At 34.9% G+C, this 72,089-nt stretch overlaps 1 protein-coding gene and 3 long non-coding RNA genes across 4 annotated transcripts; 1 reads left to right on the top strand and 3 right to left on the bottom strand.

The window, feature by feature from the left end:
* Positions 1 to 4,304: 4,304 nt before the first annotated feature.
* Positions 4,305 to 19,550, bottom strand: LOC124437384. The gene is made up of 3 exons (XR_006945677.1): positions 19,540 to 19,550; positions 7,891 to 7,893; positions 4,305 to 4,390 (listed from the first exon to the last, which is right to left on the bottom strand). It is a non-coding gene; the product is annotated as an uncharacterized LOC124437384 (long non-coding RNA).
* Positions 19,551 to 23,955: 4,405 nt separating this feature from the next.
* LOC124436827 lies at positions 23,956 to 24,165 on the bottom strand. Its single transcript, XR_006945504.1, has 2 exons — positions 24,135 to 24,165; positions 23,956 to 24,039 (listed from the first exon to the last, which is right to left on the bottom strand). It is a non-coding gene; the product is annotated as an uncharacterized LOC124436827 (long non-coding RNA).
* A 20,415-nt stretch (positions 24,166 to 44,580) lies between these two features.
* On the bottom strand, positions 44,581 to 45,444 carry LOC124437279 (type-1 angiotensin II receptor-like). Its single transcript, XM_046987271.1, has one exon. The coding sequence runs from the start codon at positions 45,442 to 45,444 to the stop codon at positions 44,581 to 44,583; it is 864 nt and encodes a 287-aa protein (XP_046843227.1).
* A 7,486-nt stretch (positions 45,445 to 52,930) lies between these two features.
* LOC124437583 lies at positions 52,931 to 53,802 on the top strand. The gene is made up of 2 exons (XR_006945766.1): positions 52,931 to 53,146; positions 53,562 to 53,802. It is a non-coding gene; the product is annotated as an uncharacterized LOC124437583 (long non-coding RNA).
* The last annotated feature ends 18,287 nt before the right edge of the window (positions 53,803 to 72,089 follow it).

Here is a 72,089-nt window from a genome sequence, read left to right as displayed (position 1 = left end):
ACTACTTATAACGTCAAATGAGCAAACATGGCCGTCAACAAAATTCACACAAGAAGACAACTTTTGGAGTTGAGATTAGTCTACTTCCACTTAACGTAAAATGGACATAAAAATATTAAATCATTTGCAAACATCTGAATATTTAATTAAGGCTATGAAAATGTATATGAAAATTTCATTGTATAAACACTTTAAGTTTTTATCATTTTGGTTGAAAGAACTGAACGACACAAAATTAAGCTAATAATAACTCATTTCGCATTAGTTTTTTAAATTGGATTAATATGAGTTGAAAATCCTTAAATAAAAACGACGATTTTTTAAAAGCAAACATGTTTCGACTTTGTTACTGCTACTCAGAAATTATAAAATATGAATTACTTATGAATAATGTAGTATGAATTTATGGCACAATTTAAACAAATGTGACGTATTCGAGGACAAGCGTTTCTTCAACGTTTGTTATAATATTGCATAGACCCTTAAGAGAAGTAAAAGCTCGTAAATTCTTTATAGCAAGTGTTTATTACAAATGAAGCATTAAAGTCATAGTATATATAAACGTTCATCAACAACGTCAAGTGATTATACTAAACTTCTATTAAATGAGCTACAGGCTAATGTTAAAGGCACGAGTCAATACGTAAATGAAAACAGAGAGAGGTAAAAATGTTTGATATCTTGTCTTCAGTTGGTTCATAAAAATGCTTACTTATTTACTACAGTCGTACATCTACTAAAAACAAAATTCAGTTTCACTTTAAGGAAATACACAGCACGTAAGGTCACCATAAAAATTTCAAACGCTTGTTTCAATGGTGGTATCCTGACAAACATTTGCTTTCTTTCTTCGGTAATTTCTCCAAAAGATTAGTAGTTTCCTGTCCCCCAGTCCATAGATAAGAGGATTAATCGCATGTAATGCGAAAATCCTTAGCAGTCGGGCGATGTAGAGAAATGGTGACGAATATGTAAGATATCTGATTATGTGAAGAAGGAATGCGATGGCCGTTGGGGTATGCCCAATCGTGTAGAAGATAAATGTCATGCAACAAACACAGAATATCTTACGATTTCGACGATATCTTTGTTTGATAAAGGAAGAGGTGACTGCATTCTGATCTTGTGAAATATTAAATTTATTTCTTTGGTTATGAAGTACTCGTGCAATTCTATAATAGATTACGGCAATTGCCATATTGCAAAGGAAGAAACCGAAGATGAGTACATAACGATGTATTTTCAAAATCACATTACGCTCATTATTGTTCGTGCAGTACGGAACATGCAATACATAGCCCAGTATGAACGATGCAATGTAAACTATAACACAAATCATTTTTAATCTTCGTTTGCTGATAGGAGTCTTTAAAGGATATGCAGAGGCACGATAACGTAGAATGGATATAATCAACATCATAAGAGCTCCTGCTTCTGAAAGAATGTATCTTGTTGCAATAACATGACAATATGTTTTGGTAGCTGTGAAGCTTTTAATATGAAGTTGGGTTATCAAGGCCATAAAATCTAGAACCAACAGAGTGCCATCACAAATGGCAAGATTTAAAACAAGAAAGTAATAGTTGCTCGTCAACAAACTTCGTCGTCGTAATATTGTGATGATCACGAGAGAGTTGCCAATGATACCAAATAGTGCAATAGGAACGGTAATTTTAGTAAGAATTCGATTCACTTCATACGCCATGTTTCAAGTTTTAATGCCTGTTCATTATAACGATTATAAGCTATAGAAATAGTTTTTTTGGGTTTTATATACTGACAAGGCAAATAGAGATCAAGTTAAAGCCAAAACCAACGATAGACTGCATACTGCATTCGTGGATAAATAGCCAATATTCGTGGATAAATAATGGATGAACTTAAATTACCATTTGTCTAATCGGTTTTAATTGTCACACTTTTTATGTATGTTTACATTTTGACGCACAAAGGCTGCAAAGAAAAGGAATTTAGTTGGGTGTCCCATGTCAGAAGCATCCGAATGAAAAACTATTGTTGTATAACATCCGTAGCTACATGATTTTTTTTACGTATACTTAATGTAACTGTAAACTTAACAATGTTCTAAAAGCAGATGTTTAGCTGCATGTAGTTGCATCTGGTATTGGCAAATACTATTAGATGAATAATGGATGAACCTGAATTAACCCCCACGCAATAAAAAATTTTTCAAATAATTTTAAAACAGAAGTTAGTTTTACCATGTAGCAATTAACAAACTCTGGTCAAAATTTCACGAGTTTAAACGTTATGCGGTTGCTGATTGCACATGGCATAGTCCGACTAAATATTGTGAAGTTTAAAATAATTGTTTCGTTTTTGAAGTCTGAAAAAAATCAATTAGATGATTTTGTCATATTCGCAAGCAGCTGGGTTTGATTAATTCAAGCGTAAGATCTACATATTGCTGTGAATTTATTAGTTTTTATTTCCAATTGAAAACAGCCATAGCGCGTTCACGTCAATATTGGCACACAATACGCGTGTCAAAAAGCCACATGACTACGCTTACATCAATTACCGACAAATTATGGGTTGAACAATTAAACATTTCAACTTCGAATTCACGATCGTTTGTTAAACCTTTTCATGCATCCTTTGATTTTGTTTGAATAATTTTAAGTCCTACTGTCATTATGTCATTGGCAATCTTTACAGAAAAAACTGAAAATGCCACCCGCTCGGATAGCAATACGGTGCACAGACAAAATGAGACAATGACCCCCGTCAATAAACTTGTAAAATATTCACACAATGTGACAAACTACAAGTGGTAAACAGTAATTTGTGGAGCTTTGTCGTAAACAAAGCTGTTGCCACCAAATTTTTAATGTTGACGACTTGACGGTAAAATGATTCACTAGGTAGCATTTCTGTGTACTTGAAAAACTTGGTCGATAATGATCTTGTATGAAAAGTTCATGACTGCGTCGAATGAACTAAAAAGTCATTTAAATCGCCTACATACGGCACCAATTACGACAGGCAAAGGCTGCGGAACCGGGGGGCATTGGGGGCAAGTGCACCCCCACTTTTTGCAACAACGAAAAATGTGCCCTTTTTCATGGCATAAAAATGCCCATTGTTTTAGGTAAAATTAGACTGAAGAAGTTTTTCTTAGATACAAGTAGCCCCGAGAGTAGAACAAAGTCTGTCGGCATCATGCGAAATCAGCTATAGCTTAGTTTTTGATTTTGATTACCCAGATGGATCAAAAATCGCGTTTGTCGATTGGGGTTGTCTTCGTTTGTCAACTGTTACTTGCATAAATGCCTTGAAGACAAACTTGCAGCGTCAACGAGACAACTTCTCTTTGTTTTACGACCAAGTAGTTGCTTCAAGCAAGGCTATCAACTTTGCAGGCGATGCAACAGAACCAAGACCGAAGAAAGCTTCGTGGCGACTTCAACACGGAGATGATGAGCAACATCATTTCCAAACTGCGAAAGACGCCCACCGTGCCCAGTATGTTGAGGCAATTGATGCGTGCTTGGCTTCACTACAGGAGCGATTCGATCAAAAAACATATTCTGTATTGATGAACATCGAAACCGTGCTCATTAATGCAGCAAACGGGTGTAAGTTTGAGTTGAGTGATGAAGTTGAACACCTTTACGAAAATGACTTCGACTTTGACCAGCTGAAGGCGGAGTTAAAGCTTCTTGAAGGAATTATCTCGCAGCGACTTCCAGAAGTAAAGAAGGTGACATCAATTGACACCATAACATCAATATTATTAACCGAAGAAAATAACTCATCGCAGATTGTCATGGCAATGTCTAATGTTGTCCGACTCTTGCAGATTTACCTTCTTGCTCCAATAAGCGCAGCCCCAGGAGAACGATCTTTTTCATGCCAGCGGCTTGTCAAGACACATCTCAGGAGCACAATGACAGCAGCACGCTACAATAATCATGTAAATAAGGCCAGAACTGACGAACTGGACTTACGTTTAATAGCTAAGGACTCTGTTCTGAAAAACGAACGTAGGGTTAGATTTTTTGGGAAATTTTAATGAGATCGCATTACTTAATAAAATTGTTCATGTAGTCATCTTAGTTCAATTTGTTAGCACGCACGCCGAGCAGTAGAGAATACGCATAGCATTCCAAGAATGTCTACCAATATTTTGCAAACTTTGAAACTTAATCATGATTCATGAAACAATGCGCATCTGTAATATACTAAAACAGTAAGCTGCAAACTCACATGCCCTTTTCGGTCAGTGCCCCCCCACTTTTGAGATACTTCCGCGGCCCCTGACGACAGGCTGTTTTATCTTGTCTTGTCCTTGTTTATCGCAGCTATGAATTTTACTCGGAGAAGGAGTGCATTCATTATTCAAATATTCACTAGTAAATTCGATTCACTTCATACGCCATGTTTCACGTTTTAATGCCTGTTCCTTATAATGGATGAACTTAAATTACTATTTGTCTAATTGGTTTTAATTGTCACACTTTTTATGTATGTTTACATTTTGACACACGAAGGCTGCAAAGAAAACGACGTTTAGTTGTGTGTCCCATGTTAGAAGCATCCGAATGAAAAATTAATGTCGTATAACATCCGTAGCTACATGATTTTTTTTACGTATATTTACTGTTAACTGTGAACTTAACAATGTTCTAAAACCAGATGTTTAGCTGCATGTAGGTGCATCTGGTATTGGCCAATACTATAGATGAATAATGGATGAACCTGAATGGCTATATGACTAATTAGTCTTAAGTTACCGTCATGCATTGCGCCTTTACATGTTTACATTTTCACTCACGGATACTGCGAAGAGAATGACTTTTAATTGTATGTCCTTGCAGAATTGTACAAATAGCTATCAAGTTTGGTAGTTTAAATGAAAATTATTACCAAAAAAAAGATCAAAATAAAAATAGAATGAATGGGAATGCTGGTTGATGTTGAAATAATCAAAAATAGAGACATATCACGTGGCGTCATGTTTCTATTTTTTAATTATTTGTACATGTGGATGTAGCAGCGATGCCATGTTGCAAGTTTGTTAATGCATTGTAAATTTCTATGTGTTCACTTACTGTTTTGTGATAACAATGTTTTTAGTTCACGTATACATTCTTTTTTGCATCTCTTTTGACATAATACACATTGTTATTATAGTATTGCCAATCATCAACGATGTCAAGCGACGACAAGACTTCTAAGGACCTGCAGGTTTAATGGCAAAGGTAGATCCACAGAATATGAAAATGAAAGCTTAGGTAAAAAAGTTTTGTCTTAACTTCAGTTAGTTCATGAGGATGTTTTTTAGTTTGCTGCAGTCGTACATCTACAAAAAAATACTCAGTTTAAAGAAATGCACAGCACGTAAGTGTGGTAACCCTAAAATCAACAGTTCATTTCAATGGAAGCCCCCAGAACAGCATTTGCTTTCTTTTTCTTTGACAATAAATCCAAAAGATAAATAGTTTTTAGTCCCATAGTCTATAGATAAGAGGATTAATAGTTGTGTATTGTGAGAATATTAATAATAATTTCTTATATCCTAAGAAATTTAGCAATGTTGAAAAATACTGAGGATAAATGATATCTGTTCATTTGAACAAAGTATGCAATGGCAATTACGATATTTCCAATTCCGTAAAAGATGACCGTCAAGAAACAAACACAGAATATTTTTTGATTTCAATGATATCTTTGTTAGCTGAACAAAGAAGTGACTGCATTTGATCTTGAGAAATTGCAAAGTTATTTTTTTGGTTATGAAGTACTTGTGCGATTTTGCAATAAATTACGGTCATTGCTCCACTGCCATAAAAGAAACCAAAGAAGACTACAATTTGATTTATTTTCATGATCTTAGTATGCTCACCGTCGTCCACACATGATGGAACAAGCAATACAAAGCCCAGTATAAACGATACAAAGTAAACCATAGCGCAAACAACTTTTAGTCTTTGCTTACTGATTGGGGGCTTTAAAGGATATACAGTGGCACGAAAGCGTAGAATGGAAATAATCATCATCATAATACCTCCTGCTTCAGCAAACAAGTAATCTGTTTTAAAAATAACACCGAGTATTTTTTTACCAACTACACCACTTTTGGCAGGTTAGGACAAGAAGGACACAAAATCAAGAACCAACCAAATACCATCACAATTTGCAAGATGTAAAACAAGAAAGTAGTAATTATTTAATAATCTATAGAGGAGCCATTATATTTGTATAATTTACAACTCCTTGAACTTCTTGAAAAGCCCTTGAATCAAACACTCAATATTAAATGCTCGTCAAAAGCCCTTGAAAAAAAGGAAACGTGCCATACCTCATTACAAACTCATCAATTTTTGACGGATTGGGATAAAATGGGGATGCGCACCGGCGGACTAATAGGCGAACGGACGGAAAAAAAGAATAAAATATGGATTTCCCACAAAAAGAATAAAATTCGGATTGCCCGTTTCAAACGTCGTTTTCAAACGTCGTGTTGTGTGGATTTATCATCTTTTTAATAACGTGTAGTGAAAGGCTTTGATTAAATGCTTGTAAAATGCACGAGTAGGTTATTCATTTCGGGGTAGTATACTTTTCGTCATTCGTGTAACAAGTATAAAAATAAGTTCTATTTATATTAGAAAACATGTTTTATAATTTATGATGTTTATAATGTCAAGTTACGCGCTGTATGAGACTTTGAATTTCGACATGGTCAGTATGTTTTAAGCATAGTAAAGATCCTCAAGATGAAGATACTGAATGATTACTCGATACGTGTTTAAACTGTCGTGTTTGCTTTCGTGCCTCTTAAGCGTCAACATGCATTCAATATGCGTATTGTCCATTCCTTTTTTAAGATGGTCTTTAAAGAAGAATGAAATGCTCATGGCCTGACAACTGCTAACAACGTTTTTAGCACATGAAATTAACCCATTTGAATCATGAAACCAAAATTGAGGTATATTTGATACTGGGGATTCTTTGTAAATACTAACTGTAAAGACAATAACAAAACCTACTAAATAAAGCTAATAAAGCTAACAAAAAGAATCGTTATGTCTAGCTTCAAAAATTTCAAATAGCTTGGATTTGGTTATTTTAACTATCAGGAATAGCCGAGAAAATGGGTCTCTGTTTATTTTTAAATTAATTTGTTTCCCTTTGCCTTTATTCTTTCATCAGTGAATGATTTTGATCGCAGCATTATCTTTACTAGAGGTGGTCCTTCCTGCCTTACAGACATACAAGGCTCGGTTAACGTATTTGCACTTTTTTTCAGAGCGTCTTTGTGCTCAATGTATCAAAGTTTTATTCGTAAATGCTGAATAATAACGTGAATGGAAAAAAAACGCTTATAGCTTCCCAAGTTATCCTCAAACTCCTCAATAGGAACTACATCCGTGGTTTTCAAAGCTACATCTTGTTGTCGCTTTGACTATTTCTGGCACAAAAAATTGACTATTTCTGGCAAAAAAGTTCTGAACTCTTGCTACGAGTAAACTTTGCAAAATTTCCGGATTTGTATACTCAAAAGATTATCTCGTGCAAATTTAATAAACTACTCCTTCCCTTATTTTTCTGCCCCCAGGTGTTTATCTGAAATCTCGTTGTCCACCACCAAGTCAAAGTCGAAACATACTAAATTTTCTTCCTCAGCATCAAACTGATTGTTCATGCTCAACACTGCAGACATTACATTTTTAACATATTTTTCATTACGTGCCCATTTAGCTTTGTCAAGATGTAAGCGGCTCCTGTAAAAATACCGTGTGATAAAAATCATGACAATTCATGGAGAGTTAGAGACTGCTGTTCTACCTTGGCGTAATGTTAGACTCACCAATACTTTAGCATTTGTTAGTAATTGCAGCTCTTTCTGATTTGGCTAACAACCATCTGTGGATCGCCGACCGATTTAATGAAAAAGCAATGTCTCCCTTGGATTTGGAGTCACGATTTATGGTTTGTACAATCATCTGGTCACAAGAAACTGCGGAGAATTCGTGACAATCTTGCTGTTAGACTGCGAAAGTTGTCAATAAATCGGGAACAATCTCTTTGGAATGTAAAAAACAAGCGAAATAAAAATCTTAGAATCAAATTGTAAATTCTTTTATTCATCACTGCTAGTTAAAATGCATAGTTTAATGAAATTATACCAACCAGGGTGTGTACTTTCCAATGCTGTCATTTCCAGCCAATAAGCAGTCTCGTATCTGGCATAGTTTATATGATCTAAAATAAAAAACCATTGCAACATACATCTGAACGACGCTAAATGAAGGTTCCAATCGACTTCTCGAGTTGCCCGAATGAATTGCAGCAGGATTTCTATAAATGTTTAAAAAAACATTAAAGTGAGGCCAGCAAAATATCAAAAAAATGTGAGGGTCTCATGCTGCATGACAGGTCATTTTGTATACATACAGTACTACTAAATAAATAATGTTGTAAGAGTAGCAAACTGCAAAAGGCTTGTTATTAAAGAAGACAACAATTTTGGTGTAGTAAAACGTTTGCTCTCCAAACATCAAAACAATTGCAAATTTTAAATTATTTTAGAGGAAAATATCTTGCCTTTGCACACCACGTAAATGGATGGTTTAAATAGAACATACATGGCCTAATGCTGTTAAACAAAATGGCATTCTAAATTGTAAAATTTTATTGTTAAGAAATTCTCGTGCGTTTAAAATATCGAGTTTCTCAGAAAATCTTAGTATTTGCCTTCAAACCACCATTTTCGAAGAGTTTTGAAATAGCAGAAAGGTAGCTCATGCTGGCATGAAACTCTCTTAGTCTAACAGCAAATCGGTCATAAAAAAGCTCTTTTTTCCACCTATGCTAATGGCAGATTTCAGCATTTCATTTAGGGTTGAGTACTCCGTTTGGGAGGCGTCCACTATTGGAAGATAACTAACTCTTGACACACTAAATATGTTGTATTTTTGCAAAACAGAGTTGAATCCAGACCATCCAGGCCAGACGTTGCCTTCATCAGTAGTAAAATATTTTATCATGCAGTACGCAAGATCCACTTTCTGAGACTTGACAATGAAGTCATTGCTCTCCAGAGGCTGCATAACTGACTCATCTAGGTTAGATCCATGAAATTTAGGAGTTGTCTTTGCACCAATACCATAAGGTGCAATAGTGACTAGAGGTGCAACTACTGTACGTTGAAATGACACTGACTGGAGGTAACACGTAACAGGAATGATTTTGATCGCAGCATTATCTTTACTAGAGGTGGTCCTTCCTGCGTTACAGACATACAAGGCTCAGTTAACGTATTTGCACTTTTTTCAGTGTGTCTTTGTGCTCAATGTATCAAGGTTTTATTCGTAAATGCTGAATAAAAACGTGAATGGAAAAAAACGCTTATAGATTCCCAAGTTATCCTCTATCTCCTCAATAGGAACTACATTCGTGGTTTTCAAGGCTACATCTTGTTGTTACCCATCATGTTGTAGCCATTGCTTTCTGCATTCCAGGAACCGTTTCAAAGATATTGGTGTAAAATTCGTCAGAATTACGTTGTCATCTTCGCAATGAATGAAACACGAATGTCTTTCCTCCATTCTTATCAACAAATCAATTGCGCCATTTTCATGCAAGAATTTTAAATGAAAGATATCTTGTGTATTCTACATGAAGTTTCGCGCTAAAAAATGGCGTTATCAAAATTAAAGGAGCGGGGAATTTTGAAATTAAACTGCAAAATACTAAAAATATGCATCTTTTCAGAAGTAACAATAAAAAAGTATATTAAACTTCTTTTTTATTGTTATTTCTGAAAATTAACAATAAAAAGTGACTTTCTATCTATTTTGAAAATTTTGGGTCCTTTCTTGAGGTGTCTAACGAAACTCATTTTTAAAGTAAATTTTTGAGGCACAGATCACGGTCTCAACATCTTGTAAAGATTTTAGCTACTATATTACTCTTAATCTTACACTGGATCTTATTAGGATCTTACCTAAGAGTTTACCATAAGATCCTACAAGATCTTGTACGATCATATGGAATCTTAATTAAGATCTTATAGGGTCTTTTGATCTTAAAATATGTGTTAATTGTTTCTTTTATGAGAAGAATTCTTGTAAAGAAAAAAGGTAAATTCTGAAAACAAAAAATCCCGTTTTTCGTCCATGATTCCCGATACGCTCGAGCGCATGCGCAAATGATTTCTCTATTAAATTGTTACTAAGCATTCTATTTACTTCAAAGTCAGTGCTAGTAGATGCAGTTGGTCATTTCCATGACCATGAACGTGGGCCATGACCTTGAAATATATCGACGGCGCATTTACAGATGATAATATAAAAATTTGTGATTGAGCGAGCTAATTACTCCACAATGGGTACTAGTACATACAGTTGGTTGCTACCATGACCATGAACTTGGAAAGCTGGTGGAGTTGACTACACATAATCAGAGCAATTCTCAAATAATTTGTGACCGAGCGAGCTCTCAAATCGGTGCTTGTAGATGCGCTGAGCAAGTTTTCAATCATATATTTTTGGCGTGCTCTTTGTCTTCTTTAGCTTGTTTTGATAAATGCATATATCAAACCGATCAACACTTCAGAAATGTTTATATTTTTCTCTATAACTTCGTATCTGCATATTTATTGCATGTCACATCCAAGCTTTCCCTTGATTTGAGAGAAAATGGTTTTTATTCACCCTTACACCTTCTGCCTTTATAATTAGTCGTTCTGGATATCTAAAATAAGATTTACGAATGCCTCACGAGCATTTTCTTTCAATTTTATTGCCACTATTCTACAAATACAATACTATGTTTGACCAATTGACGGTCCTTATTTTGTAATTTGATATCATATTTTTTGACACGTGTGCTTACCTTCGGAAAGGTGGATTAAGATCGTATTGGAACTTATTTTAGATCGTTTAAGAAACTATGGTATCTTTAAGAATCTTAAATATGACCATGCGACAATCTTACATAAGATCCTGCACAGAAGAAATTTCACAGAAGATCTTAAACAGGATTCTATTGAGAATCTTACATGCAATATCTTGTGAAATCTTTTTTCGTGTCATTGTATTAACCATCATAAAACCTAGGTGTAGTATCTGTTAAACCATAGTTTCAATATATTGACTTAATTTAAAGCGACTATTAATTTTGACTTGCCTTTGATACAATTGGCCCAAGCTTATGGAGAAATTTATAACTTATTATTGCACTAATCGACCTCAGTTTTTATCTTTCTTTTACAAGCCGAGTTTTCATGTTTCTTTATTCCTTATTATTGCTTTCTTAGTTCCAGAAAATATGCAGCTTTCAGTACCTGCTCTAATCATAAATAAACCCTTAATAACCGAGTACAGGCGAGGTTTGTACAAGAAGATAGCGGTCCTATATTTCTCAGTAAAACTAAGTAAGCGAAGTTAATAAAAGGTTTATTATATGGCATTATTTGACCTGAAACTAAGCTTGCTTTCTTTCTCGTCCTTGCTGTTTTTTACTGGTTGGCTTTCACTTTTATAGTTTTCGTCCATAAAAAATAAATCGTTTCAAATTGCATTATCTGTATAGTCAAACTGTTTTCTAAGTGTTTTTCCTTCGAATCACATTCGTAAATGGTTTTTCGTTTTGTTTATTTTGCGTTTTGCTTTTCACATTACGAAGTTTTTTACGTTTGACTGTAAAATTACGCGTTTTGAACCGTGGTAGATCACGGGAAAATAATAGACCTGCAAAAATATTTCAGAGCCAATCAAAACGCACCATTTAGCCGGAAGTGACGCTTGCCATGTAATAAGTTCATGTTAATGCACGAGAATTGTATGCTTATATTATAGACTTATTACTACAAACAAATTCTACTTGATCAGATTACTTGCAACGAACATACAATTCACCTTTTCTGCTTTATGCTAGGTCAACGACGTGTTCTACAATAACGAAGGTTGATCGTTATAAACCAGTCTCTTTTCATGATGTTTGCCAAAACCTAGACCTTTAAGATAAAGAGTTTGGGCTAGAGATAGATTTCGTGTATTTGTAGAACAACAGAATTTGTGAGTTAATAAGGCTTCTTGATTCGTGAAACACTTCGAATGATTACATTTTAACACGTCGCTTTAGAGTGGATTGTCGAAATTATAGACATGTAGAATGATGACGACTATTGCACTGTCAGATGTGATTTGATTTCAAATTTTGCATTCTTCTCATTCTTACTAAACTGGCAAAAGAAAGTTATAGTTATGCCCGTTTTAAGCGTCGCATTTTACATACGGCGAATGCATTTAAAACAAAAGAAAATGAGATAATATCCCTCATTATGTTTTGTATGAAATGCAGTCGGCTCATGTAAAATGTGACGTTTGAAACAGGCCTTACAACACGAGGTTTCTATTTTAATGACTTTATAGCACTTTATATATAGGCTGCAAGGCAAACTAACTTCATCAAAGAAACTGCTCTCTTCAGAAATAATTTCTTATTTATGACATATCTTTATTGTTCGAGGGAACCACTGTAATTAAAATAAGTCTTGTATATTTGAAATATGATTGAGTTCTTTTAAGGACAGTTGCCACAGAGGAATAGGACGACAAGTGGGACGATAAGATGATTGGGCAATACAGAAAACGTTTATACACAAGTTTGCAGCACGTTTCATCGATGAAATTTTAAAAAGTTTTTGTCAGGAAAAAAGCTTTGAAATTGACTATCATCGTTTATAGATATATTATATAGATGAATTCTGGATAAAAATTTGGGTGGGCGAAAAAGTCTTAATTTTGAGAGGCCGCGCTCTTCCGCTGACATTTTCATCCAAAAGCAGCCATGATATTATAACCGGCCGCGTGTTAAATAATATAATAATTTGGATGATGATTTCCCGTCCAGGTAATTACTATACAGGTCAGTGGTTTTAACACATTCTCTTAATGGAGTATGTTTAATTGCACCATTTGACAGACCATGCATTGCATACTTGCGAAGTTGAATGCATTCGTAAATCATGATCTGACTTATTATCTCAATAAAACACTGTTTTTTGTAGTATTTTCTGTAAGTATTACCATTTTACGAATTTTTATCGTAGTAAACGCGCAAAAACGCAAAATACCCCAATCGTTATTCTATAGTAGTTCTTTTTACCTCACAATTCAATAGAAATCATGCAGGAGTCATGTGTTTGCGATGGAAACGTATTGATCATCAAGTCTTCGTGAAAGTTTTATTGATTTGAAACCAATTCTTTTTTCTTTAATAGAAAACACACCTATAAAGCTACTATAACTAGCTAAAATGGGTCAAAAGATCACGTGATTCGTCACACGACTTCTCTTAAGGACTTCTAAGGTGAAGGCGCCAGCCACTAGAGATGCGTTTCACAAAAAACAGAGATAAGCAAGAAGTATTCAATGTCTCGGCTTTAGATAGCTTATGAAAATATTTACCGAAATAACACGCTTCACTTTCAAGAAAATCCATATAGTGATTTCTTCTAAAAATATCATCCGTTCCTTTCAATGGGAGCAGCAAGCGTAACAGTCGCTTTCTTTTTTCGACAGTTCCTCCAGGAAAGGAGAAGTTTTTTACCCAGATAAAGGGGTTAACTGCATGTGTTGTGAAAACTCTGAGCAATAAAGCAATGTCGAAAAAAGCTGACGATAAATAATCGCTTTTCATGTCGACAAAGAAAGCCATAGCAACTGGGATATTTCCAATTGTGTTGAAGATGACTGTCATGACACAAACAAAGAATATTTTACGATTTCGACGAAATTTTTGTGTGGTGAACGTAGAGGTGGCTACATTCTGATCTTGTGAAGTTAAGAAATTGTTTTTCTGAATAAAAAGTACTCGACCAATTTTGTAATAAATTACTGCATTGGCAGAAGTTGTGAGAAAGCAAGGGAATATGAATACAAAACGTTGTATTTTAACCAGCGCACCATGCTCAGCGTTGTCCACACATATTGGAATAGACATTGCGTACCCTAGTATAAACGATACAATGTAAACCATAGCACAAAAAACTTCCAATTTTCGTTTGCTGATAGGAGTCTTCAAAGGATATGCAGAGGCACGATAACGTAGAATTGCGATTATCAACATCATAAGAGTTCCTGATACTGCAAACAAGTATCCTGTCTGCATAAAAGACAAGATGTTACCTAATACTTAACGTTTTTCTCATAATGTTTTGTCGTTGAATGCACAAAGAATTCGACCAGCAACATAAGATCACAAATGGCAAGATGTAGAAAAACAAAGTAGTAGTTGCTCGTCATCAAACTTCGTCGTGGTAATAACGAGATGATAACTAGAGAGTTGCCAACGATACCAAATGTGACGATGGGAATCATAAATTCAACAACTTTGTGCCTTTCATATGCGATGATTTACGTTTTACTGTCTGTTGCATGTATGAAGATTATACGAATAGTAAAAGATTGTCCCTCTGATTGGCAGCTTTAATACAGAGTTCATATAATAAAATGCAAGCTATAATAGCGTCTAATTAAAGTAGTGAAAATAGAATGTTCTCTCATAAAGCTGCTTCATGCTGTTATATTTAGTTTGTCTCGCATGCAAATGCGTAAATTAAAATTAAACTTTTGTACTTTGTAGTTTATTCTCTTCAGCTAAAAAAAGATCAGTGACAAAAACATGCTACTATTAAAAGTAAGATAACGTTTCGATACAAGTTTATGCCATAATCTCGTGAAATTATAAAACAGGTAAACTGAGCATTCTAGAGATTTAAAAGAATGCCATAAAAATTCATTCAAATAAATGTGATTAAAAAAACATTTATATGATATAAAGAAATTATGTTTAACATCGGCCAATGCACCTTGAATGATTAATATTTTTAATATGATTTTGCATTTTTAAGAGACGGTTATTAAGCCTTTTAAGGGCCGAACATTACTATAGATTGACTTTGATATGACTGTTTCACATTTGTCACAGCGGATACTAGCGGGTTAATAAATAAATATACCTTTTCATAATTTCAATTTTATAAAGTTAGCTAGAGGACTTGTGCATGATTATTTTTACGACAGGGGTTTGGGCTTAAACAGATTAAGACCAGAAATTTAGCTGATTTAACCGGTTCAAGAATAAAAACATGTTTGTCAAACGACTTACGTAAAATCATTAAGAGCTCGTATAAATGCACATTTAAGTACTATAATAAAAAGTCAATTCCCCAAAACTAACCCCTTCATTTCTTGGTCAATATTCGAAAAGTGATTGCACTGAATACAAATCTAAAAACAAAATTTAACTTTTTCATATCGACGCTACAACCCAGCGACACCACACTACAACCCTGCCCTCTCCAGAGTGATTAATCAAGCAGAGGATTAATCTTACAGGGAGCGAAATGAATTTGTTACAAATTTACATGCTCAAATTAAACAGAATACGACACTTTTGCTGGATCTTTATTTTACAAAGTAAGCAAAATTATGAACAGATGAACAAACAATAATCAACTTATATAATGAAAACGAGACGCCTGTGAGGCGTTCACTCGGACTATTTAAGATGGCACGGTATTGATGTTCTGTCTGGCGGCCATGTTGGATGTTTTAGGCAAAGAAATATTATTAATGTTTTTAGGGCACCATTGGACGTGTTAATTCCATGTGATTGCTTGCAAACAAAGAGTAATAAATAAACAAATGCACCACTTCACTGGGCAACTCCTAGCTGTATATCAGTTTAGCTATAGATTTTGTTGTGTTTTGCCAATTTCAGTGTTACTTTTGGTCAATTCAACTTACTAGACACCGTAACAGCAATCATAGGTATGGAAAGCCATAGCTGTCTTAGGTCGTGCAAATTTATTTCAATGGGTGCTTTGACCATTATACGCGGTGCTTTAAGCATTATACGCGGTGCTTTGACCATTATACGCGGTGCTTTGACCATTATACGCAGTGCTTTGACCATTATACGCGGTACTTTGACCATTATACGCGGTGCTTTGACCACTATACGCGGTTTTTTGACCTTTATACGCGATGCTTTGACCACTATACGCGGTGCTTTGGCCATTATACGCGGTGCTTTGACCATTATACGCGGTGCTTTCACCATTATACGCGATGCTTTCACCATTATACGCGGTGCTTTGACAGTTATACGCGGTGCTTTGACTTTGACTATTATACGCGGTACTTTGACCATTATACGCGGTGCTTTGACCGTTATACGCGGTGCTTTGACCATTATATTCGGTGAGCCGCTATTGCTGGTCAGTACTGACGCATCAGTTTATAAATCCTTCATTTTGTTTTTTCAATAATCTCAAAATGGAGTCCAAAATGTCATTTATTTTGCAAAAGTTGCAGCTGGACACTTTGAGGAGTGATTTACTTCAGAGAAAATAACGCCGGACTTAGTTTGTAAGCTTTCTCTCAATGATTTCAAAGAGTTAGGGATCCAAAACCATTCCGACATTATGTCAATACGAGTAGAGTGTGTGAAATTTGGATTGAGCGAACCACCAACTAGAACACGGAATGAATACGGAGCACTACAGTTTAATATACCTAAGCTTCTCCTTGAAGGCTATTTGGAACAAGATTTCACGATAGCAGAAATTGCAAAACTACTTTCCGTTTCTGAGAGCACATTATACCAGCGAATGAGAAAATTTGGCCTCTGTAAGAATGAATTCTCTGTTATTACGGACGAGGATTTGGATGAACAAATTGCTAAGATCAGAAAAGAGTTTCCCCACTACGGCGAGAGCATGGTAAAGCAGATCCTTATTGGAAAGGGTATTAAAGTACAGCGGTGGCGTTTACGTGATAGCATACATAGTGATAGCACGTGTGCTATTGCGACTATTAGACCTTCGTGGGTTAAAAAGCGATAGTCGCTCTTGAAGAATGTCGTTTGTTCGGCTTGTGGAAGGTTCGGTTTCATCTAATTTCTTTTTACACGCATCACGAATGCAAATTCGCTCTCCAATTGTGGTAACTCCGAGACGAGACAATTCTGAATCGGACGCAGCCAGAACAGCTGGTGGTTCCATTCTTTGTACGTGGAAACGACTTACTAAATTTCCCATTTGCAATGACTGCAATATTTTCCTCCATTTTTCGCTTAAATAATTATTTTCCAGTGATGTTTAGCAGCGTGTTTAGGATACGACTTTATCAGAATATCAGTCTTTATATCAAAGTTGCAATTTGTAAACTGAAACGCTGACCAACAATAGTGGCTCACCGAATATAATGGTCAAAGCACCGCGTATAACGGTCAAAGCACCGCGTATAATGGTCAAAGCACCGCGTATAATGGTCAAAGCACAGCGTATAATGGTCAAAGCACCGCGTATAATGGCCAAAGCACCGCGTATAATGGCGAAAGCACCGCGTATAATGGCCAAAGCACCCATTGAAATAAATTTGCACGACCTAAGACAGCTATGGCTTTCCATATCCATACAGTTTTCATTTCTATACATGCTGTTCATCATAACATAGTTCTTTGAACCAATCATAAACATTTACTTACACAATCATCGTATAAGTGGTTCATCCTTTTTTTATCATAGCTACTTTGCATATTATCTTGATGTGGCACTTATTGCATCTCTGAGAATTGGCATGAACCAATCAGAATAGAAAATTTAACGATGACGTACTTGTCTCAACGTATTTAAATTTGTCCATCTTCCTCTATGAACTTCTGTCGTTACAGAATAAGAGGAATCATTTAGCTGAAATTTTATCCGTCCGCAAAAGAAATAAATGCGAAATACAAGAGTTGATAAACTTGCGGAGAAACCATTTTCAGAAGGATAAAGTCTTCTCTTTGAACATAAGTTCATTGATAATGGAGGTATGCTTTAAATCATTTACAGATGCCCGGCTCTCTGCCTGCGAATCTTATCCTATAAATTAAAAATACATGTTGAGCATATGTAGTCGTGAGGTAAATTGTTTTGATGGTTTCTCGATGGCGATAAGAGTGTAAAATAAATTTCATATTATGCATTGCAAAATGAGGCACTTAAATACAGATGCATTAATCCGTTCAAATGAAATATCTTCTTTGATTTGTGCAAAGGAAAAACATGGTGATTGTGCGCACATATCTAAGTTTGTTGGTAGTATAAGTAGACAGGATTTTCCATTCATTGATATGTATTATACATGGTCGCGCATCATAAAATCAGCGCATCATAAAGTTGAAGCCAGCAAAGACAGTAGACTGCTATATTGAGCACTGGCCACTTTGGACGATTGGCGGAATGTATATAAATTGATTCTAGTTGATCAAGGTGCTTGTTACGCTTTTACAAAACTGTCTTGTTTTGACTGTTCCACAGTAGGACACATTTGTAAGTTTTTTAACATGTGCTTATTTCAAACTGTTCTGTTTTTATTATTGTCTGTCAAGATCAGGATAAATTGTTCTCGTTTACGATAAAGTGGTAAGCTTCTTCTAATGCACTTCGAAAATCCTGGTTACTGTTTTTAAAAACATTTTGGAATGTGTGGGACTGAACAAACTATAACTTCTGAAAGTCAGTGTTTTGCACTTATACCATTTGCTCATCATCAACAATTTTTTAATATAACATGGTTCGTCATTTTGAATATCTTACGATAGCGAAAATCCTTACCACCCGTAACAGGCATTTCAATCACTCTCACTAATTAGTCGTCAACTCATGTGTCATGATGATGTATGGCCAGCAATGTTTGTCTGTAGTTTGGATTCTTCGTGGATGTCAGTTGTTTGTGCATATAATGATGATGGGCCCCATTGTTATATGAACCCACTTTCGAGTGGTCAGCTTACATTCACTAAAGATCGACTCTACAACGAGCATTGTATGATTGATGACTTAACTGGGGTATTGAAATGTTCCCTCCTTCCATCAATGCACATAAATGGCCGCGTTTCTATAGTTGCTGGAAGTCTACATTGGCGGTTGTTAGGTTGCTTCATGCCAACTACAGACTAAAGTTTGGACTGTATCGTACAAATGGACAAAATTATTGGTGTGACATTTTTGGGAATAGAGTATGGACATTGCAAGTGCATTAGAAATGATTTACACGGATTCGACAAGCGCACTCATCTGGTCTGGTGACTCACTGTATGACATGATAAAAGTATTTGGAAGTTTGAAAGAATGAAAGTTTGAACAAAGAAGGATAACGGTGATCAAAATAAAATAGCCAATTCAGGTTATGTTATTGTTAAGTTGTGTTGTAAACTAGATCCCGATGGTCTGCTATTATAATTTCGTGTTTAGGCATTAGAATTAGCATCTGTTTAAAGCGGTGCATAGTGAAGTCGTCTGCCCTTAATTAATAGCATATAGCTGTAGAATGAGTTGTTTTTACTTTTAGTGATTATCAAATACTTACCTAGCATGACAAACCTTGTTTACAGCGTGGTTTTAAAGAAAGGAGTAAGAATCTCGAGATTATGCCTCCCCCCCCCCCAATTTTTAACATTTTTATTTATGTTTTTTCACTACTTCCGCTTTGAGAAAAATTTTAAAACGTACTCTGCGTCCACTAGCAAATAGCCGGCTTTAACTTGCAACTTTTTTTAAAAATGTATTAGTGAAATAATCTAGCAAAGAGCATGCTGCTTGACAATCTTTTTTATGCTGCGCTTGCAAAAAATGCTTTAATGACGTGCAAGAAACGTACGAGTTTCCGAAAAGCAAAATGTTGTGTAGACGATCTACCACTGAGTCAAAATATCGTTTGTGATGACAGCTTTGTCGAAAAAGGTTAGTCTTGTCAATGTAAATATATCAATTTTTAGAGTTAGTTCATTCTGTATGCTGACTTTTTATTTGTCATTTGATTAGAGAGGAAGATTACTTGCCTGTTTCACATCTTGGACACTTGACAAGCACAAAGCTCAGAAGCTAAAGAATCAACGAACAGCAAAGTCTTACTGCTTGAATATTATTATTTGATTTTAAAGTGTGTTCGATGAAAATGGCGGTGAAGTATACGTATGTCGACTAGTTTCTGCAAAATTTACATTCGTAATAAACTTGCAAGTGAAAGCCAGCTATGACCGATGATTTCAATATACAAAGATGTAAAAATTTTGAAAAAATCTCAGAGCTTAAAAATCTCAATCAGCGTCTGGCTGCTGTATAATTAAGGTTGTTCATGACATCACTGGATAGTTTTGTTGTACATTCAAGCCATTTAGGCATTATATGTCCATGGATTGTTTGCATTTAATACTTTATCTGAATTCGAAGCATCTTTATATAGTACAGCAGATCATTGGGATCATCAAAGCGATTGAAAAAAAACTTTATGTAAAACTGTTGGAACTTTAAAATGTGCTGAAATGTGGATCAAGTTTTTTAAGTTTTCAATCTGTTTTTGATTTAAGGGTTTTTTACTGGATCCGCTAGTTTTCCCTCCGAAAAAAATGGTGCCCGTATTTGGGGGCAAACGATGTGTCGATGGTATTATACATTCAATGTGTTCCTGTTGGCCTTCGGTCTAACACCCGAATACTGTTAATTCAAAATGAAAAACAGCTTAATAATCGAAAATAAGAAATTAGTTTATTTTTTCCTAATCATTATCACTATGTCAACCGCCATAAACGTTTTGCATCATTGCAATTCACTAATTAGTTTTTTTGACGTGTTTGCTGATGATCAAATGACAATTGGTAATCTGATTTATCGTATTAATGCATAATATAAATCCAAACAAGGTTTTTATATGCACATGAAAAAAAAAGTGATTTGGACAAGATTTATATTATGTATGATCTCTGATGATGGCTTTGGAATATAGTCGAAACACGGTGCCATCCAGTACCTGCTATCGTGGAGAGAATCTCTCGTCCATACGTAATTTTAAAGAGATTTGACTCGTCTCCAATCTATGTGGGCTTGGTAGCTCAACAGGTAGAAGAGCGGACTTGTATTCCGAAGGTGCTAGGTCAAAACTCGTCCAAGTCACATGTTTTTCATGTGCATATAAAAACCGTGTTAGGACTTATATTATTTACAACCTCTGATGATGGCCTTGGAATAAAATATTAATACATTCACACCAAAAGATTCTACTATAGTGAACGTTGCCTTAATCTTGCACAATGGTATTGAAAATGGTTTATATTCTTCGCTTTGACGATTGTGTTTTATGGTCTCTAGTTGATTTTTGTGTTGAACATCGCGAAGGATAAATGTATATTACGTCACTACGATTTTCGAATCGTCATAATTATTCATTTATAGCTGAATATTCCTTCTATATGGAGCTACGTGCATATATGTTACATATCTCATTATTATGACAAAAGCTTTTACTAAATATCTTTATTATATCTTTTTTGATACTATAAAGATATGTTGTGCCGCACATATCGTCTGCCATCATTCCACGAGGATATTTAAATCTTTTCATTTGTGCTCAACCACTAGAATAACTCGACGTCATTTTTTATATTGAAATATTTTCTGTTTCATTGCGAAAAAGTAACGTCATGTTATTGAATTGGATGGAAACAAGAAAGAAGGCCTAAGTATCTTGCTGGAATAATGGCGGCCGTGAGGACGCAGTGCACAACGCACTCTAATATATCTGTGAAGCTAGAATCGCCATATTTTAAGGTATCACTTAATACGAAAAAGTAATAATAATATTAATCAAACTCATATTTCCACAAAATCTGCTATGTTTACGTATGGCTTTAATTTAAAAAATAACAGAAGTACATCGTCATTGAAGCTCTGATATAGTAATTTTGCTGTCGCGCCTCTAGTGGAACTTTGCAATCGGGTGATAACAATAGGGGCACACGATTACTTTAGCTTCAACTTTTTCTTTGGCGTTATACTGCAATGCGCTATCTAGTTTATTATACATATAAATGTGTGTACACTGGAGCGACCCTTTTGTACACTTGTTATTCTGTTTAACTTTTAGTTGTATTTTAATGATGTTTGCCTAGTTTGTTGCAGTCTTTGATCAATCGAAGTAACATTTTTTTGCTTTAGTACCATCCAGCATCAATTTTTCTTCGCCAAATTCTCCAAAATATCACAATTATTTGTCCAACAAGCCATAGATGACGGGATTAACCACGTGGGTATTAAATATTCTAAACAGTAGAGCAACGTCATAAAATACCGACGATGAATAATAATTGTTCGTTTCTACATAAAATGCAATGGATATAGGAATGTGTCCAATTGCGTAGAAGATGACTGTCGTGATGCAAACAAAAAATAATTTACATACGATTTCGACGATATCTTTCTTTGCTTAATGAAGTTAGCTTAATGAAGCTTAATGAAGATGAGACTCCATTCTGATAATGTGAAATCGGGAAATTGTTTTGTTGGTTAAAATGTACTCGTGCTATTTATAAAAAAATACTATCATTGCTGCCGCTGCGAGAAAGGAACGTAACATAATGTTGAATTTTAACGATCACAAAATGGTCTTCGTTCTTAAGACAATTTGGAACAAACAATACGTAACCCAGTATGAACGATACAAGATACATGTCAGTATGAACGATACTTGTCAGTACATGGTATGTCCTCCCTTAGCTTTCAAAATGGCTTCAACTCTTTTTGGCATAGATTTAACAAGATTTTGAAGTGTAGATGGTTCAATATTATGCCAACATGTAGAGATTACATCCTATAGCCTGTCCTGTCTTGTTACGTCATGTTTCACTTTTTCTCTTTTTAACTCATCCCATAACTGTTCAATTGGATTAACATCGGGCGATTGAGGCGGAAATGCCATGAGCTTCAATTCATCTTGATTTTCTTTATTCCTTAAATAATTTTTGCACAAGTTGAAGCTGAGTTTCAGATGGATATCCTGAAGTAAGATAAATCCTCTGTCGCATAACCTTTTGCCAGATGGTACAGCATGCCTTTGGAGAATAGAATGGTATTGCTTTTTGTCAAGATTGCCTTTTATTCTGTACAGACTCCCAACACCATTAAATCTGAAACAGCCCCAGACTTGAATGTTTCCACCCCCATGCTTCACGGTGGACTTGAGGCACTGACTTGACAATCTTTCACCAAATCTTCGTCTCACATAGACACGGCGATTATTTCCATGTATTTCAAACATTGATTTATCAGTAAAAAGTACTTTTTTCCAATTGTCTACGCTGTAATGCTTGTATTTATTGGCCCATAAGAATCTCTTCCGCTTATTTATTGGGCGAAGCAACGGCTTGGAAGCTGGAACTCTTCCTTTCAGACCACTTGCAGCCAATCTCCTTCTTACTGTTGTTTTGCTGATTGCTTTCTCTCGGGTGGCGTTAATTGACGATTGAATGTTGCTAGCAGTTGCTCGTCTGTTGCACAAAGAACTTAGCTTTCTGAAAACTGATCTTCTTTTTTTGTTGTTATACGTGGTCTCCCAGGTTTTGGTAAGCTGGAATAACATTGCGTCTTTTTAAATCTTTCCACGGTTCGCTGCACAGCTCCTTTGGGCACTCCCAGCTTTGCAGCAACATTTCGTTGTGAGTAACCTTCGATAGTGAGAGCAACAATTTGTCCTCTATCTCCTTCACTTAAATCTTTAGCTATTTCCCAATGTACTGCCCATGCTCTTAGATATTGTGAAATATCTTACAAACAATTGTGGGAGACAATTTCAGGTCTCACTGCGCATTTTCAAGTGGCTACTGTAACTATATATTTCAAAAGACACATTTTCCCTCACAATTTTTCCAATATTGGGACTGGACTCGTTTTTTTGGCACCTAGTGTATAATATACATTTATACTAAGGTTTTAAAGGAAATACAAAATGAAGTGTCTGTATCATGCGATGACCTTTGGTCTTTAAACCTAATGAAGCTGCTTGAAGAACAAATTCGTTCAGGCAAACTTCGTTAAAGCCAGGGTGATCCAATATGCATTTCCTTTCATCGATTTCGAACTGATACATTTTACCACGGCATTGCTCTATTTCCATGCAGCATCGGCACTCTTGAGGGTTGACAACAAGATCCAACGAACAATGGCCACATTCACACCTTTAATATTGGCCAAATTGTATGTTTCCATAAAGTTATCATAGCTAACGGCAGACGATTCAGATCAAAGTAACACACTAAGAATGACATCTTACCATGAAGTAACATCAACACGGGCATCTAAACGATCTTGCAGCATGTCTTCAACCCGTCGTTCTTCTGCGACTGTAGCTTCGTACTCAGCAATTTCATCGGGCGAAGCAAGCAGTTCAATATTATCGACAAATGGCAAAATTTCCGAATTAGATTCGTTCGAATTTGCCGTCACAAATTCCGATGAAGAAATCGATGCGTTTGTCTCGATCGAAGACTCTGAGAGCGAGCTGGAACTCGATGAATTTGACATTTGTTTGCTCTATTTATGTATTACTTTGTATACTTTCCAATGTGCGCTTCTTGCCGTATTAAGACTATGACGTCACAGACCTTTGCTGATTGCAAATATTCAAAATGGCCGATTTTAATGGCGGACATGAAAATTAGACATTTCAAATGTTCATAACTCCCTCGTTATATAATTATTTTTGCTTACATTTTACTAAAGCAATAAGTGATATGTGTTTAAACTATTGAATGCTAAAATCGATGATTTTTTAACGTTAAGTTTTCGTCATAGAACCACTTTAACAATTATTGGATGTATTTCATACGCCATGTTGAACCTTTCACTGCCAGTTGCTGATAAACACAATTGATTTCAATAGAAGGTACTAAGATAGAACATGCATATATGAAGATCCCCCCCCCCTCAATTATCGAGCTTGCATGGACTCACGTTACCTAAGGCCCTGTTCACACAATACTGGATTCGCTGAGCAATCCGATACGAAAAATGCACTCTGTTCACACGATGCCGGATTCGTAAGACGATACATAAGTTTTTATATCGCTCCAGTACTTGTACGTGCAAGCAATAACAGCGATGGTTGCTAATTTAAATATTTCGTGAGAAAATGAGACATTTTTATGACAGATAACAAAGTAGAGCTTTTTCTTGAGTATATTAAAGTTTTTGCATCATTTGTACGAATGGCCGCAAGGACTGAAAGAGTATAAAGTCCAAATACAACCGAATATATGTTGCCATTACAATGGTACTAGACAGAAGCTTTCCACCCTACAATAATACATTGTTAAAAGCTTAAGAATGCCATGCTGAAGATATATTATATTTGCTGGCAGATTATTCATTTAAAACATAGTTTGTATCTCTAAGTTTGCTTTTATTTTTGAAAAATCGCACTAAATTTTTAGTTGCCAAATTGGAACATATCGGATTCGAGCGTTCACACGACAACGGAACGTATCGGATTGGTGTTTATACCACTGCCACAGCGGAGTCAGATCGCTCCGGAAAATGATACTAAGCGTATCAGAATGCAGCCGAGCCGTATGAACGCAAGGCCTACCCGGTACGTAAAGTAATCCGGGATCAAACCAATCCGGTATCGTGTGAACAGGGCCTTAATAGTACGTTATTTTCGATAACCTTGTCAAAGACCCATACTTGTCGTATGTGGGCCTATAAAATATTGAAGAAAAGCTTCCTCATGCGTATGTCACATCTTTTAAATAAAGCTAGTTGTTGCATAAATTATACTGCTTTATTTATGCTCACAGAACAACACCCAACTTCGTTATGATATCATCCTTTCATTAAAGTGCTTATGCAATGAAATTTTCATACATTGTTTTTTTTGCTTATTAAAAAGTTCTTGCTCTCAAAATCATTTTTGTGGAAACAGAGTTAAATTTTCTCTTTTCAGATTGATTTTATAGACGTCCAAAGTGGCAGTTTTTGGAACTTTTTTGGCTGCCATGTTTGCTAATTTGACGTCATAGGTAGTACAAATTTTCATCATGGCAAAAAAAATACTATTAATTGGGCGACTTCCGTACTACTTATGACGTCAAATGAGCAAACATAGTGTTCAACAAAATTCGCTCAAGAAGACAACTTTTGGAGTTGAAATTAGTCAACTTCCACTTAAAGTGAAATTGACATAAATATTTTAAATCACTTGCAAACATCTGCATATTTTACTAAGTCTATAAATAAGTAAATGAAAATTTTACTGCATAAGCACTTTAAGTTCTTATCATTTTGGTTGAAGGAACTTAACGGCACAAATGAAGCTAATAATAACTCATTTCGCATTAGTTTTTCAAATTGGATATATATGAAATAAAAATCTTTAAATAAAAACGACGAATTTTTTAAAAACAAACATGTTTCGACTTATTGCTGCTACTCAGAAATTATAAAATATGAATTATCTATGAATAAAGTAGTATGAGTTTATGGCACAGATCAAATAAATGTGACGTATTCCGGGGCAAGCGTTTCTTCAACGCTTGTTATAATGTTGCATAGACCCTTAAGACAAGTAAAAGCTCGTAAATTCTTTATAGTAAGTGTTTATTACAAATGAAGCATTAAAGTCATAGTATACATAGACATTCATCAACAACGTCAAGTGATTATACAAAACTTCTATTAAATAAGCTACAGGCAAAAGGTAAATGTACGAGTCAATACGTAAATGAAAACAGAGATAGGTAGAAATGTTTGATATCTTGTCTTCAGTTGGTTCATAAAAATGCTTACTTATTTACTACAGTCGTGCATCTACTAAAAACAAAACTCAGTTTCACTTTAAGCAAACACACAGCACGTAAGGTCACCATAAAAATATCAAACGTTTTTTTCAATTTTGGTATCCTGACAAACATTTGCTTTCTTTCTTCGGTAATTTCTCCAAAAGATTAGTAGTTTTCTGTCCCCCAGTCCATAGATAAGAGGATTAATCGCATGTAATGCGAAAATCCTTAGCAGTCGGGTGATGTAGAAAGTTGATGACGAAAATGTATATCTGATTATGTGAAGAAGGAATGCGATGGCCATTGGGGTATGCCCAATCGTGTAAAAGATAAATGTCATGCAACAAACACAGAATATCTTACGATTTCGACGATATCTTTGTTTGATGAAGGAAGAGGTGACTGCATTCTGATCTTGTGAAATATTAAATTTATTTCTTTGGTTATGAAGTACTCGTGCGATTCTATAATAGATTACAGCAATTGCTATATTGCAAAGGAAGAAACCGAAGATGAGTACAAAACGTTGTATTTTCAAAATCACATTACGCTTATTATTGTCCGTGCAGTATGGAACATGCAATACATAGCCCAGTATGAACGATGCAATGTAAACTATAACACAAATCATTTTTAATCTTCGTTTGCTGATAGGAGTCTTTAAAGGATATGCAGAGGCACGATAACGTAGAATGGATATAATCAACATCATAAGAGCTCCTGCTTCTGAAAGAATGTATCTTGTTGCAATAACATGACAATATGTTTTGGTAGCTGTGAAGCTTTTAATATGAAGTTGGGTTATCAAGGCCATAAAATCTAGAACCAACAGAGTGCCATCACAAATGGCAAGATTTAAAACAAGAAAGTAGTAGTTGCTCGTCAACAAACTTCGTCGTCGTAATATTGAGATGATCACGAGAGAGTTGCCAATGATACCAAATAGTACTAAAGGAACGGTAATTTTAGTAAGAATTTGATTCAATTCATACGCCATGTTTAACGTTTCAATGCCTGTTCCTTTTAAGATTATTAGCTATGGAGTTAGTTTTTTTGGGTTTTATATACTGATGAGGCAAACAGAGATAAAGTTAAAGCCAAAACGAACGAGAAGATAAGCTGCATACTTCGTGCTGTTTAATTACCTTACAGCAAACGAAAGCAGTTTAAATGCTCAAATTAAACTAGCTAAAACGACTTTTTATACTTAATTGCACAGTTTTAATTTATGAAGTTAGTAAAAATTATAAAAGTGCGCGCCCTGTGCACATCTTGTTGAAATATACTAAGTTCACTCAATTAAAAACAGTGAAACTGAACTGCTTTTATATGTTCCCCGTGCTGTATCAAAACGACTTCTGAATAGTTATAGCTCTGCATAATTTTTTTAACGTATACGTATATATAGTATGTCAAACGGCATGTATAGCTACTAAATCCAGATGGTGAGCTGTATGCAGGTGCATTTGCTTTCAGCCAACATTCGTGGATAAATAATGGATGAACTTAATTGACTATTTGTCTAATCGGTCTTAATTGTCACGCTTTTATGTATGTTTACATTTTGACTCACGAATGCTGCAAAGAAAACGACTTTTAGTTGTGTGTCCCATGTCAGAAGCATTCAAATGAAAAACTAATGTCGTAGTTTAATGAAAAGTATTACTAAAAAGATCAAAATAAAAACTTGGAGGAATGTGAAGGCTTGTTAGTCCTTCAGAAGACAAAAAATAGACACTTGGCGCGTATATGTTGCTTTCACAAATGAATACAAAGCAATAATATGAAGTACACTTTTGATTTAAGTTCCTGCAATTTTATGCATTTGTTATAGCATCCAAATCTATCCAAATTAAAATGAAAATTTTTAATAAATTTATTTGTTTACTTAAAAATTCATCCAAACGGAAGATGTTATTGCAAAAGGATCCTAGGCTCCCCTACAAGGCAATCCACCCATAATAAACCAACTTGCTAGCAACTACAATCTGACATAGAATTGATCTTCCTACATTTAATACAGATTATCACTTAAGTGCGTGCATTGTTCGGTGTAAAAACATTATTCAATGTAGTAATATAAAATGAATATAGCTTAAGCTGGAGAACTCTTGATATTTCTGGTATATTGTTCCACGGGTGAACAATCCTTATAAAGAATGTATTTATAAGAGCCTGCGAAAACACAAAAACATCTATTATTCCTTTTTGAAATTAACAATAATGCGAAATGGACAAATTTGAAAAAAAGGTTTACTATATAGTTTATATACAAACGAATGAAAACAAAATACAATGTGAATGAGACAAAACAACTATGCTGATATAGTGTTTTCTAAACGCGTGCTCCCCATTTAACGTCAGATCGGGACTCGTCCTAGTTTTTTTGTCATCCCGGCCATGCAAAAATTTATCAACTTTCAGCGAGAAAAAATCTATACGAACATTAAATTTTTGACACAAGAATTATATTGCAAAAATGTTTAAAATCATCTAAACTGTTTAAAAAGCCCGACTTCAAAAACATGACACAGGCACTTTAAAGCGGCGAGCTTTTCGCCAGTATAGACAGTGGTCTTCTACATGTGTAAAGTTGAAATTCATTAAGATGAAATTTTTATGCCGTATGACGTGATGTAGTCGGTCTGAGTGTATTTGTTCAGTGCAACAGCAGATGCCTTTGTCGATCATTACTAAATTCCTCTTTGTACAACACGTATAAATTTGTAGATCAAGTTTCACAAAATTTTACCCAATATCTCACGCATATACCTCATACGCATCATTAACGACACGTATAAATTTGTCGAGGAAGTTCCACAAATTTCACGCAGTATTTCACGCATATTCTTATCTACTATATCTCACGCATCATCAACAGCTGTGCTCAAAAAATTGCATTTTCTGGATCAACTTTTCTAGGAGCATGCAGGCTGCAACAAGTTAAAATTTGATTTTGAGATAAAAAAAAGACTGACAGCTTAAATGTAAATTTTGTCATAACATTTATCAAAGCTGTTTTACGATAACTGATTACATTATTTTTGCTCTACGCATACACTCTCTTTTGCATCTCTGTAATTAAGATACCCATAAAAATTATAGAAAACCCGATCAACAACAACATCATACTATGACAAGACGTCTTTTAAAAAAGCTAAACCATCAATTAAATACGCAAATAAAAACAGAGTCTGGTAAAAACGATTCATGATTTGACTTCAATAAGAACATTTTTAAGAGCTTTTGCTTTCTATTTTCGACATTTTCAACCAAAGATTAAAATTTTTTGTCCAACAGTCCATAGACAAGAGGAATAATATGGAATGTGTTGTCAACACGCTAACAAAAGAGTGATGTAGAAAACTACTGATGATAATTGATCACTGCTCACTTGAACGAGGAATACTATTATTATAGGGATATTTCCAATTGTGCAGAAGATGACTGTCATGAAATTAACAAAAATATTTTATGATATCGACGATGTCTTTGTTTTGTGAACGAAGAGGTGACTGCATTCTTATCTTGTAAAACGGTGAAATTGTTTCTTTAGTCATGAAGTACTCGTGCTATTTTACAATAAACTAAGGTCATTATTTACAACAAATTATTGCACGTAAATTTAGTAATCTTAAAATATCATCCATTCTTTTCAATGGGAACATCCAGCATAACGTTTACCCTTTTTTTTTGCAATTTCTCCAAAAAACATCAGAAGTTTTTTGTCCAACAATCCATAGATAAGGGGATTGACTGCATGTGTTGAGAAAATCTTAAGCATTCAGGTTATGTGGAAATGTATTGATGATGAATAATATCTGTTCTTTTGAATCAAGAGTGAGATTGCGAGTGGAATATCTCCAATTGCGTAGAAGATGACTGTCAAGATACAAACAAAAGCTATTTCATGATTTCGCTAATATCTTTGTTTGCTGAACGAGGAGTCAACTGAATTCGGATTACGGGAAATTTGGAAATGTTTTTTTGGTTATAAAGCCTTTGACGACATTATAATAAAATACAGCCATTGTTGCTTTGGCAAGAAAGCAATAACCAAAGATAATTATATAAGTTTGTAGTTCCAAAGTCACGAAATTGTCATCTATGTCCACGCAGAAAGGAATGCACATTGTGTAACCAAGTATGAACAATACAACGTAAGCCATAGCACAATTGACTTTTATTCTTCGTTTACAGACAGGAGATTTCAAAGATATACAGTTGTACGGTAACGTACAACTGAAACCATCAACATCAAAGGGATCCTGCTTCAGCAAACAAGAATCCTGTGTCAGTAACAAGACAAAATATTTTATGATAAGCAACTTTTTTTAATAAGTTGGCTCATTAAAAACATAAAGTGTAGAGCCAACCAAATACCACCACAAATAGCAAGATGTAAAACGAGAAAGTAGTAGTTGCTCGTCAACAAGCTCCGTCGTCGTTGTAATATTGAGATGATAACAAGAAAGTTGCCTATGATGCCAAATATGGCAACAGGAATAGTAAGGATAACAATAGCTGGATTCATTTCTTTTGTTTGTTAGAAGAGTACGAACCACCGAGTTTTTTAGTACTTTTATATACAAAGAAACGCCGCACGAAGATAAAACCGTACACAATTATAAATTACACGACAGGTGAGTATTCAAGTGCAATTTTTTTTATAAATTGCTACGTGCCGTTTAATTACCTTTCGTGTCACACAAACAAAAGTAATTTAACAAGGGTTAAATTGGTCAAATTAAACTATAAACGACCGACTCTAGATCTTGTGCTTTATTGCATAATTTTAATTTTAGGAAGTATAAATAAAAAGTAAAGAAAAGCACACGACAACATTCTCTAACCTTGTGCAAATAAGGACTTTACTTGAGTTTAAAACAATGAAACTGTACTGCTTTCATGTTCCTTGTGCTATATCAACATGACACCTGATAAGTATAGTCGTAGCTACATGATTTTTTTACGTATATTTACTGTTAACTGTGAACTTAAAAAAATGTTCTAAAACCAGATGTTTAGCTGCATGTAAGTGCATCTGGTTATGGCCAATACTATTAGATGAATAATGATGAACCTAAAAGGCTGTATGACTAATTAGTCTTAAGTTACTGTCATGCATTGCGCCTTTACATGTTTACATTTTCACTCACGGATGCTGCAAAGAGATTATTTGTCCTTGCAGAAGTGTACAAATAGCTATCAAATTTGATAGTTTAAAAGAACATTATTACCACAAGAGGATCAGAATAAAAAATAGAATGAATGGGAATGGTTGTTGATGTTCAACTAATTAAAAATAGAGACATGTCACGTGGCGTACGTCATGTTTCTATTTTTCATTATTTGTATATGTAGATGTAACAGCCACGCCAGTTTGTAAGTTTGTTCATGCATTGTAAATTTTTATGTGTTCACTCACTGTTTTGAAATAAAATTGTTTTTGTTTTACGTATACATTCTCTTTTACATCGCTTTTGACATAATACACATTTTTATTATAGTATGGCCGATCATCAACGATGTCAAGCGACAGCATGATTTCTAAGGAGCTGCAGGCTTAATGGCAAAGGTAGATCCACAGAATATGAAAATGAAAGCTTAGGTAAAAAAGTTTTGTCTTAACTTCAGTTAGTTCATGAGGATGTTTTTTAGTTTGCTGCAGTCGTACATCTACAAAAAAATACTCAGTTTAAAGAAATGCACAGCACGTAAGTGTGGTAACCCTAAAATCAACAATTCATTTCAATGGGAGCACCCAGAACAACATTTGCTTTCTTTTTCGACAAATGACAAAGTTTTTTGTCCCATTGTCTAGAGATAAGAGGATTAATAGTATGCATTGTGAGAATCCTAAGAAATCTGACGATGTTGAAAAATACTGAGGATAAATAATATCTGTTCATTCTAACAAAGTATGCAATGGAAATTACGATATTTCCAATTCCGTGAAAGATGACCGTAAAGACACAAACAAAGAATATTTTTTGATTGCGATGATATCTTTGCTTGCTGAACGAAGAGGTGACTGCATTTTGATCTTGAGATATTGTGAAGTTATTTTTTTCATTATGAAGTACTCGTGCGATTTTGTAATAAGTTACGGCCATTGCCGCACTGCTAAGAAAGCAACCAACGAAGACTACAATTTGATTTGTTTTCATGATTATAGTATGCTCACCGTCATCCACAAATGATGGAACAAGCAATACAAAGCCCAATATGAACAATACAAAGTAAACCATATTACAAACATCTTTCAGTCTTTGTTTGATGATAGGAGTCTTTAAAGGATATGAATAGGCACGATAACATAGAATGGAAATAATCAACATCATAAAACCTCCTGCTTCAGAAAACAAGTAATCTGTTATAAAAACAACACAGAGTATTATTTACCCACTACACCAATTTTGGCAGGTTGGGAGATGAAGGACACAAAGTCATGAACCAACCAAATACCATCACAAGTGCAAGATGTAAAACAAGAAAGTAGTAATTGCTTGTCGAAAGACTTAGATAATCTATATAAAGACAATCTATAGAGGAGTCATCATATTTGTATAATTTACAACTCCTTGAGCTCCTTGAAAAGCCCTTGGTCAAACAATCAATATTAAATTCTCTACAAAAGCCCTTGAAAAAAAGGAAACGTGCCATAACTCCTTGAAAACTCATTAAATTTTGACGCGTTGGGATAAAATGCGGATACGGACGGGCGGGCGGACGGACAGGCAAAAAGAATAAAATGCGGATTGCGGACGAAAAGAACAAAATGCGGATTCCCCACAAAAAGAATAAAATTCGGATTGCTCGTTTCAAACGTCGTTTTCAAATGTCGTGTTTTGTGGATTTATCATCTTTTTAATAACGTGTAGTGAAAAGCTTTCATTAAATGCTTTTAAAATGCATGAGTAGGTTATTCATTTCGGGGTAGTATACTTTTCGTCATTAGTGTAACAAGTATAAATATAAGTTCTATTTATATTCGATATGTGTATAATATTTTATACATTTAGGGTTTATAATTTCAAGTCTATGAAAACAACAATGCTCTCCCAAGGAACAAAATCTTCTGAATTCTAATTTTTGATCCATAGTTTATCATGCTTGGACACTTTTAGAGTTGTGAAAGTTTATGATTTTGGATAATGCATCTTTGTTCTACGTACTTGCTTTAAATAGTTCATTTAAATTAGTTTGAAGAGTATTGTTATTGCAAAAATTCCTATGCATTGGAAGATAAAACACTCATTTCATCAAGAAAAAAATTTCTAATCGTGGGAAAGTGTCAGTTATAATATATCCAGTTTGCAGGCTGTAATATTGATTCTATGCGTCAAAGTATAAGTAGTAGATCAAGTTTGGATATTTTAGTAGAATAAGGTGTACCATTACATGCTCACAAACTAAAGAAAAATGTCGTGTATAAAATACTTCTCTCATAAAAGAAGCATAATAAACTATAGATCGTAATAAAACATATAAAACATATAAAACTATAGATCAATGATTAAAATTCAAATGATTTTGCTCGCTGGGAGAGCATAATTTCTAGTTTCATAGACTTGAAATTATAAACACCATAAATTATAAAACATGTATCTAATATAAATAGAACTTATTTATATGCTTGTTACACGAATGACGAAAAGTATATTACCACGAAATGAATAACCTACTCGTGCATTTTACAAGCATTTAATCAAAGCCTTTCACAAAACGTTTTAAAAAGATGATAATTCCACACAACACGACGTTTGAAAACGACGTTTGAAACGGGTAATCCGAATTTTATTCTTTTCGTCTGCAATGCACATTTTATCCCAACACAAATTTTGACCCCATTGTATTTTTGTCTTTTCAAACAAAGTCTTTTAAAAAGGCCGTTTGTTGTAATTACCTTAAATTGCAAGGAACTGTTGTTGGGTGCTACAGGGACACCACTGGAAACATCTCAATTTCAGTTCTTCAAAATCAATATTTTTGTTCTTGAAAAGTACTTCAAAAGTGGACAAAAAAAGCAGAGCAAATCCTGTCAATTTATTCCATAATCATATAAAAATAACTAAAGCAGCGATCTAAAGAACTCGTTGCTTTTTAATGGGATTCAGTAAAACTATTTTTTGTAAATAATATTGTGTAAATCACTTCGTCGATTTTGGAATAAAGTCGAAATATCACTGCAAACCGTTGTCTTGTTTTAAAAATGCTCTTATACGTTGAGTTTAGAAGATATTTTGGCGATTGTATTTTCGTATAGTGTATTTCTTTCTCACTAAAATAACGCGCTTGGTTGTAGAAAAACTTTGTTCACCGTAGGTACAAGGCTATGTCAGTTGTGGCTACATTGTTGTCAACGTTGATTGATGAAAAGTGAAACATCTTGATACCAGGTGTTAATTATTCCGTTTGTGATGTGACAACTCAAGAGGATGCACTGTACGAGAATTTAGATTTCGACATGTTCAGTATGTTTTAAGCTTAGTAAAGATCCTGAAGATGAAGATCATGAATGATTATTCGATACGTGTTTAAACTGTCGTGCTTGCTTTCGTGCCTCTTAAGCGTCAACATGCATTCAATATGCGTATTGTCCATTCCTTTTTTAAGATGGTATTTAAAGAAGAATTCAATTCTCATGGGCTGAAAACTGCTAACAACGTTTTTAGCACATGAAATTAACCTATTTGAATCGATGAAACCAAATTTGAGGTATATTGGATACAGGGGATTCTTTGTAATTACTATTTGTAAAGACGAGAACAAAACCTACTAAATAAAGCTAATAAAGCTAACAAAGAGAATCGTAATGTCTCTTTGTTAGTAATTGCAGCTCTTTCAGATTGGGCTATTAGCCATCTGTAGACCGCCGACCAATTTAATGAAAAAGCAATGCCTCCCTTGGATTTGGAGTCATGATTTATGGTTTGTTCGATCATCTGGTCACAAAAAACTGCGGAAAATCCGTGACAATGTTGCTGTTGGAATGCGAAAGTTGTCGATAAATCCGGAACAATCTCTTTGGAATGAAAAAGAAAGCGAAATAAAAATCTTAGAATCAAACTGTCCATTCTTTTATTCATCACTGCTAGTTAAAATGCACAGTTTAATTAAATTATACCAACCAGGGTGTGTACTTTCTAATGCTGTCATTTCCAGTCAATAAGCAGTCCCGTATCTGGCATAATTTATATGATCTAAAATAAAAAACCATTGCAACATAAATCTGAACGACGCTAAATGAAGGTTCCAATCGACTTCTTGAGTTGCTTGAATGAAGTGCAGCAGGATTTCTAAAAATGTGTGAAAAAACATTATAGTGAGGCCAGCTAAATATGAAAAAAATGTGAGGGTCTCATGCTGCATGACAGGTCTTTTTGTATACATACAGTACTACTACATAAATAATGTTGTAAGAGTAGCAAACTGCAAAGGCTTTTTATCAAAGAAGCCAACAATTTTCAGTGTAGTAAAACGTTTGCTCTCCAAACATCAAAACCATTGCAAATTTTAAATTAGTTTAGAGGAAAATGTCTTGCATTTGCACAACACGTAAATGGATGGTTTAAATAGATAATACATGGCCTAATGCTGTTAAAAATGGCATTCTAAATTGTAAAATTTTATTGTTAAGAAATTCTCGTTTGTTTTAAAATGACGAGTTTCTCAGAAAATATCTTAGTACTTACCTTCAAACCACCATTTTTGAAGAGTTTTGAATTAGCAGAAAGGTAGTTCATGCTGGCATGAAACTCTCCTAGTCTAACAGCAAATCGGTCATAAAAAAGCTGTTTTTTCCACCTATGCTAATGGCAGATTTCAGCACTTCATTTAGGGTTGAGTATTCCGTTTTGGAGGCGTCTACTATTGGAAGATAACCAACTCTTGACACAATAGATATGTTGTCTTTTTGCAAAACATATTTGAATCCAGACCATCCAGGCCAGACGTTGCCCTCATCTGTAGTAAAATATTTTATCATGCAGTACGCAAGATCCCGTTTCTGAGATTTGACAATGAAGTCATTGCTCTCCAGAGGCTGCATAACTGACTCATCTAGGGTAGATCCATGAAATTTAGGAGTTGTCTTTGCACCAATACCATAAGGTGCAATAGTGACTAGAGGTGCAACTACTGTACGTTGAAATAACACAGACTGGAGGTAACACGTGCTGGCTCTTTGCCTCATTTCACCAGTGAATGATTTTGATCGCAGCATTATTTTCACTAGAGATGGTCCTTCCTGCGTTACAGACATACAAGGCTCGGTTGACGTATTTGCACTTTTTTCAGAGCGTCTTTGTGCTCAATGTATCAAAGTTTTATTCGTAAATGCTGAATAACAACGTGAATGGAAAAAAAACGCTTATAGCTTCCAAAGTTATCCTCCGACTCCTCAATAGGAACTACATTCGTGGTTTTCAAAGCTACATCTTGTTGTTACCCTTCATGTTGTAGCCATTGCTTTCTGCATTCCAGGAACCGTTTCAAAGATATTGGTGTAAAATTCGTCAGAATTACGTTGTCATCTTCGCAATGAATGAAACACGAATGCCTTTCCTCCATGCTTATCAACAAAACACTTGCGCCATTTTCATACAAGAATTGTAAATGAAAGCTATCTTGTGTATTCTTTAGCATCTACCGCATAGATCCCACGAGATACTACGCATGCGCACATTGGTCATTCTCTACCATGCTCCCCGCCATTACAGATGGGGTGTTTGGTCATATACGAATAATCCATTAAATAAGTTGCCATCTTGCTGTGTAGAACGACAAAAAAACTTCAAAAAACAATACAGAACAAATATCTACATAACCACAGCGTTTGCGCGGCAAACTCTTTTTCTGTGGTTAGATAATCTATTCAACAACAAATGGCACAAGTCAGCAAAGCAATGAAGCAAGAAGACGACTTGACGCTCTTGCATAACCATCCTAATCTGACGCTGTCGGGCTTATTAGAGACGTGAATGTGGACGATGAATCACAACAGGAACGGTTGGATAATGAAACTTTACAAGGGAAAATGAGCAAATCTGGGGGGGCCGGGTATAAACACCCTGCTAAAGCCAACAACAACAATATCCTAGAAGAAGGAAATGACGGGAGAACTACTTTGGATGACCTTAACAGGAAAGTCGACCAACTTACTGGCTTGATGAATACTTTTGCTCCAGTCGTAAAAGAGCTGAAACAGGCTTATGATGCGCAGGCCAAATGAAGTATGGTGATGTTATGTCTGAAGGTGAAACTGATGACGAACACTCAACCAACGGGGCTGCTGCTGTAGTTGCAGGTAAAGCTCCAGCTCTAGCAAACCAAAGCGATGCTTTGGTACATGAGCTGATTCATGAAGTGACTGAGAATGAGCCGACAGACCAATTATTGCCAACTAAAATTTCTAAAATCCTGACAAGCATTTTGTCCACTGGACTAAACGAACAAACATTATCAAAACGGAAGGAAGGGGTAAAACGCCCCGAAAACTGTGACCTTTAAGAGTTACAAAGGTGAACCCGGACATTTGGGACATTGCTAAGAAATCCACACGTAGCATGGATGCACGTCCACAAAAATTTTAAGAAACCTTAATAAAGGGCACCATTTCCGATATCCCGAATTGCGGGATCGATTAGTACCTCTCTTGGAACAAACCCTACAACACCTGCACCGACACCAGAGGTTATCTGGGATGGGCTGTCCACATCTATTGTGCTTCTCGCTTCAAATAATCATGCTCTGAACATGTGCCGCAGGGACATCCATTTGCCTTCCATTTTAGATTGATTTTCTTATATAACCAGTCCAGCTGTAACAACCCCACTCTATAAAAATGTCTCCTTCGGAAGTCCAAAATGTCTATCGTCAAGTTACAAAATTTCTAGAGAAAGGTATCATTGTTACAAGCATACATGAACAGGGCGAGCTTAACTCCAATATCTTTCTTAGAGGAAAGAAAGATGGATCTTTATAATGATATTCAACATAAAAGAGCTCAACACATTTGTAACATATCACCTCTTTAAAATGGAATCTATCCATACTTGTACTCAGCTCATGCGAACTGGGTGCTACATGGCATCCGTTGACCTTAGAGATGCCTATTACTCAATACCAATACACATGGAGCATCAAAAATATTTAAAATTTATGTAGAAAGGTATACCAATTCACATGCCTTGCTCAAGGATTATCTTCCGTTCCACGCTTATTTACAAAGATACTCAAGCCTATAAATTCTAAGCTGAGGGAGCCTGAGCACATTTCCAGCGGTTACATTGATGACTCTTTTTTAATGGGCTACTCCTATTCAGAATGCAAGCAAAACGTACATGACACTCAAAATTGTTTCAGAAGTTCTATATGGGATTCTACCCCATAAAGATAAATCTGTTACAGAACCCACACAGATTTTACAACATTTAGGGTTTGTGTTAAATTCAATAGATATGACTATCTCTACATCCATAGAGAAACACAAAAAATTATGCGAGGTTGCCAGGGGGTGCTGAAATCTGACTTTCTTAGCATAGTGGTCAAGCTAATCGGTATGATGGTAGCTTGTTTCCCTGGCGTTGAATATGGCCCACTGTTTTATCGTGATCTTGATAGGGACAAAACAACAGCCCTTAAGTCTAACAGGGGTAACTTTGATTCTACATTGAAACTCTCCACTTTGGCGCTAGAGGACGCATATTGGTGGATTAATAATGCATATGAGTCCAAAAAACATCTGAATCACGGCAAGATCAACCACGTATTGTATACGGAGGCCTCTACCAAGGAATGGGGCGCATGTATTAACAAACAGTCCACCGGAGGCGAATGGTCAATCGCCGAAAAAGACTCGCACATTAATTGTCTGAAACTCAAAGCAATGCTGTTTGGGCTAAAATCTCTCAGTAGAGATCTAGTCCACACACACATCAAAATAATGACCGATAATACCACGGCCCTTGCATATATTAACCACATGGGTGGCTGCCACTCTCACCATTGCAATAAAATTGCAAGGGAAATATGGGCGTGGGGAAGAATCAGTGACATATGGTCACTATGTATATATATCCCTGGGAAACTTAATGTGGTGGCTGACAAAGCTTCCAGAACATGTTATTATTCCAAAGAATGGAAGCTTGATGCTGAATTATTTCTTGAAATACCAGCATACTTTGGGACCCCAGAAGTTGACATGTTTGCTTTTAGACTAAACTATCCATTTAAGCCCTATGTCTCGTGGCACCCAGATCCACAGGCATGGGCTATTGACGCTTTTTGCATTGATTGGAGTAAATTGTTTCTTTATGCTTTTCCACCTTTTAGTGTTATATCACAAGTTTTACAAAAAGTAGAAAAGTAGCACAATTCTCATCGTGCCGAATTGGCCAACTCAATCCTGGTATCCGATGCTTGCAAGATTAATGATTCACCGAACCATTCTCCTACCCAGAAACAAAAGCAACGTGAGCTTGCCATCCAATCAAACAAAAGAACATCCACTTAAAGGGAGACTGAGACTGATAGCTTGTCTCTTATCCGGAGATCACTTTCAAGTAAGGGCATTTCACCACAAGCTCAACCAGCAATACTTAATTCCTGGCGGCCAGGAACACAAAAACAATATCGTGTGTATCTTAACAAGTGGCAACTCTATGTTAATAAACAGAATGAAGATCCCCTTCATCGAACTTTACAGGTAGTTCAAGACTTTCTACAGCAACTATTTGATCAAGGGATGAGTTACAGTTGCATAAACACTGCTCGAAGTATGTTATCTTCATTCGTTATTACTGAAGGGAATTCTACGATTGGTACACACCATATGTTTCAGAGATTTATGAAGGTAGTGTTCCATTCTAGACCAGCACTACCAAGATATCAAGTAATCTGGGAGACCTCCATTGTTTAAGAGTATTTAAAGACATATCCCGCACTAGAAGACTTAACTCCACAACAGCTAACTCATAAGTTGGTGATGCTCATATTTGTTACTATTTCTGGGTATGTTTGACACATCTGCAATTAAAATAAGTTATAACTTAATGTCGTATTTGCGTGTAGGCATGAAGTGTGTCCACATGACTTTCAAATCTCGTGGTATCTCTGCGGTAGATGCTAATAGAATTAGGAAATTGAACGAGATTACCTGAAGTTGAAGTTCGATTGGGATTTTATTAGCATCTACAGAGCAGAGATTACACGCCAACCCATCATGTTACTGCCTCCCTACGTATTGTTTATATGAACATTTAGGCCGTTCATGTGGCCACTATCTTTGAAATATGACCAATGTGCGCATGCGTAGTATCTCGTGTAATCTCTGCTCTGTAGATGCTAATAGAATCCCAATCGAAACTCAACTTTAGGTAAGTCTCGTTCAATTTTCTAATTCTACATGAAGTTTTGCGCTAAAAAATGGCGACAATTAAATTAAAGGAGTGGGGAATTTTGAAATTAAACAGCAAAATACTAAAACAATGCATCTTTTCAGAAGTACTAATAAAAAAGAATAAAAACAACAAGTGACTTTCTATGTATTTTGAAAATTTTGGGTCCTTTCTTGAGGTGTCCAACTAAACTAATTTTTAAAGCAAATTTTTGAGGCACAGATCACGGTGTAAACATCTTGCAAAGATCTTAGCTACTATATTATACTTAATCCTACACTGGATCTTTTTAGGATCTTAGGTAAGATTTTACCATAGGTTCTTACAAGATCCTGTATGATCATATGGAATCTTAATTAAAATCTTATAGGGTCTTTAGATCTTAAAATCTGTGTTAATTGTTTCTTTTATGAGAAGAATTCTTTTAAAGAAAAAATGTAAATTCTGAAAACAAAAAATCCCGTTTTCCGTCCATGATTTCCGATACGCTCGAGCGCATGGACAAATGAATTCTCTATTAAATTGTTACTAAGCATTCTATTTACTTCAAAGTCAGTGCTAGTAGATGTAGTGGGTCATTTCCATGACCATGAAGGTGGGCCATGACCTTGAAATATATCGACGGCGCATTTGCAGATGATAATCTAAAAATTTGTGATTGAGCAGGCTAATTACTCCATAATAAATACAAGTACATACAGTTGGTTGCTGCCATGATCATAAGCTTAGAGAGCTGGTGGGGTTGACTACGCATACTCAGAGTAATTCTCAATTAAATTGTGACCAAGCGAGCTCTCAAATCGGTGCTTGTAGATGCGCTGAGCAAAGTTTTCAATCATATATTTTTGACGCGCTCTTTATCTTCTTTCGCTTGTTTTGATAAATGCGTATATCAAACCGATCAACACTTCAAAAATTTTCTTTCTCTCTACAACTTTGTGTCTGCATATTTATTGCATGTCATATCCAAGCTTTCCTTTGATTTGAGAGAAAATGGTTTTTACTCACTGTTACACCTTCTGCCTTTATAATTAGTCGTTCTGGATATCTAAAATAAGATTTACGAATGCCCCAAGAGCATTTTCTTTCAATTTTATTGCCACTATTCTACAAATACAAATACCATGTTCGACCAATTGACGGTCCTAATTTTGTATATTGATCTCGTATTTTTTGAAAAATGTGCTTACTGTCGGAAAGGTGGATTAAGATCTTATTGGAACTTACTTTAGATCGTTTAAGAATCTCTGAGATGTTTAAGAATGTTGAATATTACCATGCGACAATCTTACATAAGATCCTGCAACGTCAAATTTCACAGAAGATCTTAAACAGAATTCTATTGAGAATCTTACATGCAATAACTTATGAAATCGTTTTTCGTGTCATTGTATTAACCATCATAAAACCTAAGTGTAATATCTATTAAACAATTGTTTCAATATATTGACTTAATTTAAAGCGTCTATTAATTTTGACTTGCCTTTGATACTACTGGCCCAAGCTTATCAAAAAATTTATAACTTATTATCGCATCAATCAAGCTCAATTTTTATCTTTCTTTCACAAGCCAACTGTTCATGTTTCTTTATTCCCTATTGCTGCCTTCTTAGTTCCAGAAAATATGCAACTTGTAGTACCTGCTCTAATTATAAGTAACCCCTTAATAACCGAATACAGGCGAGGTTTATACAAAAAGACAGAAGTTATTAAAAGGTTTATTATATGGCATTATTTGACCTGAAACTAAGCTTGCTTTCTTTCTCGTCCTTGCTGTTTTTTACTGGTTGGGTTTCACCTTAATAGTTTTCGTCCATAAAAAGTAAATCGTTTCAAATTGTATCGTCTGGATAGTCAAACTGTTCTCCAAGTGTTTTTCTTTCGAATCACATTCGTAAATGGTTTTTCGTTTCGTATATTTTGCGTTTTGCTGATTGCATTACGACGTTTTTTACATTTGATAGCTGAATTACGCGTTTTGGGCCATGGTCGATTACGGGAAAATAATGCACCGGCAAAATGTTTCGAAGCCAATCAAAGAGTGACATTTAGCCGGAAGTGACGCTTGCCATTTAATAAGTTCATGTTAATGCACGAGACTTGCATATTTATATTATGGACTTATTGCCACAAACAAATTCTACTTGATCAGATTACCTGCAACCAACATACAATTCACCTTTCCTACCCCATGCTAGGTCAACTATATGTTCTACAATAACGAAAGTTCATCGTTATAATCCAGTCTCTTTTCATGATGTTCGCCAAAAACCTAGAACTTTGAGATAAAGGGTTCGGGCTTGAGATAGATTTCGTGTATTTGTAGAACAACAGAACTTGTGCATTAATAAGGCTTCTTGATTCGTGAAACACCTCGAATGATTACATTTTAACACGTCGCTTTAGAGTGGATTGTCGAAATTATAGACATGTAGAATAATGACGACTATTGCACTGTCAGATGTGATTTGATTTCAAATTTTGCATTCTTCTCATTCTTACTAAACTGGCAAAAGAAATTTATTGTTAGGCCCGTTTTAAACGTCGCATTTTGCATACGCCGAATGCATTTAAAACAAAAGAAAATGAGATAAAATCCCTCATTATGTTTCGTATGAAATGCAGTCGGCTCATGTAAATTGTGACGTTTGAAACAGGCCTTACAACACTAGGTTTTTACTTCAATGACTTTATGGCACTTTATATATAGGCTGCAAGGCAAACTAACTTCATCAAAGAAACTGCTCTCTTCAGAAATAATTTTTCATTTATGACATATCTTTATTATTCGAGGGGAACACTGTAAAATCGCTCTTGTATATTTGAAATATGATTGAGTTCCTTTAAGGACAGTTGCCACAGATGAAATAGGACGACAAGTGGGACAATAAGATGAGTGGCCAATACAGAAAACGTTACTTTAACAACATTAGCGGTTTTGTATATATAATCTTTATAATGTGCAAATTGATCACCTGCCTTTGCATTTGAGAAGTACTAATTATAGAACAACTATGCTAAAATTGCATGGCAACTGCTGCCCAGATATAAAATAGAATACGAGGCTTAATCAAACAAATCGTTTTCTTCTCACTTACAGCACAGATGGAGACATGTTTAAGAGATCAGTGATTATAAGTAGTTGCTTTAAATGAGAACCGCGTAACAGGATCTTTATGACATGAGGAAAAATCACAGTCATTTTCAACGGCTGTCAGTTTTGGACTTTGCATTTAATTTGAAATTAGAATGTTTAACTCAAAGCTGCATCCCACAAGTTGAACATGTACTTGACGTATAAATAATGGAATGTGCGCTGCTTCATCCTTGTAAGTTTCCTTTGAAAGTCTGGAAATCTTGAAATTTAGAAGTAGAAAGTTTCAATTTTGCGCAATCGAAAAGATCATCTGATTCACTAAAGTTACACGATAACTGTAGTTCATCTTCCTATAAATGGCAAGTCCACCAATTCTGTAGGCTGCAGTACAGAATATTTTGAAACGATTGTTGATCTTCATTGAAACAGAAAGTACGACATTTACCTTCTTTTTCGGCAATTTCTCCAAAATTTCATCAGTTTTCTGTCCAAAAATCCATAGATAAAGGGATTGATAGCATGAGTTGTGACAATTCTAAGAAAGCGACTTATGTCAAAAAACACAGGCGATGCATGTGTCCTTTCTTGTTGAAGATACAAGGCAATGGCAATAGGAACATTTCCAATTGCGTAGAAGATCACTGTCATGATACAAACAACAAATATCTTACGATTTCGGCGATATCTTTGTCTGCTGAACGAAGCGGCGAATGCATTCTGATCATGAGATATTGGGAAAATGTTTTTTTCGTGGAAAAGAATTTGAGCTATTTTGCAATAAATGACCGCCATCATTAACGTAACGAAGAAGGAAAAACCAAAGATAAATACGCCCATAAGTATGTTCAGCCAAATTTGGTCCTCGATACCCAAACAGTATGGTAGGACTGTTGCGTAGCTTATAATGAACGATACAATGTACATCAAGGCACAAAGAACTTTCAACGTCCTTCGACTGACGGGGTTTTTAAAGGGATGTGCCGTTGCACGATAGCGTAAAGCTGAAATGGTAAGCATCGCTAAACATCCGGCTTCGGAAAACGAGACAGATAGTGCGAAAATGGGACAGTATACGGGATCATGCACAACTTCTATTTTATGTTGTAACTGGATCAAATAGACAAAGTGTAGAAACAGCCAAAAATCATCGCAAATGGCGAGATGTAAAATATAGAAGTAGTAGTTGCTTGTCAATAGACTTCGTCGTTGTAATATCGATATGATAACAAATGAGTTGCCAATGATACCCAATATGGCAATAGGCATCGTAAGTTTAATGACGATTGGATGGATATTCTGTTCCATGTTACGAACGTGGTGGTCTGTCCCCTGTGAAAGAAGTATTGATTGTTAAATTAGTTGTTTGGCATGCATTTGAATATGTGAAGCGCCGCTCTAAGATAAAATGAAAATCATTGCAAATGAGAAGGCAGGTGCATCATCAAGTTTACGAGAAAGGTTCTCATAAACCTGTAACATAACATTAAATTTTGTAAACGAAGCAAATAAAAGCGCCATGAACTTGATGCCATGAAAAAATGAAGAAAATATTTGCAAATTAGCCATTAGGCCATCGTTAACATTGTAAATGTAGGGCTTAAATGGTCATGTTAAACTGGAGAGTCTGCAAGGGTTATCAAGACAATTTGTGAGCAAGTCTTCCTCTGTATAGGATGAAAAGACATGTTAAATGGTGTGGTCAGTTTGAAAACCTTAAAATCTTTATGCATTGTAGACGAAAATATAAAAATCGGCGATAACATTTCGCATTTAAATGTGCACAGTAAAATGCAGAGACGTCTAAAACAATGACGTCAACAAAACAATCACACTTACCTTTGTTTTGATTTAAAAATTCGGGGGCGATTATCACCAGATAGGCAAAGAAACTTCCGATTCAAATTAATTTTTATAGTGATCGTATAAGAACAGTTGCCAGCAAAACCAATGAGAGAGACAATATGAAACGTTACTTTAACAATATTAATGGCTTTGTACATATAATCTTTATAATGTGCAAATTTTCCACCTGCTTTTGCTGTTCAAAAGCACTAATTATAGGGTCAATGTACTGAAATTACATGGAAATTCAGGTATTATGTAGGATATCAAGGTTTTTCATCAGATGAATTATTTTCATCACTGTTACAACGACTAAAGATTTTTGTCGTCAGTGTGGATAACTCTGTAAAATGAAATGGGATACTTTATGTGATTTAACGAAGAATGATCACACCTGTTTTCATTAATGGTATCTTATTCTAGCTTTTCGAAAATTAGATGAATATGATGCTTACTTAAAGATTAAAGGATGATCACGTGTGCTATGCTTAGAGAATAACTACGTTCGAGAAGGAACTAGGAAATACAATGCGCTTTCATGTATTCATTCATTGCCAATCTTTGAATATAATTTATTGGCATTTATGCAGTCAATTGCTTTATCAAACGTTTAAAGAAAGTCAGATTCCTTAAAGTGTGTTGTAGAGGAGAGACATAAAAAGACCTCTTCTAATTCTAAGGCAATACAAGTAACTTTTAAACACGGTGAAAGTGTACTAAAATTTTTAAATTTTATAATAGAAATAAAAGATTTTATACTGTGTTTACACAAGATTATGCAAACCGAAGAGACCTTTGGGAGAACTTGAGAGCAGATCAATGCAAACCCGAGACCAAAGGTTGAGAGTTGCACCTGCTCAAGAGATCTCACAAACTCCTCCGAGGTTTGTATAAGCCAGTGTCTTATACAAAAGAATATTTTATCAGTGAATGTTTGCAGTGTAATATATATTTCCACAATTCCGTAGCAGCACTTTTGAAATGATAAATTTAACGTAAGCGACAACTTTTTTTAAATTTTTTATTGCATACTTGTTTCGGCAAACTTATTCCATCTTCAGTGCAGTATAATGAATGAAATATTTACATAGAGTTAATTAATAAATGCATTATTGTAAATAGCTTTCGCTTTCATCTCTTTCGTCTATACACATGTCATGTATCATATTTTTTTATATATTAACTCTATGTCATATATCTGTTGGGAAACTAGTTGCGTAAGAGATTTGCAAATATATTTGACGGTTGGACATACAGCAGTTCATATTACGTTTGCATAATATGTTCAGCCGTACATGAACAGAAACAGTCATTCATTTCAAGAAATCTACTGCACGCAAGGCACATTTCAACAGGCAATTGCTGTTGTCCCAAAAACGAATCGAAGATCAGTCGGTGCATTTTGACTATCATTTTATGCTCACTGTTGTCTGCGCAAGATGGAATAAACATTACATAGCCCAGTATGAACGATGCAACGTAAGCCATAGCACAAAGAGCTTTTAATTTTTGCCTACTTATTGGAAGCTTTAAAGGATACACAGTGACATGATAACATAGAATTGCGATTATCAACATTATTAGATCTCCTGCTTTCGCAAGCAAGTATCCTGTTTTCACAAAAATGATCCGTTTGAATTCCGCTGCAGCTTAGCGGGTATTTACACATAACGTTTCTTAATGTCAAAATTCGTTAATGTTTTGTGAATGATGGCGCCATTCTTATTTGTATATTGCTAGATGTTTATATCGCTAGCCATAGATTGTAAGAAACAATAATAAGCCCTTAATAACCAAGCTCGAGGTCTTTACGGAGAAATAACGGACCGAGGTATTTTTGTACAGACCGAACCCGTAGGGCGAGGTTTGTACAAAAAGACAAAGGTCCGATATTTCTCAGTAAAGACCGAGAAAGCGAGGTTATTAAAAAGTTTATTATATGCCATTATTTGACCTGAAACGAAGCTTGTTTTCTTTCTCGTCCCTGCTGTTTTGTACGGGTTGGCTTTCACTTTTCTAGTTCTTGTCAGTAAAATTTAAATCGTTTCAAATCGTATCGTTTGGAAAGTTGAACTGTTTTCCAAGTTTTTTTCCTTCGAATCACATTCGTAAATGGTACTTTGTTTCGTTTATTTTGCGCTTTGCTGTTTGCATTACGATGTTTGTTTACGTTTGATAGCGGAATTACGCGTTTTGGACCGTGGTCGATTACGGGAAAATAATGGACCGGCAAAAATGTTTCTGAGTCAATCAAAGCGAGCCATTTTCCGAGAAGTGACGCTTGCCAAATAATAATTTGTAACAATTACAACGGAGTCAGTCATTAAAAGCTTTCCAAAACATAAAAAGATCACCATTTTTAATTATGCATCACAACACGGGACAACTTAAAGAGAACTGGTATCTAAAGTGTAGCGAAATATTAACGGTTTGCTATTTACACAACAATGCGTAGCGCTCCGTTTTTTGTTCGACCACGTTAAGACTACGTTTACACTACGCCGGAGCGAGAAAGTGACGGCAGAATTTGGCTAAGTTAACACTGATCCGTTTAAATTCCGCTACAGTTTTGAGGGTGTTTACACTAACTGTCTCTCGCTGTCAAAATTCGTTAGTTGTTTGTGAAAGAAAGTACCATTTCTTATTTGTATATTCCTAAGTGTTTATATCTCTAGCCATAGGTAATCAAAAACAATTATTTGTAATAATTACAACGAAACCACTAATTAAAAACATTAAATGTTTACCATTTTCAATTATGCGCTACCACACTTGACGAATTAGCTAAAGAGAACTGGTATCTAAAGTGAAGCGAAATATTATCGTTTAGCTGTTTACACTACAATTTGCAGCGATCCGTTTTCGTTTGACCACGTTTAGAAAGTGTGGTTGTATCGCTTCGGGAAAGTGACGTTTCCAAACAATTCCGCTCCAGTGTAGTATAAACGAAACCCGGTTCTGTTACTTTTTAGCTTCGTTTTCAGACCGATCCGGAGTAGTGTAAACGAAATCGAAAACATAGTTCAGCAGTAAAAATACATTGTTAATATGAATAAACTAACGTCTCAGCTTATGACTTTATAATGAAGTCAAATAAAAACCAACTATTCTAAATATTTATATGAGTAGAGTTGAAAAATTAATTTAATTCTTTTAATTGCTTTTCAATTTTGTTTAGTGAACTAACGAGATTGGTTATTTATGGCAGGTTAACGTTATTTAAGGCTGGCTTGGGGCTTATAGGAAACTAGCTATTTTCATTTGAAAAAATTTGTTTCATCAACAGATCAATGCGAAAAGTTTAGAATGTCCCATACCTGTGATCGATGAAAACGTGTATACTGAACCACTTACAGAACATGATACGAGTTCGTTATTAATAAATAACAAACAATAGTTAAATTGCTGCTGTAATCTAACCTTCCACTTTTGACACTTAATAATTTAGTTTATCCATAAAGAAGTCGTTGCTATGAACACGAATCTGAAAACAAATTTTAATTTAAATTTTTCATGGCGATGTTCCAGCTCTCCAATGTTGCCACTTTTTGCACTTCTAGGGGGAGTTTTTTAAATGGATTTTGGATGACTTTGACCATTGAGTTCTATTAAATTGCCTCGAGTGGAAAAAGTGGCCTGGAACCGGTTATAAAAAAACATGTCGGCGAATAGGAAATTTTGAATGAAAATTTTCTACTTTGAAAATTTTTTCGCCATTCACTGCCTCCTGATTTCTAACAAACTTATCAAATTCTATCAGTGTTAAAAACTCAAGAACTATTATGCTTTCAATGCAAAGATATTCTTTAGCGTTTTATAAAATACACACGCAATTATACGAAGAAAATCTACGGTAAAGGAACTTCAACTATACTGAAATAACAATTTAGATTAAAAATAACAATAGACAGTGGGACCGTAAAATTGAAATATCTTAAAGTTTATATACAAACTTTGCTCTCTGTATATCAGTATATGTATTCGTAAAGCGCTTGATAAAAATATATTTATTGATGAGATCTACAAGTGTTGGAAAGTATGCACAGAAAGACACGAGAAAAACCCCAACGTCTAGTTAAATCTTTATTCCTGAATCTTGACAACAGTCAACAAATTTTAAGTATGGCCTATACATCTCGATAAATTTTGGATAAAATTGTATCTTACTGGCTTATGTCTATTCAGATATCCTGGCAGCTCTACAAAGTATATGTAAAGAAAATATCTTGAATTTGGTGAGTCACAAAAAGAACAGAATTCAACTTAAATCATGATATAATGCTGTTTTCAGTTGGAAACGTTTTGACCAAGGTATTACAATAGGATAGTAAACTATTCAGTACATTTCTTGAACAGCTGCAGAGTGGAATTACATAAATCGAAATTATTCTTTATTGAAATTATCATCGCTCATAAACCGAAATAACACTCTTCACTTTCAAGAAAATCCATACAGTGGTTTCTTCTAAAAAATTTCACCCGTTCCTTTTAATGGGAGCAGCAAGCATAATAATCGCTTTCTTTTTTTGACAGTTCCTCCAAAAAAGGAGTAGTTTTTTGTCCAACAATCCATAGATAAAGGGGTTAACTGCATGTGTTGTGAAAACTCTAAGCAATAAAGCAATGTCGAAAAAAGCTGAGGATAAATAATCGCTTTTCATGTCGACAAAGAAAGCCATAGCGCCTGGGATACTTCCAATTGTGTTGAAGATGACTGTAATGATACAAACAAAGAATATTTTACGATTTCGACGATATCTTTGCTTGGTGAACGAAGAGGTGGCTACATTCTGATTTTCTGAAGTTAAGAAATTGTTTTTCTTGATAAAAAGTACTCGACCAATTTTGTAATAAATAACTGCATAGGCAGAAGTGGTAAGAATGCTAGCAAAGATGAATACAAAACGGTGTATTTTAACCAGCGCACCATGCTCACCGTTGTCCACACATATTGGAATATATATTGCGTACCCTAGTATAAACGATACAATGTAAACCATAGCACAAAAAACTTTCAATTTTCGTTTGCTTACAGGAATCTTCAAAGGATATGCAGAGGCACGATAACGTAGAATTGCAATTATCAACATCATAAGAGCTCCTGCTAATGCAAACAAGTATCCTGTCTGCAAAAAAAGACAAGATGTTTCATAATACTCTACATTCCTCTCGAAAAGTTTTGTCATTGAGTGCACAAAGAATTCGACCAGCAACATAAGATCACAAATGGCAAGATGTAGAACAACAAAGTAGTAGTTGCTCGTCAACAAACTTCGTCGTCGTAATATTGAGATGATAACAAGAACGTTGCCAATGATACCAAATATGACGATAGGAATCGTAAATTCGACAACAGCTATGTGCCTTTTATATGCCATTTTTAGGTTTACTGTCTGTTGCGTCTTTGAAGAGTATATACGAAAAGCTAGATTGTTTTCTAATTGCTAGCTTTATTGCAGAGTTCACATATTAAAATGCATGCTATAATAGCTTCTAATTAATGAAGTGGAAAAATGAGATGTTTTTAACAAAGCTGCTACATATTATATATTTAGTTTCGTCTTGCAGATACTTAAATTTAAATTCAACTGACGCTATTTCAGTTCATTTCTCTTTAGCCAAAACAAAGTTAAGTGATAAAAACATGCTACTATTAAAAATAAGATAACGTTCCGATATAAATTCACACCATAATCTTGTCAAATCATAAAGCAGGTTAACTAAGACCCTGTTTACATGAGACCGGAACGAAGTCAAACCGGAATGAAAATAAAAATTTGTTGCTTTTTACATAGGACATGAGAAATCTCGAGAAATCTTTATTTGTATTACTCCTCCTTTTCAGGCTAGACTTACACCTGCTGGCCATTTTGTTTTTGCAATTTGGGTGCAAGGTTGTTGCCATTTCAGTCTGGCCTAAGCATTAATTTGAGTTTACATTGATGCCGGTTTCAATTAATACCGTTCTGAACTCAGTGGGATCGGTTCAGATGGCCGTACGACTTCAGACCGCTCTGTATCATTTTCGTAATGGTCCCGTGTAAACATTTACTATAAATAATACTGTAACCGGCACGAGCTGGTACCGTATTGACTTCGTTCCGATCTCACGTAAGCAGGACCTAAGTATTCTAAATATTAAAGCATGCCATAAAAATTCATTAAAATAGCTCACATAATTAAAATACCATTTCTATGATATAAAGAAATTATGTTTGACATCGGTCAATGCACATAGAATTATTAATATTTTTAATAATTTTTTTTTGTTTTTAGGAGGCGGTTTTAAAGCCTTTTAAGGGCCGAGCATTTTATAGATTGACTTTGATATTAGTGTTTCACATTTGTCACTGTGGATAGTAGCGGTTTAATATATATATATTTATTCCTAATTTCAATTTTATAGAGTTAACTTGAGAACAGGTCATTATATTTACGGCAGGTGTTGTGGCTTAAACAGATTAAGAGCAGAAGTTCAGCTTATCCAACACGTTTAATGATAAAAAGCATGTTTATTAAACAACTTACGTAAAATCATTAAGACCTCGTATAAATGCACATTTAAGTACTCTAAAAATAAAAATCCTTGAATTTAACCCCTTCTTTTCTTGGATAAATTTCAAAAAGTGCTTGCACTGATGAAAAATCTAAAAAGAAAATTTAACTTTTTATACAGACTCTACAAACACGCGACGCTAAAGCCCAGTCCTCTCCAGAGTGATTAATCAGCGGATGATTAATCTCACAGCGAGCGAAAGAAATTTATTACAAATTTATTGCTCAAATTAAAAAGAATACGACTCTTTCATACTTTATTCCTGAATCTTAATTTTATAAAGAAAGTGAAATTAAAGATGAACACACAATAATCAACTTATATAATGAAAACAAGACGCCTATTATGCGTTCACACGGACTATTTAAGATGGCACGGTATTGAAGTTCTGTCCGTCGGCCATGTTGGATGTCTTAAGCCTAGTTTATTAAACGAAGGAATGATAAAAAACAGCAGATCCTGAGACTACAGAACAGAAAACTGATTGTATCTGCCGAAAGGAAGAAGAACGCTTAATAGCTCAGTGTGATGGCTACTACCAGTGGTTTCACGGAGTATTCGTTGATGTAAATCAGGAGAAAGCAGATGCAATGGAACAATACATTTGTGGTTTGTGTTTAGGGAAAAATACTTTATAATAGTGTTTAGCTGTTTTTAAGAAATGTTTTCTTGATATATAAATATACAGGCTTTTAATTCTGAGGAGATTAAATAAAATTAGAACTTGTATCATGACTATCTTGCAAACATTTGTTGCCTGATTATACCAAAAATGAATGGTGGGGACATATGGTTGGGCACTTTGCATAGTAATAAAAATCTTAGAGTAGGGAAATAGTGCGGAATTTTTTAAATTTATAATTTCAAAGGCCCACTAAAGCTTCGTGCCCCCAGGGAGGGGAAAGCCGATGACATACGCATAAACGTGGAACTTTACATGAAACGAATGCATGCAAAACAAAAGATAATGGGGAAGCTCATCTCATTTTCTAGGCAAATGAATACTTTTTTAATGTTTTTTTAGGGCACCCATCCAGCATATGCGAACGTTACTGCTTAGTTAATTCAAGAGGATTGCTTGCAAACAGAGAGCAATGAATACATAAACAGTAGAATGACCTCACTGTGCAACTCCATGCTGTATAGTAATTTAATTAGATTTCAGGCTGTGTTTTGCTATTTCAGTAATACTATTGGTAAATTATTCTGACTGCACACCGTAATTGCAGTCGCATGTGCAATAAGATATGCGTACCACATAACAGCTTATTGTAGTGGCCCATTTTTTGTTTCCTATTATGTTATGAAGGTCAACCTACTTAAGAGAATGGAGTTTCCTGTTTGATCAATGAAACAATTGGGACTAACACAATAATTACAACATTTGCATGTCATTTAGGCCTGCTTCAAACGTCGCATTTTAGATGAGCCAAATGCATTTAAAACAAAAGATAATTAGAAATTTCATCTCATTCTTTGTTTTTATGCATTCGGCTCATATAAAGTGCTACGTTTGAAACCTGCGTTAGATAAGAACAAAGTTAACGGGTTAAACAGCTCAATTACGTATAGATAAAGTTCAATAGCATTTTTGTTACATCAATATGGCAAACGAGTACTTTCAATAAGACATTTCATTATGCGTTCTGTATAGCGAAAGTCGATAGTGTGAGTCCGCTATTCTTCACTTGCAATTCAGCCATGTTGGTTGTATGACACAAAAGAATATTTTATCAGTGTTATTGCTGGTTTCCAGCCGACGTGGGCGAGCAACATTGTTTGGTAAATCTCAAGAGGACGGTTTTGCAAGAATTGAACTTTGTCTTTACGTATTTGAACTGTCAAGCCTGTTAATGAACTTTGTTTTTATCTAAATGACATAAAAATGCTGTATTTGCTCTTTACAGTTTTCATTTCTATATATGCTGTTTATCATTACGTAGTTTTTTCAACCAATCATAAACATGTACTAACACAACTGTCATATAAATGGTTCATCCCTTTTTTTATCATCGCTACTTAGCATTTTAAATAACCATGAGCCTATCTTTAAATGGCCTCCGCGAGAAGTGGCATGATCCTCTTAAACCAATCAGAATAGTAGCTTTAATGATGACGTATTCCTGTCAACGTACTTAAAATTGTCCATCTTCATGCTATGAGCTTCTAACGTTACAGAGTAACAGAAGTTATTGTGCTAAAATTTTATCCGTCCGCCAGGGAAATAAGTGCGAAGTACAAGAAGTGATAAATCAGTGGAGAAACCATCTTTAGAAGGAGAAAGTCTTCTCTTTGCACATAAATTCATTTATAATCGAGGTAGGCTTAAATTCATTTAAAAATATCTGACTCTCTGCCAATATATCTTTTCAAATAAATATACTTGTTCAGCATATGTAACTATCAGCTAAGTTGTTTTGATGGTTTCTCGATGGCAACTCTCTGAGCGATGAGAATATAAGATATATTTCATAAGATGCTTTGCAAAATGAGGCATATAAATACAGCTCCATTGATCCATTCAAATGAAATAGCTTCTTTGCTTTGTGTTAGGGAATGTTCATGGTGATAGTGCGAACATGTTAAGTTTTTTGATAGCGTAAGCAAAGAAAATTTTTCAGTCATTGATATGTATTTTGCATGGATCGCGCATCATAAAATGAATTTAAAGCCAGAAAAGACAGTAGGCCGCCATATTGAGCACTCATCATTTTACAAGGATCATGCAATGTATATAAATTGATTCTAAAGTCTTCAGAATAAAGTCTTCTGTCTGAGAATGACTTTGAAATAAAGTCGAAAATTTACAGTTTACTTCTCGTATTGTTTTGATTCATATTTTGCAATCTCAAGATGTCTTGTTTCTTCGGAATTTGTTTTATATTGTACTTGTTAAAGAAACTTTGTTTTTTTATTGTCTATCAGGATCAAGATTAATGGTTCGTACTTATGATTTAGTGCTAGGTTTTTCAACTAGTTTTATCAAAATTAACATTAGGAAATAGCTTGCAAGTGAAAGCCAACTATGACTGATGATTTCAGCAAACAAAGTTGTAAAAATTTTGTGAAAATGTCAAAGTTTGAAACAATATCAAGCTGCTTTATAACTATGGCTGCTCGTGACGTCACGGGATGATTTCATTGCTTATCCAAGCGCTTAAGGCATTATATCTACATGGATTGCTTGCATTTAATTTATCTGAATTCAAAGCATTTCTGCGTGTACGCCAGTATATAGTACAATAGATCATTGGGATCGTCATAGCTCATTGAAAAGAAAGTTCTTGTAAAACTTTTGAATCTTAAAAATGTGCTCAATGTTGGTATAGTTTATTATGTTTTCAATCTGTTTTCAATTTTAGGGTTTTTCACTGGATCCGCTGGTTTTCCCTCAGCTTTCATTTCGTTTAGCATAAAAAGCGGTGTCCATATTTAAAGCTAAGCGATGTGTTGATGGTATTGTTCCTTCAAAGTGAAGAAAGTTCAAGAAACATTGATATCTCAGTTGGTCTTCGGTTTAACACCCGAACACTGTCAATGGAAAATACCAAAACACCTTAAACATCGAGAATAACAAATCAATTTCATTTTTTCCCAATAATCTTCATTGCATCAATTACGACAAGACTTGCTTCATGGCAATTCTATGATTTACTTATTTCGACGTGTTTGCTGTCGATTAAATCACAATTAATTAGCAATCTGATCGATAGTATTATTGCATGCACATCGAAAGGTTCTACTCTACTGAACGTTGCCTCGGTCTTTTCCAATAGAACTGAAAATGGTTTATATTCGTCATATTAGCATTGATGATTGTGTTTTATGATCCTCAGTTGAATCTGTGGTGAGCATAATGAAAGATAAATGTATTTTAATTCACTGAGATTACAGAATCATCATAATCAAATGCATTTATAGTTGGATATTCTTTCCTTTGGAGGTAGTGGTGTTTGTTGAAAAACAGACAAATGGCTATGTTTACGTTATGCTGGCAAGCTGATTTAGTCGAGTGCTTTAAAAATCCACTTTTAAGGACCAATCTGCCTCCCAGCCGAGCGTAATCAGTGCAAATCATCTGCATGTTGTACGACAAAAGAAGTCCTTTACATGTTACCACGATTTCAATGACCATCGATATAAGTTCACTGGTGCAGAAAATTTTACCAGCTACGTGTATGTTACACATATTATTACTAGAACAAAAGCTCTTTTGCTTTCTAGAATTTGATGATGAATGACACTGATGACGAACGATTGAACTAAAAATACAATGGCAGTTGGAATGTTACCAGTTGCGTAAAGTATATTTTTTGATTTCGACAATATCTAAATTACTTACAGGGTCACGAATTTTCAAAAGATTTTTTTTTTCAGAACTATTGGGAACTCGAGACAAAGTGAATTTAGTAAATCCCCGCTTCCAAGTTCCTTTAAAAACGTTTATGTTTAATAACAGAATATGAAATATACAGAATAGTCACTCGCGTCGGAATTTTTTGTGTTTATGTACTCGCACATTGGCTGCCATTATTCCAGGAAGATTTTTAGTGCTTTTTACTTATTCCCAACCACTAAATGACACGACATCATTTCTTGTATTGAAATATTTTCGATTTCATTACAAAGAAATGACGTCAGGTTATTGCAGTGGGTGGAAAGAAGTGAAAAACCTTTAGTATCTTGCTGGAATAATGGCGGCCGCGAGGACGTGGTGCACACTGGAGTGACTTTCTGTATAGTTATAATTCTGTGGTTTGCCCTTTAGTTACTTTTTATTAATGTATGCCTAGTTAGCTGCAGTCTTTTATCAAGCGAAGCAACATTCTTTGCTTTAGTAGCATCCAGCATAACATTTGTCTCCTTTTTTCGCCAATTTCTCCAAAACATCACAATCTTTTTGTCCAGCAATCCATAGATAAGAGGGTTAACCACGTGCGTAGTGAAAATTCTAAACAGTAGAGCAACTTCGTAAAATACAGACGATGAATAATAATTGTTTGCTTCTACAAAGAATGCGATGGAGACAGGAATGTGTCCAATTGCGTAGAAGATGACTGTGGTGATGCAAACAAAAAATAATTTACGATTTCGACGATGTCTTTGTTTGCTGAATGAAGATGTGACTTCATTCTGATAATGTGAAATTGAGAAATTGTTTTGTTGGTTGAAAAGTACTCTTGCGATTTTAAAATAAATTACTATCATTGCTGCAGTGGTGAGAAAGGAGCCTAACATAATTATATAATGTTGAATTTTAACGATCACAAAATGGTCATCGTTTTCCACACAATTTGGAACAAACAATACGTAACACAATATAAACGATGCAATATAAACCGTAGCACAAATGATTTTCAATTTTCTTTTACTGACTGGAGGCTTAAAAGGATATGCTGTTGCACGATAACGTAGAATTGTAATAGTCAACATCATAAAAGATCCAGCAACGGCGAAATAGTATCCTGTTTTAGCAAAAAGACAAAATGTTTCATCATACGCAAAGTCTCTCTTAAAAAGCTTCGTCGTGAGGTTCACAAAATATACAACCAGCCAAAGATTATCACAAATTGCAAGATGTAGAACAGCAAAGTAGTAGTTGCTTGTCAACAAACTACGTTGTCGTAATATAGATGTGATAACAAAAGAGTTGCCAATAATACCAAATATGGCAATTGGAAAAGTAAGTTTAACAATCGTTGGATGTATTTCATACGCCATGCTGAACGTTTCACTGTCAGTTGCTGACTGTAGTATGAATTAGTGAACTAGTTTTTAGTCGTTGAATGAAGAGAGGCACCCATACAACAAAAACGTTAATTATAGTGTAAACGAGAAAGCTACTGGTGGGCTATTAAAGGACACATGCAAGCTAGAATACAACTTTATTTTATTGTAAAGCCTATAGCGTGAAAATAAGACGTACCAAGTTTCAAAGTCGTCCACGAAATATTTAAAAAGATATTTAGGGTTATAATTGGTAAAAACACGATATTCGATCACCATTGCTAAAACGCCGTGAGATTGTTTAGGTCTGGGAACTGGGAAAGAGTGACGTAATAGTTGACATAAACAAGCATCGTTCTTATATCGTTCTACGACTTGCACGGCTTTCGGTAGTTTGCTATTACTGTTTTTTATTTAACAAAAATTAATGGATTCTTCTGAAGAAGAAGCCGATTATGATATTGTCGTCAATAACAATGAGGTACAACTTTACATGTTTGAGCCTTTGGCCAACGCGCAAGGTGGTCATAGTAATGACAATTCTTCGTCATCGGAAAGCGAAGATGAATACATTCATTGGAAATGTTGAATGGTTAGTTGCATTTTATTGATGCTTCATTGTTTTTCCCAAAGTAGAAAGAATGTTTTATCTTTTAGGTGAGTGTGGCTTTGTGCGGTCATGAGTACAGGAGAAAGTATATGTTGCCAAGAGGTAAACAACACTGATCCTCTGATACATGGCGATCATATTTGCATCACAATAAGAGGAAGAGTTTGCCACAGTGTGTACAAACGAAGGCTGTCGTAAAACAGCTATGGTCGTACACACATGACATTGGACCTATGCCTGAGAGTGAAGAAAACGAGTAAATATTACCTTAGAAGTGTAATTACGTGTATGTCGACAAGTGTATAATGCCGATAAGTATCTTAGACAAAATTTTGTATCGTTCAGAGCATTACGCTACATTGCGTACCGACAGTGGACGGCTTGGGTGCATGGCAGGTTGGGAAAGTACCGACTACCCATACCTTCTTGTGCTGTGGACAAAATCCGAAAGCATTTCCTTCGCCTTCTGGAGAATAAAGGATTTGAATATGCTCAACACTACTGAATGGTAGGGCAAATGGCGTATGACAAAGTCTGTTCATTTGTAATTATGTTTATTTCATGGGACGTTATTTCTTTATTTATTAAAGGAGATTTATGTTGCTTAATGGTTTCAGCTTTGCTGATTTTTGATTTGTGGTGAGTCAATGGGACAGGTATTTCTTTCACTCCAGCGACATCAAGAGCTTTGGACAGTGTTGGATTAATACGTCTGCAGTACAAAACTTCATTCATCAAGTCCTTGACATATCCTGAAAAGCAAATCATTATTTATGTTGGCTTTGCATTGCACTTTGAGAAAAGGTAAGTTTATTTTTCTGTGCTAACCATAAGTGCTGTCAACTTTCACTGGTTTGATGACCCCTTGTCCTTCTTTTGACTTTGAATAAGCCACTCTCCAAATCAATGCCTCTTCTGTTTGCCCACCATTCTTCGTTTTCTGAGGTTTATTTCCATTCTCATTGAAATGAAGGGCGGCAATAAACAATCTACAAATGAATGTTAAGTTTATGTTTACAACTATTGCAACTTATTGCTTTTGCAATGATGACTTTTTTAAGTAATCATACACTAGTCATAATTATATTACCTTGCTTCCATTGATCTGTAGAAAAAATGGGTATGTTTTGGTGCAAAAAGAATCACCACTCGGTGGAAACCTTCGATGGATGAAGTCTGCTTCTGATAACTGAGTTTTCCAATATCTCTCTTGAGATACTTGGACTCAACAATCGCCGACTGCTCAACATAAGCTTTTGAACCTAAGATCAGAAGTTAGTTAACAAAAAGAATAAGAATGTTGATGTTACTTTGAAATTTATTTGCTTACAATAACTTTTTTTATTCACATTCTAGGCTCTAACATATCATGTTCACATTTTGGGAATACATCACTATGTCCCTCATGGATGTCACATATATGATTGAGAACTGACAACCACTTTGCCTTGACAAGTTCTTTATCACCATTGCTGGAAGCAGCACACCAGTATACATGGTTGGAAATTGATTGGGCCCAATCCGACAATAATTTGCAACCATTTTTTTTTGATGCTGCCAAAATTTTCTTTTTGATTCCTGTTGGAATTTGATTATTGATGAAATGTGTAAAGGTTGGTTTGTTATGACAATCTATACCTTTTGCTACATGCCATACATCAAAGTAGTGCTCAATTTTCGGTCTTTGTCTTGACATGTAGGATTTGATTTGAGCATGTCTGTCTGTGGTCATCGATTTCACCTTCATCCCACTTTCATCAAACTTTGCCAGACATCTTTTGAATCCCTCAAGTTCCATTGCTCCAGTGTTGGTCACTTCATTGGACTGTTTAACATAATTATGTGAGTATTCTAACCATGTTTTATGTACAGTTGTTGAAGAATTGTTACCTGAATAAGTTGTGTGTCTAAAATGTAGTTAGTTTCCAAATCCATGCAGCTATATGACCCGTACTTGGCACAATATCCAGGCGAATCACATCTTCCATCTCCTCCAAGGTTAATGTTCCTTTCTCTGATTGATTCTAGAAGATGCTTTTGGTTCATATGCCAAACATTTGAAACACTGTGTATCAAATACGCTGTTTGAATATTGCTATATGTGCGCTCTGACAGAAATTGTATGCCAGAGTGACGAAGGAATTGAAGAACTTTGCTGGGGATACTACCACTAAACAAGATGCTGGCAGCAAAGACCAAGTTGCCCAAAGGCATTCGCCCATGAAGAGGTTGGCTATTCCAGTCTCGAACATAACCACAATGACATTTTGCTAGTACGTTAACCATACTACCAGTCGTTTTCGTCACAATGGAGCAGCTTTCACCACAACATGGGCATTGACTCACTAACTGTCTCAGGCAACTATCAAACACTATGTATTTTCTCTCGTTTTGAACATCTTCCCTATAACATAAAAATTATCATCAGAATCAGAGAGAAATAAACGTAACGTTCTGAGAAACATATAACAGAGAAAAGCAATGTAAAGAATAGTCAGGTGACTCGATAGTTGGTACTAACGTCGCATTGTCATTGTCGGATTCTTCATTTTCGCTTAACTCATTTGAACATTGAGAGTCTGATCCATTGTTGCTATGGCTCATCGTCGACGTGCTTTCTGTATCAGACCATACAGCGCTATTCTCAAAATGTTCAATTTCACATGACGTCGTCTGTGTGCTGTGATTTTTTGTTGAAACGAACTCAACCTCCGTAACTTAGCATAAAATTATCGTATTGCTGGATTTTTCACAAAAATCAAAACGGCCGGAATGGAAAGTCTATACCTCTACTTATCGTATTTTGCACTTTTGTTTGAGTGGTTCTTGACCTTACGTGTTTTTGCGGACGGATTGTTATGGCTGCTTGGCATTTCACATTGCGCTTCTGAAGTACGTTAAGGAATTTTTTATGAGTTAAAATAACAAGGAAAAGATCAAACGACATTAGTCTGAATTAGTTACCACTGTATATGTTTGTGTTTCGCTGTCTACATATATTTTGACATCATTCATCTTAGACAAACTTCCTTTGAGGTAAAACGCACAAACATTTCGAGCCGATGTCGACACATCGTGGTCGTCGTCTACAAGAAAGTCGTCATGTTCTGCAAGAACGTCGTCAATAATCTAAAATTATAAAATTGTCTTCAATTTGGTAATGCTATATAGCTTAGTTTTTGATAAATGTAAACAAATATTGCTAACTATAACTATAATATTCACCTCTTGCCTTCGTCTCTTCTCAAATGCAGCTCTAACATTTGTTGGCTGCTTCCTTTTAGATGCTACACTTGTGGGTTCCACAGAGTATTCAAAAATCGTGTGTACAGCATCCTTCTTAAGGCGAAGCCGTCCTGCTGTCCATCCTAATGATTGCATCGCTTCAAAATTTTGCACGAAGTACGAACTCTCGAAATGTTGCGAGCACAATTTTGAGCTCTTTGATGGCTTCCAATTTTTGCGTCGGATTTTTTCAATCCAAATATCTCGCATGCGATTGTTTTCGGGAAACGAAAAAAAAGAAACCTTTTGCTGCGTTTCGTGGTTCTTAGAACAACCGTTTTTACAATTAAATGCAGCACAATAAACCATATTTTCAATGCTAAATTGTCGTGTTGTTAAGAAGTTACCAATATATTTTGAACGAAGCGCGCAATTGACCGCGTTTAGCGAATGTCAACTACTACGTCACAACGACGTCAGTAGCTGTCGCTAGCTCGTCGGGCATTTTCAATACGTTATCAGTAAAGCATCAACTTTAAACCTCCATATCTTCAAAAATATTTATCCTTTGAGTCTCAAACTTTGGTGAACTATTAGTTGGAGCTATACCTTCATGTGAAGTACAAAAATAACAATCCGAATTTTATGTTGCATGTGTCCTTTAATACTTTATTAACATCAGTTTTTGTTATGCTAATACGTACAGTTATACGAACTTTGCCTACAGAAAATTAAAGTGATTAAACCAAGATTTTCCTAAGGTTGAAGGAAAATGATGTTTGACTTTGAGACAACCGTTGCACAACGCTCTTCTAGGTGTTCATAATTGACAAACGTTTTCTCAACGTTGCTTCGACATTCGGAAATAACGTCAAAATCTCAATTTCTTTAGCGTTGTATCTTAACATTTTAGCACCGTTTTAATTCAGCGGTCTTTTGCAACATTCAAACAACGTTATTTTTAACGTTACATTTAGCTACATTGGAAATTATCAACGTTAATAGTTAACATTATTAGCTAAAAACATTTAGCAAAATGATTGTGCCACTTGAGGATGCTCAAAACGATCTAAAATGAAACTTTGATTCATTGCATGTCTACTTTTAGTTTTATTAAGTCAACGGAATATACTGAATGTTAATGTTGAGCAGCATAATGTGTAGCTAAAAAAAAAACTCTAAACCACGCAGACAATTCATCCAAACTTTGTCTGGTCTTAAAAGAAAATATACCTAGTAGAACTTCAGGTCAACCGATTTTTTAAAACGTATAAAAAGCTGCGTACACTTATACGTTAACTTTTATGCGAACGCAATTTTCAATAGCCTACGTCATAGACCCATATTTGTCGTATGTGGACCCATAAAGTGTAGACTAAAACCTTGCTCCTGCGTACGTCATATCCGTTACCAGTCTCATAAATTATACTTCTTTCTTTATGCTCATATAGGAACTACCAATAAAGTTTTATCATTTTTGGCTGAAGAAACCTTGCGACACATAATGAAGCTGAAAATAACTCATTTTCACCTTTGTTTTTCTAATAAGATATTTAAAAATATGAATTATCTATGAATAAAGCAGTATGAATTTATGGGACAGCTCGAACGAATGTGACGTAAATACGGGAGAAGCTTTTCTTCACCTACTCGAGAGCTCTCACTTACGTTTCCAAAGTTAGAATTAGCCTGTCAAAACACAAAAAAATAATTTACTTTTTTCTAGTGAGTTAATATTTAGAAACTAATTTGGCATAACATTCATTCATTGCACCTTAATCTATGACTGCATATTGACTTACGGATGTTGCAAAGAAAATGACTTTTTATCATCTGTCTCTTGTCATAATCGTAGAAATTGATCGTGGGAATATCAAACTAATTTGGTCTTCAAATGGTCTGTTATGCCACAGATATATCAGAAAAACAAAAACTAGAAACAAAGAAAAGACTTGTTAATCTTCGAGTAGAAGAAAAATAAAGAAATGGCGTGTGAATCTTTTTGCTTTCACAAATGAATATAAGAAAATAAGATATACTGAACTCTGCAGTTAATAACAGAGTTCTAGCAATATCATGCGCTTTATGTCATAAACATCATGCTTTAAAAATAGTTTTAAACGAAAGACGTTTATTTAAAACCATTTGTGTATAAAGATAAAAAAATTTATACATAAGAAGAATGTGCAAAATAAAGGTTATGATGCTCGTAAAGAAACATAACTTCACGTCATTTTTTTTTCAGAAATTTACGCTTTTTCTGTCACGTGAATATGGATGGAGCATGGTTAATGTAAAGCACTCGCTCACTAACTATAAATAATTTAAGGCGGTGGGCTTTTCGCTGCTAGACAGTGGTCTTCTAGAGGTGAAAAGTTGAAATGGTTTACTATAAAATACTATGCATATAAGGTGATGTAGTCGGCCTTAGTCTATTTTCTCAGTGCAACAGCAGATGCCTTTATCAATCATTACTAAATTTCTCTTTGTACAATACGCGCAAATTTGTGTAGAGCATGTTCTACAAATATCACCCAATATTTCACGCATATTCTTATCTACTATATCTCACGCAACATCAATAGCTGTGCTCAAAAAAGTGCATTTTGTGAATCTCCATATTTAGGAGCGTGCAGCTGCATATGGCTAAAAATTTGGTTTGGAACTAAAAAAACTCGCAAACAGTTTAAAATTAAAATTTGGTCATAACATATTTATTAAAGCTTTTCACGATTACTGATTATATTATTTTTAATCTACACGTTCATTCTCCTTTTGCATATCTTTAAGTTAATATATCCATAAAAGTTTTAGAAAATCCGATCATCAATAACGTTAGGCTATAGCAAGTCTTCTCTTTAAATATGAAATGAAAACAGACTGGTAAAAGGTTTCCAGTCTTATTTGCTACTACTGTAGTGTACATATACCATAGTTTCATTGTATGGAAATACATGGCTTGTAAGTCTTCTAGAATGGAAATTATAAACATGACAAGACCTATTGCTATAGCAAACAAGTACCCAGCATATGTCATTAGCAAGGCAAAATGTTTTGTCATCTGCTACAGCTCTTTTATAAAGTTGGCGCATCAAGATCACAAAATGTAGAACAAGAAAAAGAGCATCACAAATGGTTAAATGTATAACAACAAAGTAGTAGTTGCTCGTCAACAATTTTTCATAGTCGTAATATCTAGATGATAACCACAGAGTTGTCAATAATGCCACATATGGCAATATAGGAATGGCAATGATAACAATGATTGTATGTAGTTCATACGCCATTTTCAGTGTTTAACTGTCTGTTGCTTAAAGGATCAATAACGACTAAGTTACTTTTTTGTGGTTTTATTGACAGTAATGCTGGTTTTATTAACAAGACCTTTTTATAACTTAATCATCTCAACCATGCCGCGTAACCACTAATCTTTTAGCGTTGCCACGTGCCAATTGTCATTTCAATGATCAATTGATATTTTTCAACCACCATACTACACTTAACATGGTTTTTTAACATTTTACATCAATTGAAGATCTTAAGCGTGTTTTTATTACTTCATCATTTTGGAGCATGCGCCGCACTTGCTTTAAAGGACATCTTTTAAAGTGCACATACAACTATTTTTAGTTTTTTATTCTCAAATAGATTTTGGATAAATAGTACAAATGCCGTTTACAGAATTTGAATAACTTTTTTCGTTTTTGTGTTATCTTTCGGCAAAGATTAGAATAAAACATGAATTTCAATGTTTTGTAAAAAATGTCGAGAGCTCAAATCCGTGCATGGGACTTACTTGTGACGTCATTTAAGGAACACAGACTGACTACCAAAACAACTTACACTGTTTACACATTTAAACAAACACAAAAATGCCAGATCGATGTGTAGTTTTTGGTTGTTCTAACGTAACCAGTTCGGAGAAAGGCATTTCACTTCATCGCATACCATTTTTAACGACGAAAGAAGCGAAACTAAGCGCAGTAGAAAGCGATGGGTCACCTTTGTGAAAGCTACTCGCGATAAGTGGGTCTCCACAAAGAATTCCGCAGTTTGCTCGGAACACTTCACGAAAGATTCGTTTTCTCTGCAATTCGGATCGCTTTCTGAATCAGAAAGTAGTTTTGCACCTCGACTCATTCGAGACGAATTCGGAATCGTTGCTTACCCAGGCATTTATCATTGAAAAGATGACAATGACATTACAAGAAGAGATCGCAGAATATTGAGTACGTTAAAAATTATACATATACATACCTAGATTTTACCTGGAATCTATGTGAGAGTATATTTCATTAATATATGCCATTTTAGATGAAAAGAAAGTGGATGTCTGATTATAAAAGAGAGGTTGAATCAGAAAATATTCCCAGTACAAATAGCGAACCTCAAGAGCAAATAGAAGAAAAAACTTTTGATGAGCCTGTATTATCAGAATGATCAGCTGCTCTTCTCCTGGAATGTTCTGAAGGTATTCTATGAAACATGTGTGATTATACACCTATGTGTCATTACAGTTTTTTTCCCTTGTGCCAATTTAAATTCTTTCAATAAATTGAATGCAATTTTATATTTCATGAAGGCATATCCTTGTTGTAACTCACTTTGAAAGCAATTTGGACAGGGGTAAACAAGAGGTTACTGGAGCTCCCCAGGTTAAAGTGCATTATCTAAAATAAATAACTGGTGAAGCTGTTGTAAGAAATGTGAAAGTTGCTCAAGATTTTGTTTTGGTTATTTAACATATTTCTCTTACTGCCTGATATCTTGTGTTAAATGCCATAACAATCAATGCCTTATTAAGAAATGATTACCATAAAATAAAATTTTGAATAATTTCTATATTGCTTCTCCAGGGTATGTTAAAGATATATATCAAGTGTTGTGCTCTGCACTCATTGATGAGGAAACTTTAAGAAAAACCAAAGGTGATCTTTTATGAATGACTCCATTGCCAATGAATTCCATGCTGGACAAGCAATATAAAAGTGAAGCTATCTCAAAAATAGCAAGAAGACAAAGCATGCCAGCTGTACATTTCCCTCCAACTAAGCCAGGTTTAACAAAAAGGCATTTTTTTGCTTTGAGTTAATTTGAATCTTATTTTTGGAACTGACTCACTTTATTGTTTCATATAGCTGAATTATCACCTGTCCAAGAAAAAATCACAAATCAGAGAAATGAGAGGGCAGCACCTCGATGCACTGTGTGCAAGAATTGGATGAAAGGCCATAAAAATATAGTTAACTGTCCAAAAAACCAAAAGTAACCACTTTTTTAGGAGCTGGTGGTATGAGCCCAGTAAGTTGGGATTCAGTGAAATGTGAAACGACTGCTTGGAAAGAATAAAAAGAAAAGGAATTGTATTTTTGTACGTTTCGTATAACAAGAATAGGTGTGAATTGAAGATGCAATACATCAATAGTGGCTAATATCATTCAACACTTCAATGGATTCCTACTACCTGGGCTCATGCACACAACACCTAAATAATACATAATCTTATGTTATTTTACAAATTGTCCTCTTCATACCCTGCAAAGCGCCCATTTTTTTAAAATTAAAAGTTGTTTGATTAACATCGTAAGCACAAGCTGGAAGTAGAATTCTTTTGTCTCGAAGAATGGCATGTACCATTCTTGTAAATTGCCTATATGCAACAAATCGAAAAAACCTGAAAAGGCATAATACACAAGGTCCATTAAAAGAAGTAGGAGTCCAAAAAATACAAATTTTGCAAGTGTGCATTCGTAGATAAAAAAGACAGAAGCATTTAACTATTAATTGTAACAAATCTTTGCTCCAAGAATCGTTTACGATATCTAACTCCATCTCGTCTTTGGTAAAGGTTGGCAGCTAAATTTAATGCCCATTGATTAAGGCAAATGGCATCAAATCCTGGATGCTCTGTGATGCATTTTGGCTGTATTCCTAATTCAGATACCACTAAATGATCTTGCATTTCAATCATGCAATTGATAATTTGGTGGCAACATCTACATTCTTTGGGATTAACCAAAGAGAAACACGGCACTTATTACAATTGCACCTAAAAAAGATATCTGTCAAAAGCTTCGGCAACAATAGATAAACAAATTTTCCAACTTTTCTTAACAAGAATCTAGAGGAACTTCATTTTGCATTCTGCATTCGAGCTCTTCTGTTTGGCGTCTTTATTTTTCTGTCTCTCTATTATAGTTTTCTAACCACTCAGCACCAGGAAGTGGTTCGTTTTCATACGCTGCACCTTGGCCGTACTCAAAATCGCCATCGGTGTTTCGGAGCGCATTTGATGACGATTGATTGTCGTCTTCTAAATCAAATTCACGACTGTTCAAATCAATATTTTCCGCTGTTGTTGCTGTAATCGACTGAGAATCAGATGTCGACATGTTTCGTACAATGTTTATATTTATTTCAAAGCAATATATAAAGAATTGCTATTTCACACTGTGTTGTTTGGTATGCAGCGCACACATACGTTCCTTAAATGACGTCACAAACATCTCGCCTTAAGTCCCCTCGGAGGCGCGGATAATTCTCAAACGCAGCTAATTCAAACAGCCAAAAAAACATTGTTTTTATTTTTTTTACGAAATTTTCTTCAAAATCATATTTGCACAGTCTAAACTTTAAAAGTTCATTGAATTTGGAAAAGCTCTATGCGCACTTTTAGGGGCCTTATATTTAGAATTATTCCTGTTTATAAACATAAACTCATTAATCATGCAAAATTTCATGCTTTTTTTACAAAGTGAACAATTTTGGATCTCAGCAGCCAGAATATAAAAGCAATGTTCATATTGATAAGTTTTTTTCCTCTGAAAATATGTTTGAAACACTAATTGCGGATGCACGTTTAACAGTTAATATAGCTACAATGGTTGATAATCCAGCGATTGCAATGCTTTCAAACATTCAAAAACGGTCAATGTGTGAACGTTAGTTATTCTTTGTTGATGTTCACTTAATTCGCGGCAGTCGTTTATTAACCGAAGTATTATTTATCACTTTGTACAAATTATTACTCGTAAATTTAGTAACCTTAAAAATGTTCTCCATTCCTATCAATGGGAGCATCCAGCATATTATTCACTCTATTTTTTGGCAGTTCCTCTATAACGTCAGAGGTTTTTTGTCCAACAATCCATAGATGAAGGGATTGACTGCATGTGTTGCGACAACTCTAAGCAGTGAGGTGATGTCAAAAAGTATTGACGATGAATAATATTTGTTCATTATAACGAAGAGTCAGATGGCGATTGGAATATTTCAAATTGCGTAGAAGATGACTGTCAAGATACAAATAAAAGCTATTTTGCGATTCCGCCTATATCTCTGTTTGCTGAACGATGAGTCAATTTCATTCGTATTACGTGAAATTTGGAAAATATTTTTTTGGTTATAAAGCTCTTTGACTATTTTATAATAAATTAAAGACATTGTTGCCGAGGCAAGAAAGCAATAACCAAAGATAATTATATAAGTTTGTATATGCAATTTCACAAAATTAACATCTTTGTCCACGCAGAAAGGAATAAACAATACATAACCTAGTATGAACGATATAACGTAAGCCGCAGCACAACTGACTTTTATTCTTCGTTTACTGATAGGAGGCTTTAAAGGATATACAGTAGCAGGGTAACGTAAAACTGAAATCATTAACATCATAAGGCATCCTGCTTCAGCATACATGAATGTTGTTTCAATAACAAGACAAAATGTTTTATGATGCGCAACACTTTTATTAATAAGTTGGCTCATTAAATACACAAAATGTAGAGCCAACCAAATACCATCACAAATAGCAAGATGTAAAACGAGAAAGTAGTAGTTGCTCGTCAACAAACTCCGTCGTCTTTGAAATATTGAGATAATAACAAGACAGTTGCCAATGATACCAAATATGGCAAAAGGAATAGTAAGGATAACAATAATTGGATGCATTTTATGAGTTTGTTAGAAGAATACGAACCAACGAGTGCTTTTCGTGGATTTATAGATAGAAACGCCCAACAAAGATAACCCGTAAACTGATTATAAGTTACATGACAGGTGTGTATTCAATAGCAATTTTTTTCATAAAGTTGCTATATAAGTGCCTTTCAATTATTTTTGTGTCACACCAAACGAAAGCAATTTAACAAGAGTTAAATTGGTTAAATTAAACGATAAACGACTCTTGTATTTTATTGCGTAGTTTTATTTTTTAAAGTATAAATAAAACTATAGAAAAGCACACGACAAAATTCTCTAATCTTGTGCAAATAATGACTTCACTTAATTTTAAACCAGTGAAACTTTACTGTTTTTATAGTCTTCGTGCTCTATCAGCATGATTCCTATGAAGTATAGCATTACATAATTTTTTTCTTTGCATATTTATTGTTAATTATGACGAGAACTTAACGAAATGTACAAAAACCAGAAGTTTAGCTGCATGTCAGTGCATCTGGTGATGGCTAAAACTATAAATAAATAATGGATGAAACTAAATGACTATATGACAAATTAGTCTTAAGTTACCATAATGTACTACGCCTTTACATGTTTACATTTTTACTGACCGATGATGGGAAGCAACTCACTTTTAATTATGTTTACTAGCTTTTTAGAATTGTACAAATATCTATCAAATTTGCCAGTTTCATGAACATTATTACCAAAAAATGATCAGAATGAAAATTAAAAAAATTGGAAAGCTCGTTGATGTTTGAATAATCAAAAATAGAGACATACAACGTGGCGTCATTTTTTTATTGTTCAATATATGTACATGAAGATGTAGCAGCGTGGCCAGCTTGCAAGTTCGTTCATACATTGTAAATTTTTATGCGTTCACTCACTATAAAAAGCAATTAAGAGACTTTTTAAAGAAACGAACAATTATATTTATGAAAAATTATTTAGCTCAGCTAGCCACGCCACTCCGTTTACTTTGTTTTCACAGCTGAATATAAAGCAATAAAATGCAGAGGAATCTTAAGTTCATAACAGAGTTCAGGCAAGATTCTTCATTTTATGTCATAAACACCGTACGTTATATATACATCCAAATGAAAGATTTTTAAAACCATTTCCGTCTAAGAATAAATAACTCTACGTAGATAAAAATCAATATAAGAAAATAAGATCTACTAAACTCTGCAGTTAACAACACAGTTCTAGCAATATCATGCATTTTATGTCATAAACATCATGCTTTAAAAATAGATTTAAACGAAAGACGTTTATTTAAAACCATTTGGGTATAAAGATAAAATAATTTATACGTAAGGCGAATGTGCATAATAAAGGTTGTGATGTTCGTAAAAAAAAACGTTAAATGTTCATGTTAATTTTTTTTCAGAAATTTACGCTTTTTGTGTCACGTGAATATGGATGGAGCATGGTTAAAGTAAAGCACTCGCTCACTAACTATAAATAATTTAAGGTGGTGGGCTTTTCGCTGCTAGACAGTGGTCTTCTAGAGGTGAAAAGTTGAAATGGTTTATTATAAAATATTATGCATATACCGTGATGTAGTCGGGCTGAGTCTATTTACTCAGTGCAACAGCAGATGTCTTTATCAATCATTACTAAATTCCTCTTTGTACAATACGTACAAATTTGTAGAGCAAGTTCTACAAATATCACCTAATATTCCACGCATATTCGTATCTACTATATCTCACGCAAAATCAACAGCTGTGCTCAAAAAAGTGTATTTTCTGAAACTCCATATTTATGAGCGTGCAGCTGCATATTACTAAAAATTTGGTTTGGAATTAAACAAAACATGCAGACAGTTTAAAATGAAAATTTGGTCATAACATATTTATTAAAGCTTTTTACGGTTATTGGTTATATTATTTTTGCTCTACACGTTCATTCTCATTTTGCAACTCTGTAATTAAGAAATTCATAAAAATTACAGAAAATCCAATCATCAACAACGTTAGGCTATAGCAAGTCTTCTCTATAAATATGAAATGAAAACAGAGACTG

Source organism: Xenia sp. Carnegie-2017, unplaced genomic scaffold, assembly GCF_021976095.1.
Source record: "Xenia sp. Carnegie-2017 unplaced genomic scaffold, XeniaSp_v1 HiC_scaffold_16, whole genome shotgun sequence".
NCBI classification, from domain to species: Eukaryota; Metazoa; Cnidaria; class Anthozoa; order Malacalcyonacea; family Xeniidae; genus Xenia; species Xenia sp. Carnegie-2017.
Note: the sequence above shows the minus strand (reverse complement) of the source record. Positions and strands in the feature narration are given on the sequence as shown.

Excerpts from the sequence above, each read along its gene's own strand:
- LOC124437279 (XM_046987271.1), bottom strand. The coding sequence starts at position 45,444 with ATGGAACAGAATATCCATCCAATCGTCATTAAACTTACGATGCCTATT.